Source organism: Augochlora pura, chromosome 6, assembly GCF_028453695.1.
Source record: "Augochlora pura isolate Apur16 chromosome 6, APUR_v2.2.1, whole genome shotgun sequence".
Taxonomy (NCBI): Eukaryota; Metazoa; Arthropoda; class Insecta; order Hymenoptera; family Halictidae; genus Augochlora; species Augochlora pura.
The window spans coordinates 17,142,313-17,214,401 of record NC_135777.1 but is presented as its reverse complement, the minus strand read 5'-3'; the positions used below and the strand labels follow the sequence as shown (position 1 = coordinate 17,214,401).

At 38.1% G+C, this 72,089-nt stretch overlaps 2 protein-coding genes across 5 annotated transcripts; one reads left to right on the top strand and one right to left on the bottom strand.

The window, feature by feature from the left end:
• The first annotated feature begins 16,154 nt into the window (after positions 1-16,154).
• Wdp (Leucine rich repeat protein windpipe) lies at positions 16,155-55,177 on the top strand. 3 transcript variants are annotated; one of them, XM_078182736.1, is made up of 3 exons: positions 16,155-16,421; positions 45,232-45,281; positions 49,818-55,177. In XM_078182736.1, exon 3 carries the CDS (start codon positions 49,835-49,837, stop codon positions 51,812-51,814), a length of 1,980 nt encoding a protein of 659 aa, XP_078038862.1. In that variant the 5' UTR covers positions 16,155-16,421; positions 45,232-45,281; positions 49,818-49,834; the 3' UTR covers positions 51,815-55,177. The 3 variants fall into 3 exon arrangements, with proteins under 3 accessions (XP_078038862.1, XP_078038864.1, XP_078038863.1); XM_078182737.1 differs by lacking the exon at positions 16,155-16,421 and adding an exon at positions 28,467-28,650; XM_078182738.1 differs by lacking the exon at positions 45,232-45,281.
• A 2,403-nt stretch (positions 55,178-57,580) lies between these two features.
• Positions 57,581-64,870, bottom strand: LOC144471491 (uncharacterized). Of its 2 annotated transcripts, none has more exons than XM_078183579.1 (6): positions 64,449-64,870; positions 63,750-64,053; positions 62,744-62,972; positions 61,643-62,238; positions 60,109-60,508; positions 57,581-59,030 (listed from the first exon to the last, which is right to left on the bottom strand). In XM_078183579.1, exons 1-6 carry the CDS (start codon positions 64,638-64,640, stop codon positions 58,403-58,405), a joined length of 2,349 nt encoding a protein of 782 aa, XP_078039705.1. In that variant the 5' UTR covers positions 64,641-64,870; the 3' UTR covers positions 57,581-58,402. The 2 variants fall into 2 exon arrangements, with proteins under 2 accessions (XP_078039705.1, XP_078039706.1); XM_078183580.1 differs by having other exon boundaries at positions 63,750-63,986; positions 64,449-64,634.
• Between the last annotated feature and the right edge of the window lie 7,219 nt (positions 64,871-72,089).

Sequence of the window (72,089 nt, the reverse complement as noted above, 5' to 3'; positions counted from 1 at the left end):
CTGCCCGGCCGAACTAGACAGGCTATTCACTCGCCGCGAGATGGCAAGCGACTTTCAAATTTTCAGTCGCACCGATGCGATAAAATGTGTCACGTTCGAACGTGTGAAGCGAAAGTCGAAGTCCTTGAGATATTGTTCTCGAAAGAGGCATTTTCTCTGCGCGGCAGCCGCGCAGAAAATTTCTTTTGTAATGGTGATCCACGAATTAGTGTGGTGATACGAACGGTTCTCGCGAGCGTGTGTTAGGTCGACGTACGAATTAGTGCCGCGATTTCGGCGCGCTTACCATGTTGATACAACGGATCTTAAATATCCAGCATCTGCAACCATTGTAACGAAACGATCACCGGCCACCGTCTTACATAATATGAGAGAGAGAGAGAGAGAGAGAGAGAGAGAGAGAGAGAGAGAGAGAGCAAGCGCGAAACATCTGGAGCTATTGAGCAACGTTCGAGTATTTTATCAATGAGAGAACGCCGGACCACACGTAACTCACAAATTGGTCCGCGAAATTTACGAAGTCGAGCGCTGTAAATGCAAACGCCAAGACTTGTGTAAATACACTTTGTTCAATGTCTATCGAACGGTTCTCACAGCGTTCCGATTCTATCTCGTAGAGCGGCATTGAAAAATATATTAATGAGAACGGTATGATTCAGTGTCTTTCGACGAGTTGATGCTATAAATATGGAAATCGTGATCATTGATACGTTGATACCGGTGGTAAGATGAAAATTATAGTCTTTTGTAAGGATAAATGTTATTTCTCTTCGGTAAACGTTTCATTCTTGCTACAAATTGTAATCATTTTATGCGAGTTTAGATATAAATTCATTTCGAGTTTGTAATCGATATAAAGCTTTGATTTTTGTGGTAAGTTTTAAAAATTGTAATATACTTTGATTACGAAAGGTAAACAAAAGAATATGGTGTTACAGTTAAGAATTAAATGAAATTAAAAAGAAAAGCAGTCATTAATATGATTAAAAGTTAAATAAAAGAAAATAGAGCAACAGTCATCAATATGGTTAAAAATTAAATAGAATTAAAGAGTAAAGTATTTATCAATATAATTAAAAATTATATGAAATTAAACAGGAAAATATTCATCAATATGATTAAAAATTAAATAAAATTCAAAAGAAAAACATACATACATCAATAAGAATAAAAATTAAATAAAAATAAAGAGTAAACCATTTATCAATACGACGAAGAATTAAATGGAATTAAAAAGAAGATCAGTCATCAATATAATTGAAAATTAAATGAAATTAAAAAGACAAGCATTTCAATGGAATTAAAAATTAAAAGAAATTAAAAAGAGACACATACATCGCTACAATTCAGGTTAAAGTCCTTAAATATAATAATTACATACCATTCCATTCGATAAGAAACACTATTTTTCCTAAACCGATTAAAATATCATCTATTAAACCGATCCTTCGGAACATCGTCGGACAATCGAGCGGTTGAAAATCATGCCGCGATAGAACGGTAGAAAATGTGGCGACCTAATGCCGAGCGCTGGTACTCATTAGGCGAACGATCGATGCCGGGTGACGTTTCGCTACGCGTATACAGTTCTTCTCAGCCGTACCCAGAATCCGTTAAGTCATCTTTGCTTTTGACTTCGCAAACACGCCCGATACGCGGGCATTTTGCACGTGAATCATTCGGGATTCTGCTACTTGGAATTTCCGCGCCGACGTCGACGTGCGCAGACACGGTCGCGATCTGATATATACCTTCGGTTTTACCTAATCGCAGGTAGAATTGAATTTCGAGTGGCGGACTTTGCTGTTGCATGCGCAGAAGTCTGCTTCATGCATTTCAGATTTTCTCGCTGAAAAGCGGAACCGCGATGCACGATACCTGTCTGCGAATCGTTTATGGCATTATTTATTTACAGTATAGCAATTGTAAATATAAACGGTAAAACAGGTGAAATAGGTAAAATGTGTTTTTATAAATAGCCATAAATACTGCTGATGAACTATATTATCTGCTCATGCAGCGTCGTTTTCGTGGAGAACAGTGCAAGTACCAATGCACCACGTGGAAGACATTTTGGACAAAATTAAAATACATAATTTTGTCCTATATCCAACTTAACTTACCGTTCGATTGTCATAAAATCAACATTATTATTTACAGTATTAGTACTTATTTTCTCTCTCGATTGTAAAGTTTACCGTGTAACAGCGTCGGTAAAGAAATCCCAGAATCCGAATTAAAAATATTCATCGGTAGACGCGTGCATTTTAAAGGATACACATTCTTAATTTCCATTTCCAATTCTCGTCGTCATTTTTAATGACCGACGTCAATAGGTCATAACTCAGTCTCCCTGAGGATAACTGTTTCGTCTAGGAACCGAGAAATACTTCCAATACTTCTAAGTTCGCGCATAGTCTTCGCGTTATGGCCAGGGATTTGCATACTGCGCGCTGATTTATTCATACATGTATATCCACGTGAATGATAAAAATGAGGAAACTCAAGTAACATAGAAAGTCGCCTGGACGCAGACAAATTGCAGCCGTTGTATCGCTTTACGAGTATCTGACAGCAAAATCGACGGGGGAATGTTCTTCCTTGTTTCCTCGAATCTGCTTTCCGGCTTCGCGCCAATCAAGCATCAATTTTATACGCGAATCTAAATGAAAGTAAAAAAAGATCGTAAATGTATAAAACGTAGAAATCAATGCAGATTAAATAATGCAAATGAAATTTTGAATAACTCTCTCGTACGACTGACGCGGCAGTCGAGGTCTTAATAATATGATTAACGATAATTAATAATTGTTATCATGAAAGTGTTACCGCTAAAACTATCAACAAGTGATCCATTTTATATTCTTTATTTTATAATTATTAAAATCACAAAGCTGCTTCCGTTAAAAATTGCTCGATATATTTCTTTATCCAAGCACTGGAATATGACCTCGTGATTCCTATAGGACAATTTAATAAATATAATTTAATAAATATAATTAATAATAAAATTAATAATAAAATTGCAAACGCTATAAAATAGTATAAGGAAGGAACCGTAATCAGCGTATCCTAGATTAGTGGCAAGCGATTGAACCAGGTAAGGTGTTAATCGGTCGACGGTTCGGCATCGCGGAGCGCAGCATTCGTTCGACGTGCGCGAAATGGTTGTTGTGTCTAGGCTCGGGTCTATTTAAAAATGTTGCGATCGTTTCGTGAATAATTCATAAGGAGTTCGGCATTATCCAATTACGTTTGAACCAACTTGTCAGTCAACGCCGCCGCCGGAGATTTATAAGGCCGGGCTCGTATCTCTTCGTACGGAACGATGAACCGCGTGTCAACAAAAAACGGGAGAAACCCCGTCGGTAAAATTTAATCAACGCCGTTAAACCCACGGCCGCGCGCGATTCGGTCCAGGCCTATTTTCGCTCTACAATCCCCGTAATTAGTCCATCTTGCCAGTCGATCGGTTCCCTCGGCGAAACGACGTGCGTGCCCGTAATTGAACTGCGTAATTCCTGTTGGCGGAATGCCGCGCCGTATAAAATTTCATTCGTATCAATAACGGTACTGGCCTACTAGCAGTAATTATACGCGATTCTTGTCCGATCAATTACCGTGCGTCCTTTATAACGCAGCCGGGTCGAATCGTCGGATCTTCGCAATGATTCAATGCGAATCGCGCGTCCAAATCGTGTTCTACGTTTCAGTCAATTAGATCTGTTATTGCTATAATGTCTCTGCATGTTTTTATAATTAAAAAATATTTTATAATTAAAAAAGTTTATTGGAGGTTATTGCGGACGCATTAGTTCTTGGATGTTAATTAAAAGGAGATACATTTTTAAAGTGAAATTGAAAGGATTTTGAACTATTTTGGTGCAAGCGTTGTTCTTTGCTTTTTAGAAAATGAAAATCGTTTGCCAGGATTCATTAGTTGCATTCCCTCGTGTATTATTTCTGCACTCGTTTTTGCTAAGAGTTATTATATTATTACTAATAATATTCTAGCAGACAGAATATTTTTTTAAATTTTTCGTATTTATTACACTACATACAGTATAGTATTCATTACACTATTTATTTTGTAGACACCAAGTTACTCTTGCTTTCTTTCCTCAAACAAAATATCGTACTTGCATATTTTTATACTAGAAATAATAGAAAATGAAAATATGCGAATATAATATTTCGTTAAATTTTCATATCGATATTAGCAACAATGCGTCTATCACTTTTTCCAGAGCCTGTACTCGTAGATTATAAACAACGAACAGCATCCAAGATTTTCGCTTGAAATACTTCAGTCACGTTCGTCGATAAAAAAAACAAATCAGTGACATTACGAGGAATAATTATCGTTTACACAAAAACGTAAGTAATTGCTAACGATTGATAGTTTCAACATCGGCAGATATGTTATCAAATTGACCGAACACGATCGTCATCCAACTATAATTAGTTCCTACGCGTAATTTATTCGTCTGCGATGTCTCGTTCCAATTTAAATAAATTAACGTAGAGAAAAACTTTCGTATTTGCATATGTCAGGGTATTGATGCGAAAATTGTGCATTTGCTATTAGTCGATCTTGCGGATCTCAGATTCGCAATTAAACTGATTCTCTGCAATCATTGCATTTTCGATAACATAACCTGTTACGGCAAAGTATATCAAATCGTTGTTTTCAGTGGAAAAAAGATCGACAGTATTTCTTATTAATTATTAATATGTGGTTAATACGAAATATACACTGCAGATTATAAATGATACGAATTTGATAAAAATTGTTAGCATTTTAACGATCAAAAGTTAAATAGAAATATTATTTTTCTTTTGATGTTTTCAATAAGGTAAAATTAATACGTCGATGCTTTAAGCAATGCTGACTTATTGTTGCCATAAATGCATAAAATCCGCAATCTGATCAGATAATAATTTACTTAATAGCAGCTCACTTAACCTATAATGTTTAATAAAATATCGCAGTTACTCGACCGAAGTGCCACCATTGTTTCATACAATGTTAACGATCCATCGGTCGCGATCGATTAGGTACAATAATATCGAACAAGAAAAGAAATCGCCCCGCCAATAATTTATCGCCCGATAGATACGATCGTGGACAATTACGGTGCCGCGGTAATATCCGCGAAATATTATTCCGCGCGATATAAAGCGAACTTTTATATGGCGAGACGTACACGTTTTCCAGGTGCCCTGTAAACACGCATAACGCCGCGCATTTAACGAAAAAAAAAGACGCCGTTGCCTGCTCGATAATATCGGCGCATTGCGATATTACGTGTGCCATTATCACATTCCTGGCCGGGCGCATTGCGAATTACTTGCGGCCGAAGAAATATTAAAGTGAAAGTGAAAATTGACGATCGCCGGATTGCTGAACTCAAGCAAAATCATTTTCGTAATAAAGCATGCTACGGCCGTTCGATACACGGTGGCACAGTATCCCGAATTCCGGGGATAACTTAGGTATGCCGGTCGAATTTATTTCCCATGTAAATGCGACCTGTCAGCGTCGCAATCGTTTAAACGACGAAGGAACGGCCCTGTATAGAGAACACGCGGATATCTCGATTTCGCAAATATACCGTTTAATTACTTGCTAATCTTTGGAAATTGCCGGAGAACCGCGCGAATGGTAAGCGGAAAGCGACTGTTACACCCGAGCACACTACAGTTCGTGCAAAAGATTAAGCAATAGTAACGAATCGGTCGAGAGAATTTGTACATTTAAAAGAAAAGAAAATTAAAATAAATTAAAATATCGAAAAAGAAAATTTTATTTTGCACGGAGTTTATCTCGTGAAAAGTTCATTTTATTCTGATAATTATTCATCTTATTTTTAGTGAAATCTTTGAGATAAATCTCTCATTAATAAAATTTGAAATAAAATGAAGTGGTACATAATTGTACACAAGATATTCTGGTAACTATACTGTGGCATCGAACGGTAGTAATGTGACGTTATTTCAATAAATTTCTTTACACGTGACCGTAAGAAATATTTCTGAGAAATATCCTGTATAATTCTAATAATAAAATTCTTGATCTTCGAACTCTTCTTCACGTAAAAAGATCTTACAACATTCGTTTGAAAGAGCAGAATCTCGTTCTCTAATATTAATTTTTGTTTAATTTCTTTTCTACCATAAAACGACATGAGAAACGAAGAAGTGACGTCTTTTAACCACTTAGCTGCGTCCATCTATTTTTAAAATCAATTTTGAGAATTATTCTATACAACTTACATATATAAGTATATTACCCTAAAACGCATTTTCATTGTAAAACGTAAAATCGTCGTTTCCTCGTGACGCGTGTCCACGTGGTCCGCATCAAAGCTGTTAAAACAGCGCGCAGACGAATCGTCGGCATCCGCGATAGATCGGCGAAGTTCACGACCCGACGATCCACCGATTGGTAACCTCCATTGTTCGGAATATATTATTCTAATCGTTGCCGCAGCCCGCGGTCTTTATTCCATCATTGAAAAGAATCGATCCAAAGGGATCGTCGACGTCCGCGGCTGGCCTTCGTCAACACAAGATATCGATTCGCCGATGCAAGGATAGCGCGCGACCGTGTCTCTCGTTTAGGTGGTGAACCGTCGCGCCGGATCGCAAGGATAATCGACGCGGTGGCGGCGGCGATCGATGCCGTCGCGGGCATGTCTTCAAGGTCGACCGGAAATTCGGAAGAAGAATCGCTCGCGCGGTTCTGGTGAATTAGCACTGACCTAGGGAAGCCCTCGAGGTCGTCGATGGCACACATACCGAGTGCACCTATATTAAGTTAACTGCTTCATAGCTGCCGATTGGACAGCTGGTTTGCCATTGCCGACGTATAGGTATACGGCCGGGGCATATGCAATGCCAATTGCACGCATCCGCAAATTTGCCACCAACTGGCACGCTTATGTTATAGAGTTACTGCGGCTCTACCTAAGTGGCTCCTCTCTCTAAGACACTCGGTAAAGGTGTGCACACAACGATTTCCTTGTTGCACTGCGATGCGCAAACGGTGATTTCCGTTCGTTTAACGCTTGACACGTATCAAGCTCGCGCTGCCCGCTATGAAATTCTGTGTTTCTTGGTTTCAAGTGTCTTATGTAAGCTGAATTGTCATACCATTCGCGGGATGTGATAGAATGGCCGACGTTAACGGGCGGACACCTTTCGGTGTTAATTCTTTCGAATTGTACGATACGATCTCGTCTCGGTCGCAGGTGCACGGTTTTATAGCACTGCGCAGTGGGTATAGCGATTGGAATGCGATTTTTGCAATTTTTCTGTTATTTAGATTTCTTGTAGATTATACGTACATATTGATATATGTAGATATGATATAGATTACACGTACATATTAACATAGATATAATATATAGATTAAACATACATATTAATATAGATATAATATAAATTATAGAATATATATTACTATAGCTACGCAAATTTACAAAGTATAATAAAGGTGACGAAGGTATAAAAAGGTAAAGGGTAAGACTGTTCAATCGTTTGGACAATCTATCATTCGATAATTATTTGCATAGGTTATTATTTCAATATAAGCACAAGTAAAATTCGATGGTAATTATTGACTATAAAAAGTGCTGAATTATGATGGTTACGCTAAAGCATTAAATATACATTCATCATTCCCGTTTACTTCTGACGATAATGATTCCGAGCTCTATTGCTGCCTATCTGTTGAAGCAACATTATGGCAGCTTTTATGGCCGTCAAACCTTCCCAAACAAAGTCGCCAGAAATGGGTTTATTGCCTCTTAGAGTTCAACGGAATTTCGTCTACTTTGCGATAAAAATCGTGACAATTATCCAACTTGTTGGCCTATAACATCGTACCAAAGTATGCTACAATGATAATAATGAAAAGTAAAAATAATCTTTGCTACTAAAAGCACAGTCATTGTTCGCGACTTGAAAAGAGAAAGCGGCGATAATTAAATAATTCTGCTGCGTCGCGTTGTTTAATTTTAAAGCGTGCAAGAATTTTGTAAAGGAAGATTTTGTTAACGTACTATGTTTTTGCAAATTCGCACATAGTCGAGTGAAAATTGAACCACCCTTAGAGGGTTAACTAACTTAGGTTAGGCGCCATAGCTATTTCTCCACCGTTGCGTTTTATGCGTTTCCTTGAGTTATACAATCATGAATAAATCACAACTAACGGAATCAAACTGCAAAATAGAGAAGATTGACTATTAACCGAGAATTTTTTGCGAACAATTATACGATGCTAATCTTGTAAATTCTGTAAAAAGTGGTGTCTAGACTGCGGGTCTTTATGCAAAATCAAAATTCTCGATTGCGAGAAACAGTGAACTAAAATTTCATTCCACTTCTGAAGCATTTTGATAAATTTAGAACAACACTATACTAAATTCATCATAGTGTTGTCTAGACTATGGATTTTTATATAAAATAAAAATACTTGATTGCAAGAAACAGCCAACTAAAATAATTAAATAAATTGCAAGCAATACTATACTAATCATAAATTCATCGATCGTTAATATGTTGATAGAAAGATTGTACGACAGACGTTCGGTCGACGAATCATCGTACAAAGTCTTCTCTCGTTTCATCGAGATCGGAGAACGTCATCGTTCGTCGCGAACACAATGCGTTCGAATTTCCCATAAGATATCATAGATGACATAGAATAATGGGGTCTGGTCCCGCGACGCCGGCTGATTTCTTCACATTAGAACTTAATTAACCATTTCGTAAGTCAAACGTAGGCCTCAACGGCGAAGGAAACGATGTTATATCACGGCAACACCTGTGCCCGCCGCTTGCCACGCATACCAAGGTTGCAGTTGGAAAACGATATACACATAGTTGTACGGGTGTGTGCAAGCGTTCGCTCGCGCTGGGGAGACGCAGATTTTACCATCGTTGATCCGTGACTAATGAGAATTCTGCGATTACAAGTCCCACGTAGTGGGCACACTGCGTTCCAGTTTGAACTTCGGTAAACGCATAAAAGAAACTCGGCGCGTATAAGGACGGTGGAACATTTAACGTTGGCCTTAATCGCGTCCCGCGCGCGTATTCACGCGTGTTACCTAAAGCAGCAACACGCGATACGTTCGCCCGCCTTTTATTTGCCCGGTTACTACTACCTCTCTTCGCGGCAGCATTGATACGGTTTATCGGTATCATCGTTTCGCCACAGGGATATTACGAAATAATAAAAGGTCGAACGCCACGAGCGTACAGAACTCGTGAAAACGTGTCTGTCTTTCGCGGGTACCGCCCGTTATCGAAAGCATTGACGTGACATTTCCTACAATGCCTTTAAGAATAATTACACCGGGCCGGCTTCGTGCAAATTACGACTTTTATTGGTCGGTTTTAGGATTTATACAACGCCGGGGGAATATTTATAGAATTCGGCCGGCACGAAATTAGAAATTTATCGATGCGCAATAAAATGGCTGAGGAGGTTTATGTAGATTTTCACTTTCGTCGGCTGTTTTATTGGAATATTTATTTGCAAGGAGCTGATTTCGTTTTGTTTGATAGAAAGAAATTTTTATGGAGATTTGCTTTTACGGTGGTTATCTTAGTACAAGAATTGTTTTATTAAGCCGTTTTAACTGCAAAATGTGAAATAACTTTCCTGTCTTGTGGTATTTCTGTATTTTATGTGACAAAGAACAATTTATGTATAGGAAATTGATTCTGAGTTTCACTTTTAACAATTTTCTAAATCTAGGCTTTGGTAGTTTAAAGTTTTTTTTCAAAACGTGATAAAACAATTCTAGTGGTACCTTAGACACAAAGGGTAAAGATTTCTTTTGTTAATATGAATCTCATTAATTTAGCAGACGTAAGACTGAGTGATTTTGTTCAAATTCTTTCTATTTTCATTTGTTTTTCTTTCGTTAGTAACAAGATGAGAATTTCATTAACCTACAAAACAGAAGACTGATTATTTTTTATTCAACTTTTTAATTTTGCTGGTTGCTTTGTAATAGAAATTGTCTTAAGGAGACTTCTTCTATTAATAAAACAAGAATCTTATTAATTTAGCAGATAGGAAACGAGGAGTTCTTATGCAAATTTCAATTTTTATTAATCATTTTATTAAAAAATTTAGTACAGTAATATAGAGATTATTTATATAAAATAAAAATAACGATGTCATTGATCTTCCTAATTTTGTGCATACCATAATTGCATACAAATCAACAGTCCAATGATAATATTGACAAAATTAAGAAATAAGAAAAATTACAAGCTGATATATTCACACCATTTAAAAAACATAACCTGACATAACCTGATTGAAATAAAACATATCGAGGAAAGTGTTACTATAAGAATTAATTGAAAGAAAAAAGTTATCTTGAGTTATTTATTACTCTTATCTTTTGTTTACTGCATACAGAAATAATACACATTTGTAATCGGAGTAATCGTATTATTTTTAAGTCTGTGCACAAAATAAATATACATACGGTCACGTATCTTGTATATTTTTCAAATATTTTTTTTTAAATCGTTTCTTTTGTCCGTCGGTAATTTATTATTACTAATCCTGTTTTTTGTTTCGATGCAGTAATTCTTTCGATGCAAATCGCTGAACGTTTACTATCTTCGAGACATCAATACAGTTAGGGTCAGCCTCTTCTTTATTCCATCTCATTCACTCATAAATTAAACATCCGCCAAGCATTGTTAAATACTTTTGCGACCTGTTTTTTCCTTTCGGCTTTGAGAACCGCCGCGCATAGTTATTTCCAAAGGACAGAGTTTTTACAATGGAAAAGTGTTTTTCTGGAACAATAGTGATCGCATTTACGTTAATCTTTTTATTACGATAGTCATTTTACACAAATTACGGAAACGATTTAAGAAATTATTCGGGAAGATTAAACAAATTCTGTGATCTTATTTCGGAACAAATTTTCTAAATATCGACAATTCGTTTTGCTTACGAATTAATCGAATATGAAATAATCAATCTTTACAGAATAATAATATAAATATATTAAAAATAAGGATCAAATAAACTGCTTCGTTTTATTATAATTTACTTGAATTTGCCAGCAGATTCTCGCTTGCAAAGTATATTCACCATCATCTGAAAACAATTAACCACAAAATCGCGAGCACTTAAAATTAAGTAAAACATTAACGAGTTAATAATTATCGTTTGTTCGGCGAACAGTTTCTCCGCCGTTCGAATACCATTGCGGATTCTGCTTAAACAATTCGAAGTGAGAGCCGCTTAGAAAGGAGTCGATCACTATTCCCGACCACGTAACGATATTTGACTTGCAGCAGTACCCTAATCGTAGATTTGCTATGGCCGCGTACTTACCGGCAGTGAGGCAATGGGCGACGCGTTAGCCGTTTAGCTCTGCTCGATTCGCTACTTGTCGCTGCGCCGCTCCTTCGCCGTTCGCAAGAGAATCTCTTTCTGGGTCAGAAAATATACGACATGTGTCGGTCGATATGACTAACAATAAGTCATCGGCTCGCTGCCACCTCGGAGAATACTCCTCCGCGCGTCCGTGGATAACGAAGACACCAATAAGTAATAATCGATAATTAAACGTCACGGGCTCCGGGACCGCCGCGAATAAAACTGCGACGATTCGTCTTGAAATTATTATGCATCTTTTACAATGGACTTGCAATGGTCTTGCGAGTTTATGCAGTCTAAATGCGTTATTTTCTACCAAAATAAACTGAGATTTAATATTTCAAAAGATCGATGCCAATTAGATAAATCGTTATATTTTGTAATATTCTAAAGATTAGATTATGTTTCGAAAAATTATTAGTGGAGTTAAAGTAATTATTAATACAGTTTATAGAATTATTTTTAATATCTGAATAGATCATTGTCAATTAAATTGTTAGATTTCAAATATCGTTATATTGAATAAAATCCAAAGATTTAAACTACATTTCGAAAAGATTATTAATAGACTTAAATTAATTAATACAATTCAAAATCGATTATTTCAAAATAATTCAACTAATAGTTGAATTAATCGAAAAAATAGAATTATTGTATAATTTCCTCTTACGTTACAATTTCAATGTTACGATCCGAAGGGATAAAGATTATTTTCAAATAATTAGTAAGTCAATACAAGGTAAACTTCAGAGTTTCGGTAGACTAAAGAAAATTGCCCGGAGATAATTATAACACGAGACGCAGGAGCACACGAACTTAATTGACAGCACGATAAAATGAATGCGTTCGCATCGTAATTTAATACGCGGATTGGACGGGTGGAATTAATCAATTTTTCCATACTTTACATAATAGTATTTAATGATACGGTACAATTGTACCGATTGGCTCCCGGCGAAACGAGCATCGTTGCACTCGTTAGTTATCTTTAGTGCGATCTCGGGTGGACGTTATGGTGGCTGATCGCGGAGGATGCGTATCCTGTCGGGACGTTCCTTGCGAAATCCGAGATTCATTTCTTTAATTGTATCGCGTCCTCGTTGCACAATCGCGCGCACTTTTCTCGGCCAGAAATCGTAAACGGTAATATTTAATTGGTAACGCTATCCAATTAATCTGCAGAAACAGGAACGTCGCGTCCAGCTTGAAGTGAGATACATTCGCGAAGGAATTGCCAAGTATTATCGCTCTGATTTCAGCTTATGCAACATCGATCCGGTGAACAGCGTGGGTCGCTAAGTGAATGATTAAACGCGGAGTTCCAGGTAATCTATTGGACGGAATTATTGCGAATGATTAGTTGCAACCGCGTGTTAACGCTTTATGATTAGTGGTGTGCCTAGTGTACGAAATAAATTTAAACGGCGATCAAATGCACGCCGTTCTATTAGCGCCGTTCCGTTACTCTTCGACGTATCGGGAATAGATATCATCGACTGCGCACGCCTTCTATAACAATAAAATAAAAAGATAGCATATCTTAGAATATAGTTCTTAACCTAACAAACCTATACGAGCACACTTTTTAATAAAAATGGTAATAAATAGCATATTTTAGAATGTAGTTTTTAATCTAACAAACCTAAATGAGCATAATTTTTTTATATAAATGGTAAGAAATAGTATATCTTGGAGTCTAGTTTTTAACCTAACAAATCTATACGAGCACACTTTTTAATAAAAATGGTTTCATATATAAATATATAAATATATGAACTGTTATAAGCGGATATTGCAAGGATTTCAAAAAGAATACGAGAAAGTCCGATTAATTTAACTAATTTAATTTAAATTAATTTATTTCGATGGAGAATCATAAATGGTAGTTTTTCATTTTACTCGAGATAACAATAGATAATGTGTAAATGCTTTACGAAAGAAAGTTATTACGTCGTTTCGACGTTGATTTGCAGAGTAATGCGGAGGAATTACGTGCAATCTGTCATCTAATGACACGTAATTAGACTAGTTTTATTCGAATGTAATCGTTCTATATTACAGAGCTGGTTGCAACGCCGCTGTTTCCGGTATAGCATTCTTCAGATTTCCGGTTGGTATTCAACAGCTTCTGGTTTTTCCTTACGGTCATCTAACTAAACGTTATCCGAGGCATCGCTCGCGTTTCAGGCTGGATTTATGCTCTTCGATTTTTCCATTTATTTAATGATTAATTTAATTATTTGCTACCAAATTATCCGGCGGTTTGTGTAACATTGATGTAATACATAGAAATTAATTATTATACTTTGTAACAATGCTACTAATATACCGCTATTTTTATACAATATTATAAACTGCAGATGTCTATCCATTCTTTTATGTAACAAGAAAATGAAATTAACTACTGTTTTATACAATGTTATAAACTACAGATGTCTATACATTCTTTTATGTAACAAGAAAATGAAATTAACTACTGTTTTACACAATGTTATAAACTACGGATGACTATCCACTCTTTTATGTAACAAAAATATGAAATTAATGAGAGCAAATATATATTAAAATTATTGAACTATTAAACAAATTCTCAAGAGAGAAGAAAGACAGCCGAGGTTTAAAATTATATGTATATTTACATAAAAATGTAACATTAACAAGTAAATATTTAACTTCCTTTAATTAGAAATATATATTTTCATCGAGTAACAATGTAGTATGCGTATAAACTTTATTTAATGCTTTCGTTAACTTTTTCGTTCTTACCAGCTGCGGAACGAAATGTTACCGTATGCTCCTTTCATATTTTTAGTGAGCTAGCTGGACATCAACTTTAAACTTGTTCAATTTTTAAAGTCGATAGGTTGACTCGCTCCTGAAGTGCTCGCGGACAGCAGTTCGCGGCGCGTTCTTAAAAAATGCACGTCTCGTATCTTCTTCCATTCTTCGTCGAATTCCAATTTTTCCTTTTACCGTATCTATTTCTGGGAATACGCTATCGATGAATCGATTGCTTCAAGCGATCTTCATTCTTCTGCGCTTCAAGTGAAAAATCGCCGCTTGATCTTCATTCAATTCATCGCGACTTACTTTCGCGAAATTATTTCCGAGAATATTCGTTATCGTATGTATAGTTCACGGTTGTTTTTTTTTATTTTATAATTCACTTGTCGTAAGTACATTCTGCGTTAGAAGGTTATATAAATATGTTACAATTGGATAACGCTGTTTGAACAATCAAGCGGCAGATATGTATAGGATCTATCGATTTTAATTATATCTTATACACTTAGCAGTGATTAGCACATGGATAAAGCATCGTGCGTAAAATATTTTATTTCAGACTTTCCTAATAAATGATTATGCTAGACGGGAGGATTGTGCGGTGCGAATCGTTCAATTTTTGATAGCAGATTTTCTAAATGAGTCATAGGTCAAGTGAGTCATAGTTCATAGCTCACATCCGTTAACTCCATGTTCTCTCGATTTTTTAACATTACAGTGTCAAGGAACATGATTGACTATTGGCTTTCGATATTTAATGCAAAATCACTTTACTGTTCGAAGTCGTAATTGGCAATTTATTATTTATTATTTATTATTAATTTCTTAATAATAATTACTCTTATACATGTATATTATTATGCACGTGTATTATTATACACGACTCTTATTATATATGTACATTATAAAATACGTCGTTTATAATAAATAAATTATGAAATATAATATATAGCTTGTGAACAAAACAATGGGAAATTAAGCTTCTTTCACCACATTTTTATCACCATCTTCAATTTATCATTTTGCAAAATTTTTAAATACTTTTTCTCTCAATAGCGTTAAATACTTTTCATTTAAAATGGTAAATTATTTTTATCTTAAATGAAACATCAGTTCAAATATTTCATATATTTAATATATTTCATATATTTAATATATTTCATATATTTAATATATTTAATATATTTAATATATTTCATATATTTAATATATTTAATATATTTAATATATTTCATATATTTAATGTATTTAATATATTTAATATATTTCATATATTTAATGTATTTAATATATTTAATATATTTCATATATTTAATATATTTAATATATTTAATATATTTCATATATTTAATAGAATTTCAATTAATTAATAGAAATTTAGGCCCATGAAATACTATAACAAACAATCATGTCCAATACGTCCTAAAAAGGTACTGCTTCAATTGATAATTATCCTTACTACACATAAATATTTTCAACAAATTTGCTCGCCGCGGCGTCGTCCACTAAATCGATAAATATTCGATCGACGACTATCGAATATTTAAAGTCCGCTCCCGATACACGGTGAGACGAGAAAAATCGATTTTTTGAACCCGTTAGCACAGCGGAACCCCCCCTCTCCCCGAAAGGACAACTGCGGGGAGGCCGATGTTCCCCGGAACGATTTTACCGGTTCCCCGAGACAGATCGCGCACACCTATCGCTACCAAGCGTGCATCGCGAAAATGTATGGTGGGGCCTCGCCTCGCCTCGCGGAGAGTTGGTAGGCTTGCCCGCTGACTACGTTCTCTCACTCGCGGCCTGTCAGAGTCCACAGTCCTAACTCGGCCTCAGGCTAAGATAGATTGTATCTCTTTCGTCGGCTTCGATCTCTCGCCGGGTTGAAGCTCATCTCTCGCGCGCGGACAGCCACGTCGGCCCTGACCGACCTCTCTCTCCTCTCTCTCTGTCACGACCGATCGAACGAACAAAATCCTCCAGTGTCGCCGAAATCGTCCGACCCGCCGCGCCGTCACGACCGCTTCTCGCGCCGCGCCGGTCGGTCGCCCCCTATTGCCGCCCGTTTAATTGTCGCCGCGCCGTCAGCCACGATTAAACCGCCTCCACGCGAAACAGTTCCTCTTTTCAAGTGCTGGTGAACAACGCTATTCCAGGATACACTCTATTCTTGTGAACCGGGATACGGTACCCAGAGCCACCGACCCAGGAGGTAAGCACGCCTTCGATACCATTCTCTCACTCTCTCTCTCTCTCTCTCTCCCTCTCTCTATCTTTCTGTTCTTTTCTTAGCGCGCACCTATCGCCGTAGACAGGTGCGCGACGATTCCAGAATAGCTAATTGAATATTTGCGATGTCATTCGCTGGGATTCGCCTACACCTTATCGGACTTATGTCAGCGAACTTCGGTTATGGGGTCGTTATGACATATGATGCTGCACTCGCTGCGGCTTCTTTGGATGAATAGCTTTGCATTATGGTTGCTATGGGGAGAATGTTAGGTGGCTTACGGCGGTTTTTCAGGATGCAGCCACGTGGTTTTATTTTTAGGGAAATTGGGAGCTTTTTGCTGAGACTGGCAAGTAGATGGCACGTGTTTGTGGATTGTAGTGATTGGTTACTTTTGATGGTCACTGTTCATGGGGAGGGAAATTTATTTTATTTAGATGAAATATTGAGCGGATTGATGTAGGGGCTCAAGTACGTCTTATGAAAATGTTATACATATTTTATTTTTATAAAAAGCCTTAATATAGAATCTTATAAAAACTATAAAAATATAACTATAAAATATTTAATATTAAATATATATCTTATAACTATAAAAATAATATGCTAGATAACATTGTACTTTCCTTCGAAAACCTAGAATGTATTGTAAAAATGTTACACGAAAAATACGATCTCATAAAAAGCCTTTCCCTATAATCTTATAAAAACTATAAAAATAATTAAACATCAATACACTAGATAACATTGTTCTCATTTTTCTTCTAAATCATAAAATATTTCTTCGCCCTACCGATAAACGTGCAATGAATTCTCGCCATTAACAATAACTTATAATAATAATTACTCCAAAGCAACAGTCGCGCTCCGTGACCATGAAAAGCCGAAGTTTACTTCCCCTTTAACCCTTTCCCCACTGATACAGTTCCCAGCACGAATCCCGAAGATGTTGCACGGTCGCGCGAGCGCAGCCGCGAACAAACTTGTAAATCGCCGCATTAAATATTTGTAACGAACGACGACATAAAGTATTCAGTTTACGTCGGTGTGTAGGATTTTCAGTGGTCGGTGTCGGTTGCTTTATAATACTTGGAACCGTTCGATCGGTCGAAGACGATTTCAATACTGATCGGTATCCGATTATGCGGAATGCGTTCGTCGCGCAGCGCTTTAGTTTATGCGGCGTCGAATTTTCTTTCCGATGCAAATCGAGGGGGGGGGGGGGGGGGGGGGGGGGGCGTTTCTACCTGAAAATCGTGCCGGTAGATCTCCCGATGAATCGTCTCGTGTCACACGACTTCGCTCCGAACCGCTTTTTCCGGCATTAGGAGCGGAGAGTCGTGTTTTTCTAAAATTAGAACGAGAAATGCTAGAAATCGAGTAGCGCAACCTCGAGACAGTCAGGGTCGGGCTATAGGGTGCAGGTCGACTTTGTTTTGATACCGCGATAAATGCCGATAAACTGTATATTATGCAGTCGTAGTTTCCTCTCCGAGTTCCGAGGATAATTATTACTAAACTCGGAATCTTTATGCGTTCGTGCTATACATATGTTTATTCTTGAAATGCAAGAAAGCCTCTTTAATTTTCTATGAAAATTTGAAGTGGTAACTATAGTTGTTACAATAATGATAGTATAAAAACGGTTGTCGTATTATTATTCCAGGAGTATTAATAAGAAATAATTGTATTGTTACTCTAAGTTCTATTGAAGGAACTTTTTTATTTTTTAATTTCTATTGAAGTGAATTTTCGTGTTTTAGAATTTTGTGCTTTTTGACCCAAATGAATCTTTATTTTAATTTACAAAAAAATATTTCATACATTAACATTTCATAGTAACTACAATTTTAAATTGTAACATGGGTAAAATTGTTTACACTTACATTTTTGCATTCAATATTGGAGAACGATTTGACACCTTTAATGAAAAAATACAGTCTTTGCTTGGGAACTATGCTACCCTTTAATATTTTTATGCTTCTTATAATGTTTTGCAATTTCTGGTTTGATAAAGAGCAATGCACGAGTTATATGTTTTCCTTTGTGATTGTACAAACTTCTATTATGCATTTACGAATCTCCGTTCAGTATGAAATCTTCGAATAACAGCCAGTCTTTCAATGGATTTATCGCTGTTCGACTAATAAGGGAGATGATTCATAACATTTGTGTTTAAAGAAATGCTTTATCCTTATGACTAAATGTACATGTTTGAGAGAACAATGCGGTCATTTATTTGCAGATCGCTCGGTACAGTCAATAGCTGTACACCGCTCATATTGTTTGTCAGTTGTAAAACTCTATTCATTGTTCTTTATCTACAATATTTTTTAAACTGTTTATATATTTTCAAAATCGACAAAACCCATTTTATAGTTGTGATAAAGTTAACTTGGCAGCGGTATTTTAATGCGGTAACACCGCAAACTGAAATAGACGTTCGCTTAACACCAAGTATAATTTCATCTTTAATTTGTTACTAATAGATCCGTTTTATGTTAATAATCCGTTTTATGTACGTGATTCACACGTTTCCTGGCATCGTAACGAGCATTGTTCAACTCGTAACAGAGCCGGGAATTATATAAAATATTTAATTGGTGATAATGACAGTTATCGCAGCAGCGAACATTATCTAATTATTTATATTTATTCAATGTCATGGTAAAAATAACTTCGCGACATTTGCCAATCTTTGGCGTCATTTCTGCAATTGGGAATTCCACGCCGTGAGTTTCAGAAACGACAAAATAATACAATTGTTATTAAACGACGGATTTTGTGTATTTTAGACAAACATGTGTAGATCCTTGAAACTATAAAATTAGTTTCAAATAAAAAGATTAACCAAATTTCGGACCATTGTCACATTGATTATACTATAGATATTTATGCAAATTCAAATTTTTATAGATTGTGTACAATGTGTAAAATTGAGCTGTAAAATATTAATAGTCACGAATGCTACAAATACAAAAATTTCATTAAATACATAGTTTTTCCTATGCAACGACATTAACAATTTAAGTCAGCTGTAGTCAATATTTACTCATACTTTTACTCCTGTGTATTTTAATACAATAACAAAAGCAATATTTAGATGTTAACAAAAATATTTTCTCACTAATAAAGAAAACGATACACAGATTAAAAGATTAATAACATTAAAAGATCAACACAAATTTTTATAAAGCGACGATTTATTCTAAATCATTGATTTCAATATATGTAAGCAATTATTTTTATTTTTTATTTAAGGCAACAAATAAATTGCTTTCAGAAAATAAATAATATTTTATTGGAATAAACATTTATCCAAATAGTGCATATGATAAAATTAATTCGAACAGATCCGTATAGAACAATAGTTCGAGTCATTAATTGCTGCGGAAATTGATAACGCGTCACAGAGCACTGTCCTCCGTCCGGTCATCAATATTCATGGCTTTTATGGGCCCGCGAAAGTATCCGAGAAAACTGTTACGATAAAGTCGGCAGGGTGACACACCTCCGTTACTCCTACAACCGCTTCATTCATTACTCGCCCCTCCCCGCCGCTCTCCCCCGGTTGACTATTCTTACCTGAACTTGTACGTGGAACAACATATGCGACTTGTCTACCGATGCGTGTCAGGACACGCATGTCGGTTTTACCATTGCCTTTTTTGTACGGCGAAGACGTCGACGGCGGAACGTATATCGGCTTCACCTTTCCCGTTTAACAGGAAATCATTTCAGGCCTAGTCATCGTAATATTTTTCGAAGTATCGACACGTGTAAACGTGATCGGATTGCTACGTATATCCTGATTAGTCACGCCTTCTTAACATGTTTTCCGTCCTCGACTTCCGAACTAAGTTATGACGAAATATACACGCTATCTTGTTCAACGGCGATGTACAAGGCGATCGAGGATCTTGAATATTTGTTCTTCATCTTTACAAACATTCGCAATTATTGATATTCGTACTTGGGATTTACATTTACTTGAAAATCATGCGTCCGGCAAAACTCGAAAGGCTTTAAAAAATTAACGATCTTATAATCGAATGAAATAGTTAAAAGTAAAATAAATAATGAAATAAATAGTTAAATAAATAATTAAAAAAATAATTAAATAAAAAAGGTTAATAATCAATATTAAAGTTTATTTAATATTTTCGCTTAGACCAAAGTAGTTCCGTCGTAGAACGGTTTTAAAATTCAAGTAATTTTAAAAAGCGTACGACTTCATAAGTTATCGGAACTTTTGTTTCCACGTGAACGATAACTTACGGCGGATAAAATGTTAATTGTCCTGATGAATATTCAGGCTCCCGCGGAATTTGTTTGTACGGCATTAAATCATCGGTCTTTGCAAAGGCGAACGACGCTTTCACGTACTCGGATATCTGGAATGAGCGTGGAGTTTTTTTTTCCACCGCGTTGCTTCGGATAAATAAATTGAAAGAGACCGAAACCGCGGTACTTGGGCATACGTTCTATTAGATCCTTTTTTTCTTCGGCGATCCTCGGATGCTTCGAAGGCATAAAGATACGATATTTACGACTTGAAAATAGACGATACGGGCGACGCGGCGCGGAGTTTCTTGCCCGCGAACGACTTTTCTGGACTTGCGCGCAAGGATAACGCGTCCGCACACAAGATAACCGCATTATCGTCGAATTGATGGCGTATAAAATATATTGACCGATGGGGAACGTCGAATTTTGGAATGCGCGGGGACGGACTCGTTTAATCACCTTTACAGGCATCGGCGACAAATAACAGAGTCGCGTTTCCAAGCGAGAGAAAGATGTAGTTATGTCAGAATTCTCGTATCTCGTGTCATAAATATTAATGCTATCGTTGCTATTCATATTAATACTCATTCGCGAAAGTAAAAGTAGGATAAGGTAAGGATACAAGTTGACGTTAATGTTGCTTGTCGCGTGTGCGATACCATCGTTAGCAATTACGTGGCATTATTTATTGCGCACCCCCCTCCGAGGGAAAATCCTCGTTCGCGTTACCATTGTGATCGCGCGTATTCATGAGCCGACCGTGCTTCCAGCAATCTTCCTCATTAACCGAGTAACTCGCCAAGTCATAAACTAATTAAATTAATTACCGATGTCTTAAACGCGAACAATTAAAGCAGATGCGCCAATTAATACAGTTAAGGGCGCAGCGTGTTTCTCTCGGGTGCGGAAACGTTGGTTGCGGCGCTTACGCCGAGTTCTTTTAACCCTTTGCACACGGAACCATTTTGAGCTTAGATCCAAAATTGCTATTTTGACCAGCTGTAGTATATATACTTAATATAATATATGCATGTGAAATGGAGTCTTGTGACTCGTAAAACTGTTACGCTTTTAACAGAAGGGTCTTTGATAATGTCAATCGAAAACACTTTGCACCGTCGATCGGACAGTGTCACAGAATTCAGTGCTATCTCGATGACGTACAATACTTATCGCCCCGAGCATCGCCTAAGCCGACGCTTTCGCTCCGTAGCGAGTTATTTCGGTTCTAAATTGCTCCATTGAGAGTGCGCGAGTAAGTCCTAGCTCCAAGGACGGAGATCTTCGAGCGCGAAATTTTCTCGAGCGAGAAAGCGATGACGGGAGAATTTCGAACTCTGGGGGCACCGGCATCGACACATTGTCACCGGCCCCGCGCGTTGCGTAACAATGCCTAGCTGCGTCACAGGCGGGTACGTATTTAATTTTAATTAAATGCACGTATTAAGCAGCTCTTCGGTTTCGCAAACCGCGATTGTACATGTGGCCGGCTCGTACGCGACGTAATCTGGCATCGGAAAAGCAACTCGTCGAATTTATGTTGCGGCAACGTTAAATTAAAACTTTTATCGTAATACACTTTTATGCATACACGTTCCGTGTGCGGTAATATACATGTTACGCATGCATAATTTAATATCTCGTTCGAGACGATGTTCTCACGATTTGTTTTTTATTATTAAATCGCTCGTTCGCAACAATTATTTCCCTAGACATAGAGCCCTTAAATCGAGTCCAAGGTTATTCATTAAAATATTTAAATATTTATTAGAATAATTAAAAACAGTATATGCAATTATCCGTGTGCCTTTGTCCGCGACGAAATGTTTCATTGAAACGAGCGACGTGCGTCGTTGCTCGAAATTCTCAGGCGTTTAAAAAGGATCAATGGACGATTAATCGATCGATTGAATCCTGATCGATAGTCACTGCGACGTAAGCATAAGCGCTGATTGATAGAAATCCGAGCACGTAATTTACGAGCCAACTTGCGTTTGCTGCGAAACTCTTGACGGAATAAAAATTTACACTTTCAGTACTCTCTCTCTCTCTCTCTCTCTCTCTTTCTCTTTCTCTTTTGCTCTCTTGGAGACAAGATTATCGCATTTCTTTCCTGTCGCTCTTATTACAGAACAGACAGGTGCAGCGCGATAATATATGCTGTTAGCAAAGCACGATTTCGAAACGAAAGCGGCTGTAAAACAAACTGGAAGTCAGCGGCCGCTTGTTAAAATTCACAGCGTGAATATTCGCACCAGTTCCATCCGCCATAAAATCGCGAAGTTTCCGATCACTGTGCCCATGGACCAAGAATGGCCGTTTATGGTCCCTGTAAATCAATAGCATGAAACAACCTGATCGTCCCGCATTAAAGGAAAACGGGTTTTATTTTCAGTTATAGTATTATAGCTTCTATTCATATTTGGGCAGGTTAGAAATATGGTTATTTCGAATGGATCAGGGTTGTTTTGTAAGCAGCACTTTTCTAGAGATGATTCGTTGTCATAAAAATGATTCGTTGTGATAGAGATGATTCGCGCATGCATCAATTGCTTTTCGATCGTTCGCGCCTTTTTTCTCTGCCTGGCGAACTTCTCGATTCGTGCGCGAATGACGTGTTTCTATGTCGTTGTTAACCCCTTGAACTACGAATCCTTTTACGTTGCATTGATTAGCATTTGTTCCTATTTTCCTTAATATTACCAGACAATTTTAATTCCTTGTATTGTCTTTATTTACTTCCGTTTCTAGATTTTGATAATAGAAAAATTCAATTTGATTTCGATTTAGAAGAAATTAATAATATCCATATTTAGTAGTTTTATATTTAGTTTTATATTCAGAAGCTTTATTATTTAATCAAATATTCGCTCCTATATTTACTATCACAAAACTCGCACATTCCACTAAAATCCTGACAGAGTACAATATCATTTCTTCATCATTTTGCTAGAAGGTGCGCGAGCGTCACGTGTCGCGTTATCCTTTGCTCGAATCGTTAATTGTTTGGCGTTGAGAAAAATACGAAAGAATTCGGAACGGTCTGAAATCCAAGACCTGGTTTCGATGACAAACAGAGTCGTTTTCCGCGCGAGTTTTTTCCAGCCTCACCGGTGAATTACTCCGCGAGGTCGGTATATGCAAGGTTGAAACGCTGTTGACGATGCAACCGGTCGACGTTAGTAAACTATAGACTATAGCCGACATGATAACAACTTACAAGGTATTTACGACCACGCAACGTCACCAGGCTCACCTTTACAATTCCAGCCGTTTCGATCCACCGTGCTGGATTAATAAAACCGTGCATTTCGTTCCGCTATCTTCTGACCGCGTTTTTTTCCCCTCGACGACTTCTTGACACCGTAAAGTCTTCAGTTTACGGAGTTTCGATGACAATTTCATCGAGATGAAAAAAGGTCTGGCTCGATAAACAAAATCCTCTGCATGGATGTGCAGTATGGAAAATATCGAAACTTTAAATGAATTAACAGTGAACTATGTTGTATTGATTTTTAACTCACGGGCATCGACTCGTTTAAATTAAATAAATTAATAATAAGAATAATAAGAATAATAGAATGAAATAGTATGAAAATACGAAGTAATTGCCTGAAACAATTATTTCTGTATTTTTATAGTTTCAAATATAGCAGAAGGAATAATAGACAAATGAACGAAAAATAACAACAAAACAGTTTATTTCAAGAAATCTTTACATAGTTCAATTTTAGAAGAAAAGTTCTGTCTTTATAAGAATTAATGTTATTTCGGGAATGATTGCATGGTAATAATTACGAACAAGGTAACTTCAAATGTGTTTATATCTGTTTTACAAGCGTCTGGGAAAAATGTTTCGAGAAAGTTGATAAATAAAGCTGCGAATAGTGACGGCAACTGTATTGTTGTGAGAATGGTTCGTTGTCCGAGACGGTTAAGTAAGGGCCGCTGCACTGTCGTTCGTCTCGTTTTCGGTAGCTGGTGACTGGATGACTAACTAAAGATAGCTTGGGTAACGAAAAGTCAGTGTCACGGCGTGCTTTTGAAGTCAGCTTTGTCGTTTGTCACCGGCGACAGTGGTTAGTTGTCCAACATTTATATTATACGAGGCGGTCAATGTGATTGTCGTTTGTGCAAATTCAATGTCGACGGTATTAACGATTACAAAATTACACTTGACGACAGCTGTGCTGGATCTTCTATTTGTTTACCCACAACAGAGCTCCATAATTGATCATAAAATGTGGACGTGTTAATTCTCTAAAAATATATCATGCATTATTTATATATATAATACATTACATTTATATATAATATAATATGATTGCTATAGAAAGAATAATAAAACTTGGAAATATATAAATAGACAGTAGATATGCTTTCATTTGCATATAGTCAATTATATCAAGAATTTAAAATACAATTGCGTTATTTTTAACTGAATAACATAATTGTTTTCATTTTGTATAAAGATCCACAGTCTATAAATAAACTTTCAGTGCTGCTTAATCGACTTAATACATTAATCAACATTTTGTTCATAAACAATACTCGTAGAATGAGAAAAATTGACACTAAGTTTGACTAGAATAGTACAATACTATTTGTACTATTTTATTATTATATTTATTATACTATATATCGCACCGAACGGTTAAAGTGCTTTGTAGTTGTTCGTTTTACAATGCTTTTATCCTGTGGTTTCGCGCAGGCTACGCGCTCCTTATGTTGAAATATTCTGTTATGGAGGTGAAACGTTGTTAAGGCGGATAAATAGAGAGTTATCCGTGGAATTGTGACATCACTCGCGGTTCTCGTGAGCGGTGAAACTGAAAAATTTTCTCGAATCGTCCGCGAACTTCGTCCGAACGTTCCACGCCGACTTTATCGTCGCACTCATCGATGCGTGATAACGCTCCGCGCACTAAAGATAGAATAACGCGAGTTTTATCAGCTTTCTTAGCGTCATATACAATATAACGTTCGCCTCGCATTGTTAGCTTTATCCTTTACGATGTGTATTTAAAACGCTGTGGAACTCTTAATGTATGAAAATATAAATCAGTAGTTAACGAAACGATGTTAATGCGATATAAACGAGAATATCCACGTACCTCGATAACCGCGGAATATTCATTAACTTATTTTAAAAACGCTAACAGCGCATGTAGACGGCGATCGCAATCTTGGACACCGATTTTTACTGCCGACTCTTGAAACTGTAAAATGACATTTACGAGTTCGATGGGTTTACTCCATGGAAAACTAATGACATTCCTCAAAAATATTATAGTTACATTTATAAAGTAATAACATTATTATTATTTCTACTAGGCAATAATTACTCTTACAATTGCACTTGTTACACACTTTGCATGATTCTTTTATCACTCGATGTTATCACAATAGTTCATACATGTCGCGTCGATAACTAATTATTACTAAGAATTCTCGTTGCATAATTGTTTAACTAATACACTTCACTATCGGCTACGTAACTCATGTCAAAAAAAAAAACGACGAACACGCGCGATTAGTATTATCTTGAACGAGAGTCATTGGAAAATCGATCGAGGTGAAAAGATTGTTATTTACGCAAGATTACGGATCCACTTTCGTAATAAATCGTCCGGGACGTATTGTCACGTAACAAGCATTATTTAACGCTATACTTACGAGAATCCGTTTCCCATTTAAATTTCTTGCCGCTTCGAAAGCGATTCGAGCGTTAAAAATATGCTGTAATTAGTTGTCCGCGTCGATCCGAACGATAATCGATATCGTTGACATTCGTGTTGCGCGTGCAACAAACTAGAATAATGTTATAGGAAATGCAGTTTAGAGATTGCATCGGTAACTGAAGACCAGAACCCGAAGTCTAGATGAAACGATAATTTCCGATAATATTACACGCGTGTTTCTCGCGGACGTCTGCTTCGATTTTCTAAATGATCGATAGACGGGGATCGCGCCGGCGATATTCTCTTTCCTGAAAATCACCTCTCAATATTGATTACAAGCCTTCGATTAATGATTTCCCGCAAAACCGCAGATCTGTTTATCAATTACACCGCTCCACGAAACAGAACGTTCCGCGGAACACCTCGAATTACACAGAAATATGGAAGCGATTAGGCGAGTTTGTTTGCTCCGACCAGAGATCTACGGGGGCCTACACGCCCGTGTGGATCTCTCTGATCCTCTGACGCATGTGTCACGCATGTGAACTTTCACGAGGGTCAGGCGCGCGTCGCACACACCTATCCTATAAAACATACAACCGTCCGTCGGGTTTTTACGGCGAACCGTAGAAAAGCTGGAAAGTTCGTGGAACACCGAGCAACAGAGGCGACAAAGTGCCAAGAAGAAAGTGACCGCGGATTTTTAAGTGTAATAAATATCCTCGTAATTGATTGAACGACGCGTACGCCGAATGAAAATGTCCCGTCTCTTTGAATAATTCAACCGGGACGTGTATAAAATGAAAATATTCTCAGGATCTTTTAATACCCTCGCAATTTTATTTTCATCGTGTTCGTCGGAGATCCATAAAATTCGCAATTAGTTACAAAATATTTCACGTCTCGTATAAGTGATACGAATCAATTGCAAGGGTTTCAATTTGCGAAGAGATACGGTCGAATGAAATTTAGTTTAAATTGTCTAATGAAAAGCAATTGATTAATTATTAGAGCGGACTGTAGTTTTGTCATGAAGAGATATAATCGACAGAGAGATTTTGCTACTGTGCAAACGTCAAAGAGTCATATTTCAAGATAATTAACAACATTGTCGACGAATGATTAAGTTTAATGGATCCATTTGACAGACGGAGGGTTAACTCGTAAGTGGGTACAGTCGTACGGTCCCGCTCGCCTAGACATAGAATACACATTTATCGCGTTCATTCGAGTTCTCTCGAACCGTGCGCGCACGTACCTCGAGCGTTCAAAAAATGGCACGCATCGATTCTGCGACGATAAAAAGAAGCAGCGCGAGATCGCCGCGACGGTGGAAACCGGCTGACAAAATTATACGTAATTACGCTCGGCTGCTTGTTATGCTTGCCGATGAAAAATTACATTCGTTAAGAATCGGGTCACGTGAATTCTCATTAATATTCGACGCGGTATAATCGAACACGTTGCTGGACAATACAGCCTCGACGAAGACACTCGTCCGAGTTCCGTAATGTCTGTACGTGCCCCGTAAAACTTCCGCAGCACGTGTGACGTATTTCCGTCAACCGAGTCTTGTTCCGTTTCAAATAATTATTACCGTATTAACATGATTTATCGTTGGGATAAAAATTGAAGAGTTATACTATTTTTCTTCTTTTATATTTACAGTATTTAAAGCAAGATTAATTAAATTATAAATTTAATATAGTAAAAAATTCGTTGATATAAATTTTGGATATTTCAAGGATAGTTTATAAATTACGAACATTTTTATACCTAAAGCAGTAATTAACTGTAATTAAATTTAAAGTAATAGTTCATTTTAAGGTTATGTTATGAATTCGTTGGTGTTGGGTTTCGAATATTTTTATATTTGAAATAAAAATTGATTAAGAGGGTAATCGTAATGATATTTGATTTGAAAATAATTTGTTAAATGTATTAATGTTAACTTTGAGTATTAATGATAACTTTGAGTATTAATGTTACTTTTATATTTAATCCACGGTTCGATTTCAAGGGAAATTCAAGCAAATCCTCACCTCAAGGTAGCGCTATAAATTCGTTCGTGTAAACTTCGACGATCAGTATTTACAGCCAACGACAGAAGTCTTGAATTCATCGAAGCGATTCGTAGGAAATCGCGCCGGCCGACGATGAATGTGTGTATTTTAAGAAATCTTCGGAAAAACATACTTCAGCGAAGAATCAAGTGAATAAAACAAGAAACCTGTCGATTGTCGGTATGTATATTGACGTCGCGTTTCAACGGAAGCTCGTCGCAAGACGCAACGAGTAACTAACAAGTTAGTTAAACAAATTCCTCGCTTCCCCGATTTGTTCATCAATTCGCTAATAAGGATTGCCAAGGTTGTGTCGCAATTTCAGATTCGAGAACAACGGAGTACTTTTTTTCTCGAAGAATGAGCTTAACAAATGGATGAATTCGTTAATAATTCATTCGAATTCGAGAATTAATTGTTAAAGTGAGTTTGTGATTTTAGGCATCAGTTGTCTTTAATTATCTGCAGTTCATAGAAATATTAATAATTGTTGTTGTCTCCTATAACTATAGTAATGTAGTAGATCTAACTTGTGTGGTGGGGTTTAGGTATTGTAAGGATTAGTATGGTGAAATTTGAGTTTTGAAGATGACGTGGCGTAGACGGAGATCAAGGATGAGATACGGGTGAAATAATGGAAAGAAGAAGATTTTGGTTTCTTCGATAAGAAGATAATGAAATAACGATGGTATACAATGATAACTGATAGTCATGGAATGACATTGATACACGATATAACAAGTATAATTTTTTTGGGCAAGAAGACAATCACGATAATAATAATAATTATAATAATGATGATAATAATAATAATAATAATAATAATAATGATAATGGTAATAATCATAATAATGGTAATAATAACACTAATAACATTAATTAGAACTAAGGTAGTACAATGTACCATATTCCGAAACTATTCAAATCGCTGGCCCAATTACATAAAGATTATTCCATTCCAACGCCGTACGAATACTTTTCACACGGACTGTAAGTTATACTACTAAACTGATTCGATGTACCTTTCCGTCGTTTGAGGTTTAATAGTAACCGAATATTAATGAGAATGACAGCATAATCAAGGAATTTCGGTATATTCGACAGTGTCCGGACACCGTCGAAGTGGCTCGCGAGTTGTACTCACCGGAACAGTGCCTTAATTAAATGGCCCTACTGATTAGAAAGTCCCATTAAAAACCGGGTCAGAAACGGTCACCTGGGTCCTCGAACCGAGGAAAGTGGATAATGCCGCGTTTCATTTTTCGTCCGGATGGACGGCACGGTGGAAGAGGACGTCGCTGATTGCGACCAGTGTGCGAGGCATTAGCAATGCTGATGCCCCGAAGACGACAGAAACGACCCATGACCTCCGCATATTTATTTCATCTGCTTGCTCTACGGGTCGGCTCTCGTTCGAAGCGGTGTGCACGTATTCGGCCATGCTCGATTCCAGTAGATATCACCCAAATTATTTATTTACTAACGTTACCCGTTTTCGCTCGCTTCTGCCGATTTCGTTGCGGATCGAGGTTGCTGTGTTCATCGGTTGCTTCGGAGACAGGCTTACGAATTACCGAAGAGATTTAATAAAATGATAATTTTATTAAATCTCGTTATAAACGGGAATTCGAAAAATAGTAATTCCACTTCTTATACCATTTTCAAAAGTCCCCACGATAATTTCATCAACGAAAGTGAGAATAGAAATTTAGTTACAATGAATGCTAATTTAACTCTTTTGCATTCTACAAGTTCTATTAAAATTCGCTTTATTCAAATTGGCATAAATGGACTGTGGATTTTATGCATGTATGTCAAACGTGAGTGGACGAAATATAGAACGGTGGAACACGGAATGATTTACTGAAGTTTGTTGTTTCAGTCAATTATAGGAGTTTCTTATATTTCTAAAATTCTCGCAAGCGATTCGAATTTTTATTACGATCTACAAGCAATTAAATATCATAAAACTGGAGATTTTCACGATGTCTGATCGATAACTATATACGTTAGATAAAATAGTTAAAGCAAAATCTTTTTTTCATTTCTTTCGTCGTTTCAACAGTCAGCAATGTTTGCAAAAAGAATTTCTACTCATTGTTTATTAAACTGTTCAGTCTGTTAATGACAGTCAATAGTATAGTATTGATGGTAAATATTATAGTATTGATAATAAATATTATAGTATTGATAATAAATATTAAAATATTGATAATAAATATTATAGTATCGATAGTAAATATTATATTATCGATACTATACTATTGCTCTACTAGCAATATACTACTGTCAAAAAATTATTTCGTGTTCAAAGTTACTCACTCGTGCCATTGTTACTCACTATACATAATAACGAATCTCACTGAGCGCGTTGATCTAGTGCAAAATAATCGCAGAAAAACTGACCAATCGAGCGAAGAACACGGTCGAAAATTGAAATCCGTCGCGTGGGGCCGCTGCTAAATAAATAATTCAGCGGCATCTATTGAAATCGGGCAGGCACTTTTGCGTCGACCCGGTACATGTGTCCCGTGTCGCCGGAGGTGGTTGGGCTACTCGTTACGTCCGCTAAAATGAAAACCAACGGGCGAAAACGATCGGGGACAGCCCCGGGTCGTGCTCGGTGAAATTCTGACGTAACCGCCGCGATACCGCGGCGTTACGAAATGCGCGGAGTCGTACGATGGGCCGAAACTTGCGCGGCGAACCTTGGATTCCTCGCGCAGAACCGGAAACGGCTCGGTAGCCGTCCGCCTTTCGGCAACTGTAAATGCAGGTAACGCGATACAGCTGGTAACAGGGAACGTCGTAAAATCACGGTAACGAGCCAATGACACGAAGCGGGCTAAAATCATCGAACCATGCACTTCGAAACATTATCATTTATCTCATATTCAATATGGAATAATCCGTTTTATTTATTTATTTTAATCTCTTTTTAATTAGGCCCCTCGGGTCGCAGAATCTAATTTCAACATCGATTTTAATGTCGTAGAATTCTATGAATAATTTCGAATAAAGGTTGATTTGTCTTTCCTACAACTTTGTACATTAATAGTTATAAATAATTTATGACTGCGTTAGGCATGTTTAGAGATAAGCAGGTTTAGTATCGAAGCAAAATATGGAGGATAACCTCGCCGTTTCATATAATAATGATGACTAGCGTTTGGCGCATAATGGCCGCATACAACTTGCAGAAATTGAGCGGTGCGTCTATTAATTTGAAAGTATTTACGGTGGCAATAAAAAGTTAATGATAAAAAGTTATTTGCGGGATATTGCGGCCATTAGCGGGCTGTGAAAATATCACAGAACGATTCAGCTGAGGTCATATTAACGTTAAACGAATAATATTAGCGACTGTTGTGCATTGCCTCGTAAAAATGACAAGATCGATCTCACTTAGATTTAAAATAGTTATTAATTATAAAACTTGCTTCGGTGATTCGTGTAGCGTAATCGTCAGCTTTAACATTTCTAGAACTGTGATATAAGAAATCGGTTGGAAGATTAGTTGTCAAATATACTGCGGTTTTTATATATTTGTGACAAAAATTAGCAGACAAGATTTAAATCGGCGATATAGTTAAAATAAATATAATCCGATACGTCATGTTTAACTTATTAAAATTATTTAGAAAAAGATGGAATTTTTCAACTGATATCACCTACTCGCAACAGGTGAGAAATATTGTTATTTAGCAAAAAGATTGGAAGCTTATTCAGGGCATTAAAAATACTATTCTATTTCTTGACGATTTCTTTCGATAGAATCCGAGAAGCTTATCTTTTTACACGATTACGCGGCTGACGAATCTTGAAATTATCAATGCCGGAATACTTCACTGCTGACAAAATGTTTCGCGTGTAAAGATTACGAAAGCCTGAAAACGTTACCGCGCCCCGTCATCTAGAAAAACAATGTTACAAAATGTACGAGGCGCTTGTTTTTACTTTGAACTTTTTCGTTCGGCTCGTCATTAAATAATTATGCCAGGAACGACCGATAAACGACTATCGCACGTGGCAAGGTTTTCCTAAAACTGTATTTCCGTAAATAAAGCAGTTGGAAAATTTTCCGTAACGAGCGTAATAATAACCGCGTCAACGGCTATGCTACTTTCGCGCGAACTTCTTGCTTGTACTATGTTAATCTCCGGCAAACGGCGTCTTCTTAACGAGAACAACACGACTGCAGGAACGATAATCATCTGCCAATCGTAAAAAATCTGCTCTTTAGCAGATACGAAGTCGGCATTATGTAACTAAGACGTTAATGCGACGAGAAATGCTGGCGGTCTGCTCTCGATGCATCGGACAACCAAACGACCTACTGCAAACACAAATGTTTTCAAACGATTAGGAACAACGCTTTAATCTTTTCACGTGAAAACAAAAATCTATTTCGAGTATACCACAGTTCTCATAGCGCCAGTTAAGTCGATTTAACTTTTCTGTACTGTTCCACGTGAAGCGCCAGTCACTCGAATTATTATCTTGAAAAAAAGAAATTCAGTATGACCCTTTTTCGACTGCACAAGTATCCGATGTGCTAGAAAGCGTATTTATACAATAATCAGACGGTAGATTGCACGAGATAAGATAAGATAAAATCGTATATCGTTTTTTATACGAATCGTCTGACTGTTCTTGCACTTAAAGTCTGAATAAGCGACACTCTAACCCCGATAATTTTTTGAAACGATGATTTTGAAATTCATGAAGTGATAGCAACGAGTGTACAGGATTTGGCGTGATTTTTAATTAGGAGACGTTGTTGGAAATCTGGAGGAACGATCGGATAAAACAGTTAACCATTCTGACTCGAGGAACTTATCCATTGAAGCATATTCGATTTTTCTGAATTATTGGATATAGTAAAATATACGGTATATGTATTACAAAATGATGTATGCCTCTCCAAATTTCGTTTTTTAAGCTATATATAATCAATTTATTAATCTTCATTAATTTATTAATTTTCCATCCATATCATTTGTTTTATTCGTCCATATTTACTGAACATTTACCATCGATGTTCGACGAAATAATCTCAGGAATCGAAAACATTACAAATTCTGTATAATTATAATACAAAAGGAAATTTCGTTATCCACGCTGTCGGTCGCAAATGTTGTAATGAGAAAATATGGTGATCGTAAAATTGCTAACCAGTTTCCTAATCTAAGAGAATTGTCTTATCGTAAAATCAAATCGCTGCTTCGGTAGATAGTTATTCGAGCCTCTTAACGTGAAATTGCACAACATTCAGATTTTAATTGTCCCTCGCGAGCAGACTCGTCTAATCGAGAATCGACGTGCCAGATGTTCGGGCAATCGGTTTCGATCAGCGAATAAAAGGCTTCCATGTATGATCATGCAACGTGGATGCAAACGCGGCTGTCTTTATTGCGCGACCTTTCTTGCTGGGTAGAGAGAATCGGTCGTAATGAGGCGTGATATGCCTGTTTCCGGGGTTTTAGCTGACCCTGCGAGCAATTTAAATCGGAAGAAGAATGTCCGCGAGTTCGTTTGTCTGAATCACGTTCGTGGCTCACGTAACGCGTAATGGAAAATCGCGATTCGGAATATTTAATTGTCTGTTATCGGCGCGATTAACGGCGAAACAACCTAATAGAGTAAAGTTCGCGTTGTATTTTAAACGGAAGAAGACGATAGTTGTCGTGAATCGCACAATTATTTTTATATTTTCCGACAGAGATTTGACAGATGTGATTAAATATTATTTAATAATGTTAAGATTAAATTAGTGTAGCGGAGAATTGACTTACGACACTTTTGCTTTAAATGATACGTTTATAGACCATGGATTTGCATTAGGAGATTGAATATAAAATAATAGGAATGTTTACGATATATATAAATATCAACAATGCGACTTCAGAAAATGATTGCGACAATTGAAATCCGGCGTACTATTTACGCAATCGTCGAATCAATATTATGCGAACCGAATTGGATCAAGGGAATGATCCAATTGATGGGAAACTCTGTGTCTTTGACTCGATTGCAATATAAATACACAGCTGCTGTTTCATTTATTTTCTCTTATTCCGTCATTCGTTAACGTGAAAACGGATTCAAGACAATTGTTAATTTTTGCAATAATTTTCTTGGAAGAGACGTCGAGCAACACAAGATACCGTCGTTAGGTAAATCGACGCCATGGTACTGTGCTTATTGCTCCTTTTTTTTCTAAGCAAGAAATCGCAGGTTGAAGGTCGACCGGTTTGATTGAAGATAATCGCGCAATGATCTTAAAATTGAGTTGTCCCGTGAAGGATAAGGGACTCGGTTCGAGTTTAAAGGATACTTTCGGGCTGCGCGCGTCTCGTGACGCAGAAATCATGTTGACCTTGCATCGGTTATAAAGAGTTTATTGGCCTACATTCTTTTGTCAAATGATATTACTAATCAGAGCCAGCGTTGAAGGATAGTTAACACATTTTTCAGCCGTAACGTTGATATATCTTGGTTCTATGTGTGCAAGGAACTAGCACGTTTGTATACGTGTAATATACATGTAACATACATATAATATAAATGTTACATACATATAACATAAATGTAACATGCATATAACATACATTCAACATACATGCAACGTATATATAACGTACATATACCGTAAATATAACATAATTATTACTCATACATGTCAATCAGTTTTTGCATTTAATTTAGTTGCGCGTTAAATAATTCTTGCGACTGATCCACCGATACACTTTTAAAATAGTTCAACAGTATTAACGAAGGACGCAAAATAATTTATAATTTCTCTAAATATATAAAAACATATATTAAACATATTAAATATATAAATAATAGTTATAGATGATATCAAACATATATCTTACATGCAACAATCCAGTATTCGTCAAATAAACCATCTAGTTTCAATCACTAGTAAATAAATAAATAAACACTGTCAAGATATTGATAGCATTGTACTAGCATCGCGACGTCTCACCTTGTACATCGTACGACCGACAAATCGACAGAAGCGATCAACGCGAAGACACGCCTAGCTCTCTCTCGTCTCGTCTCGTCGCGACGCGCGCGTAGCCGTCCGCGCTTTTTGTTTCGCGTTCGAAATGTGTGTCAGTGGCAAGATATCGTTCTTAATTGCTTTCATTGGCAGTCAATAGGAGATTATTTTCGGAACACCGGCCGCGTGATCCGCGACGCGCTGTCACGTATCCATGCAGGATTTCAACGCCGGCAAATGGCGTCGCCGGCCGCGTACGGTGCGTGCGGTGCTTTCATCGGTTCGCAGGGAAACCAGTTTCGCGTCCCGATAACGGGACTGTTTTTTCATTGTATCGCGAAACCACCTGTCAAAGCCGAAAGATAATCGTGAAATTAATAACCGATGTTGCCGCGAGATTATCCTAATTCATCCGCGACACGGGCAAAAGGAAGCCAAACGCCGAAGGTCTTACTTCCCAGTTCGGAACCTCGGCCGGCGAGCAGAAGTTGCAACCGATAAGATTCGACGTTGCGAAATGGACGAGCCAGAGTCGGCTTATCGGGAAATTCCGCTTGAATATACTTTGTAGTTTCGATATTGCCCCGATATTGCCGCGATATTAGCATGTTTATGCCAGTTTGGAGACTTTCGATCTAGAATTTATCTTGCACGCGGCACGGAATCGGTTCGCCGCTAGCTCGGCTCTATTATTTCTGGAATCTTATCGGGAATGGAATCGGTGTTCTCGATTTGGTGACTGATTCAGTTTCAGTGCCCTCTCTGCCCGGTTGTTGCATGTCTCTACGAGACCACGCGCCACGCTGCATACCTGTAGACAAATATGTAAATGGGAGGGAGCAGGTTTCTCGCCGGGTTCGGTTTTGTTTGAGCGTACGCGATCTCTCGGTGTGGCAGATTTAATTGAATTATATGGACGAAGCGACGCGAGTATTTATCATTACTTTCCACCGTAACTTCGCGCGAATTAATGCCGCGCCGACCGATAATGCCGATACACGGCGAAACGGATAGTAACTCCGTCATTATCGATGTTTATGTCAAGCAAATATTTAATGATAACGCTTAATCGCTGTTTTATAAAAACAAACTGTATATCGAGTTCTGTCTATTTTTTTCAGCTGCAACGCGCGTCTCGAATGATAAGCATGGTATTAACAGTTTTTCTATGGACTGTACCGTTTAAAAAAGGATCGCGTTTGCGTGTGTATTTCGTGGCCATCGGCTGCAAAAAGTTGTTATTCCATTCGGCTGCTCCCCAATTTCGTTTTTTCACGAGAAGATGAGTGACGGCTTTTAAACGTTTGGAGTAAATGTTACTTCATATTTTTATATCACTTAAAATTTCTTTCTCAACACCCAGGTTTTTGACACCTTCTGCTACCACTTTTACAGAACATTCGTTGCGAAATAAAATTACTTCTCGAAGAAACCAATACTGGGTGAAAAATATTCCGCGGTCGGCGTTTACCGTAAATACTTCAATGGGCCATTAAGTTGCAACAGTCCGGGTCGTTTGTCATTTTGTTTCGCACAAAATACGTTGATTACTAGTTGTCAGCTGGCTGAAAGATCGAGGGTACTAATATCGCTTGCACTCTACCGGTCATTCCGCCTCAATGTATTACTATTATTAAGTCCCCGGTAAATTAAGACATTCTGGATTTGAGAGAAAAAAAAAATTCAATATTCACGGCGTATCCAGCATATGTGACTGATGACTATCCCATAGTGATTAATGCCGCGGCTGGATATAGCATGGCGCTTCGCAGATGAGATTTATACTTTAGAACCACCGAAGCCGGAAGATATAAAGCGGAGGAGACTATCAACGAGGTCGCTGCTATCATTATAGATCGCGAAATAGAATATATTAATCACCGCGCAAGTCCAAAAAGTTTTTAATAGTCTATACTTATCGGACTCGTCCCACATATCTGAGAAATGAATCAAAATTCTATCGTAATCGATAACGGCGACATTTTTAAATATTTTGTAGCTTTTGCAACAAAGTGTGACTTAATGTATAAATAAATTCATTTAAAAGCAATTTATATTGCTATGGTAGCATTATTTGAAAGACTTGTGATGCATTCAATGCATTTTTATTAGAGTAGTAAAAACTTACGTATTAATATTTTGGTGAAAATATATTTTATGATTTCTTTCACTGTGATTTCACAAAATACTTAATAAATATTTAATATCTTTACGCAAAATGAAAATGGTCTATGCTAATATAACAAACATAAGTTAGATAAAAATTTACTCTTTCAACAACTCTAATAACTTGGAAATAACATAAAAATTTCCTCGAATCCTTCCAATGACTCTGCAGTTTTATGCTTGGTCTGTTAATTTTTATTATTACCGCGTGAAATCAGCGGTTCGAATCGAACGAATGTTAAGAATTTCACCTACCATTTCCTTCTCATTAAACTTCCGTCTCGCCTTACCCGTCGACCGCCTACAACGACGTTATCATATTCGATCAGCATTAGCGTCCAGCAATCTGTCATCGCGGATCTCTCTATCTTAGGTTTCCTCGAAGTTTAACTGTTAATGTCAGCGCTCCGCTTCGGGACGCTATCGCGAAAGAAACTCCGCTAAACTTTTTTTACGGGAGCATTCGCGTCACGTAAATGTGTTCAGCATAAACGCGTCCGAACAATTCACCGCATCTGCATCGACTCAACATCGCGAGACAGCGTCGGATAAGGTAAACAATCCTTTTATCGAGCGTTTAAGAATGTCACGGTTTCTTAATAAGCACTGTTTGCTGAAACGCGACGCAAGCATTTTTTCCTGGGATGTTGGCCGCCGATGCCGTTCATCGCTTCCACGTTCCTGACGATGACATTCTATATTTTATAACCAAACGATTGGTACGTTCTTTTATGTCGTTATTAATATTATTATTATAATATTAGTATTGATATTATTATTATTATATTAGTATTAATATTATTATTATTATTATAACATTAGTATTGATATTATTTTTATTATATTAGTGTTGATATTATTATTATAACATTAGTATTGATATTATTCTTACGATATTACTATTAACAAAATTTTATACTAATTCAAATATTTGATATTGCATCTACTTCGTAAATATCTTATAAAATTCAAGATGTCGTCTGGACCTCGTTTAAGTTACACGTTTCTTGTATAATTCTGTTTTGAATATGCTAATTACTAGATTGCGAATTCTACGTATTCATGGCACGAATAAACATATGCTATTTAAAGCAGTGGATAAATTAAAATAATTGATGAGTACCAACCTGCTATTTTCAGCTTGCTGAAATTATTAAGAAGAAACAAGATTTGTGACCTTTATCCTTTGGAATAGATGCAGGCAATTTTTGTTCTGTATAAACACACCGCGATCTCTACTATCCAAACCTTTGACGTTTCTCAGGAGATTATTAATTAAATTGATTTATTTCAAGATTTGGCTTTATTTTGTATTTATTACATGTATAGGCAGACAATTGTTTTCCTGGTATTTCAACACTTGAATGAAAATTCTCAAAAATGTTATTAACTTTATAATAATTCATAACGATTCTATAAACAAATAACTGTTATCCAAAAACACTGGCGACTACCGCTGGAACATTAACCCCTCCTTAATTCGAAGATGATAATTTAATCCACTAGCATACTCTTCACAGTATCTTGGTCACGTCAGGATTTTCCTTTGAGAGTATATCGAAAGCGGCAATTGATAAGTAGAAAGGCTCGTTAGGGAAGCGGGTACAGCTCATTATTCGCGATTATTTAGAGTTGATTGACCTGTCCCGACGTATACATATACACCGGAGCCTGATTTCTGGTGCGTTACGGTTTGCTAATCGTTTCGCACGACCGGCTGCCATCGATACCGCGATACCTGTGTGGTTAAGACACTCTCCCTGTGTGGCCTGTTTGTCTCTTTTGCTCTCCCCGTCTTTCTCTCTCTCTCTCTCTCTCTCTCTCTCTCCGCCTCTTTCTCTTTGTTTCTGTCTTTCACTACTCTCTTTTCCCCCTGACATATTCGAGCCCGCATTCCCTCGCGCCGCTTTCCTTTTTCCTCGGTTCCGCTTCTTCCTTTTTTCCCTCCTCGTCGTGCTCTTCTTTCTTCCTTCACTTCTTCCTTCGTCCATCCTACTCTTGCTACTTCCACTTCTCTGTCTTCTTCTTCTTCCTTCGTTCATCCGTCTCTTCCTTCATCCACTTCTCCGTCTTCTTCTTCTTCTCCTTCTTCCTCTTCTTCATCTTTTCCTTCTTCTTCTTCTTCTTCTTCTCTTTCGTCTATTCTTCCTTCTTCGTCTTCTTCTTCTTCTTCTTCTTCTCCTTCGAGACCTTCTCGCCGCGTTTCACGCTGTCGGTGTCCTGTCGCGGCTGCGGGCTCCCGCGGTACACCTCAGATAGATGGAACACCTATCCTGCAAATGGATATTGCGGATTGCTATTTTGCAATTATGTTGCGTGTAACGTCCGCTTAGTAATTCCACGAACACGTCCGTCGACTTCTTTTTCTATAGCCGACTGTAATACGCTTTGTGCGACGACCGCCGCGATCCGCCGCATCCTGTGCATAGGGGATATTTGATTTACGCGATGGAGAGCCGTTTAATGGCAAAATGGCACCTCTTAGGACGCTCCAAGGTTATTGTTGCTTCGGCCTCACTTGTTGCTAACACCGTGACATCGTTGAATTATAGGGTACATTTAAACGTCGGTCTTCCGGGTGGATGCCACTCTTGTTCGAATAAATTGTTGCGATACCGCCGATCGTTTTTTTATCCTCTTCGCTTCAGAGATTACAAACAAAAATTTATACATAATGTATGGTATAAATATATTATATTGTATATTTATATTTTATGTAATGTATGTGATGAAAGTATTACATGATAAATATAAAGTATATATAGTAAATAATTTATATACGTCACATATTGTACAATATTATCTATATTAAATTAAAATAATAATTAATCGTACATATGAATGTATATTTATTATATGTATTATTATATATTTCTATGTATTCGTTAACTGCTATCACTGGAAGAGATTGAAACATTTAATATTCGCCGTTAAAAATCGCAAAAATAATTCGCACTAATTAATGCGTTAGAATAACATTAAGACAGTCGCCTTTAACTATCTCATTATAATAAACGATATTTCTGAAACGAATACAAGATCGAAAATTAACCGATTGTCGTGTAATTTCGTCGGCATAATCTATGCAGTAATAAAAAATTCTTCGCAGAGTTTGAGCGGGTTATGCGAGTTCAGTGGCCGCAATTATTCCATGACCTCGGAATAAACGTGTTATTGATTAAATTGTATTCACAGTTCCAGCAAACAACACCCGACGGATGCGCTATATTTAGACTATCTTGAATAGTGATTTTTTTGGTCGTGTACAACTTACCTCCAGCTATTTTTTCCAATCGCGCGTTAATTAAGATTGCCTAACCGTGCAATGTGCAGAAATAATTATTTTTGTACCGTACGTACAGTTTGTAATTTATACAATGTAATGCAAATTTAATCGAGATTTAAATAATTTAGCACCGAAGCAAACTTTAATTAAAATCGAATCAAAGATTAAGACATTATGATTAAAATTTCAAGGTTATGTCGCAGTTCGCTGCTTATACAAGTATCATTTGATACTATAATTAAAATATCAACAAACAATTTATCAAATTAATTTAAAAATCAGTTTTTAATGAATCATTATTATACTGCCGATTGTATGCATTTATGTTAAAATTGATTAGTTGCAATGTAACTCTTTGCACTCCGATATCGTCGATACACCGAATTATTATCATACTAATTATGTAAAACATATATATATAGAAACACAGAATTTTTTATTTATCTCTATAAAAATTCACCGCAGTATAATGATTTCTTTATTAATCCTACTTTGTATAGCAAAATCAAAATTTTGGCCGCTGTTCTCAGTTTTTGGTAATAAAAATATATGTCATAAAAATCTTTCGAGTTTTAAGAGTTCGACTGGAAAGAAGGAGTCTAGTATTTTTTGGCAATCGAAGCAGATAATATTTATTCAGCATTGAAATGGTAGTAATTGCGGCGTCCATCATTTTCGAGGCTTCGGAGTCCTCTGCGATCGGAAACGGCGCCTTTCGAACGGATAAATTAAAATCGTACACCCGTGGGGACGATGCCAAATATACACGGGCGCAAGCCGAACGCCGGCTTAATGGAATTGACACTTGAATGCCCGGGGGTCTTCGGAGATCAGAAACGCGCGAACGCCGGCAAGAAACGAAAGAATCCCGGTGTATCTTCGCCGGCCAGGAAATTCAACGATCTTTTTCTGCCGGTTCCAAGAGAGGAGATTTCAGGGATACTTCCTCGTACAGAAAGGTGCACGACCTCCTGAAACGACTTCTGGAATCGCGCGCTGGCTCTCTTAGAAGCACGTGGTTAACTGGACCACGAGGCCGCGGGATGGTACCGTTAAGCACGCAACCGGCAAAAAGCCGAGCCATGACCAAAGCCGGGTGTATATGTCTCGTTGCTAGCTTCTTTACAACTTCGAATTTCCTGGTCGCGGTGCTCGGCCGGGGCCTATTGTCGGGTCTCCCTCCCCCCCCCCCCCCCCCCCCTGTCCTTCTATCCCGCTCCGTTTGTCCCATTCCGGACGGATCCGCCGCGGATTCGTGACTTCTATGGCCGTCGGTGTCCGCGGTTTTTGCTACCAAAAATGGACAAAAACGTGACCCATTCGCGGAAAAACCGACGAACACGGTCCGCTGCGTCCTTACCGCGAGACGAGCTCGACGACTGACGAAGGCTACCGCCGTTTTGCTTTCACGTAACACCGATATTTACGCGTGTGTCTGCCCGCGGAGTCATCCGGGAACAAATGCGTTTCTTTGGTCTTCTTAACGCTAGATTTACGGACCACTGAGCACAGAGCCTTTTCACGTGTCTCTCGTTGTAATAGTTGCCGCAAGAAACACGTATATTGAATCAACGACTCGTGACTGTAGCTTTGCAATTTTTAAGTGAACAGGCGTGATCTTCGGTAATTCTTTTGTAACGTTAAACATTGATGATACTTTTCGTCGGTTTCCATGCAGGTCCCTTTGACATTTTATGATATCTAAATCTTTTTCGAGAGTCTATAGATGGACTTCGGTATTAATTTATATAATAATCTGCGAAGTTATTACAAGATATTTTAAATATTACGTACAGGACCGAATAAAATGAAGGAAAATGTATAGTAATCGATAAAGTGCGGATTTGTGTATAAAATAGAAGTTATCTGATCAATGATGAACAGTTATAAAATTAAGATTTATTAACTATATTAAATTAAGATTTAATAACTGTATTAAATTAAGATTTAATAACCGTATTTAATTAAGATTTAATAACTGAATTAAATTAAGATTTAATGACTGTATTAAATTGAAATTTAGTAACTGTATTATTAGTTATTATTAATTTTAACTTTATTGTTTCTCCTCTAAATGTTTACAACATCCTTAATCTAATTGAATAGATAAATAAATAGAATTACTTTTTTATGATTAGGAATTCCAGGCTGCGTTTTCGTAACTTTAGAACGCGTTTCCAGGTTAAATATTGTAAAGCAGCAAACGTGAAGATAACTGAAAAATTTCGTTATAACATTTATAGTATAACTCGTGCGTCGAGTACTTGTGACAATGCAGGACAACGTACGAAAAAGAAAGAGCGAGTGATGCTTACATAACCGATCCTGTTTGGTGAAATCGCTGCTACTTCTTGCTTTTAAGATTCTCTTTTCAGCAAGTCTCTCTTTTTACACTGTTCTGAAAATTTAGAATTTTATTGATATACGAACAACTTTCGCTACCTCCAAATTAACAATGCTTCGAAATCGACATATATTTAGAAAGTCTAAAGAAACGGTTTCTAGTGCTTGTTTTATACTTGTAATTACTTATGTAAAAACTTTTACTTTTCTTCAACATATTCATGCAGAAATTATAGTGAATATATGACGACTATACTGCAGATTTTTATGTATAAATTTATATTTTCGTGATTAGGAATCGTGGACTGAATATTTAGTAGATTGAACACGAAACATGGTCACAAAATTGAAAGACTCAATTAACTGTAATTTTTGTATGTTGTAAAAATTAATATATTGTATTAATATATCTTGTATACATTTACAGTATATATTAATATATCTTCTATACATTTATAATATATATATATATAAATATATAAAATACAAAAAAACAGGAATGGATAAACAACATAACCCTCGACAATAGAATTTCGAATGTAAATCCGTGATCCGTCGATAACAATAGATATCAGTTTACCGGCAACGTCGGAAAGGTGTTCGATAAAAACTAGATCGTACCACCCTTTCAATTAGAGCCAATACGATGCAACGCGAACTTTACGTTCACTTCCATTCGCGATCAGCGGCAGAGAAACCACCGTAGGTTTAATCTACGAGTTCGAGTTTATTGCCGCGTCGTGCGCGCCGTAATTCCGAATAATCTGTGCCCGAAGTAGGTTACGCAGTTATTAAGACCGGGGAGGAGGGAGAAAAAAAGAAAAGAGAGTTTCTTTCCCACGTATAATGGGTGTCTCGCGGTGCAATATATGGCACTGTGTCCGAGGGTAATGACGGTGTTCTTTGAACTCGAAAAGAACACGGGCAAACAACGACCCTCGCCGCGCATTACCGTAAAATTGATAAACGCGATGGCACGTGGTCGGCGGGGCACCGAAAAGGTACCGCGTCCGGTAATTGTAATTATCCAGTAATAACTTCTCCCGGATTCGTATTGGGACAGCTACTTTCACTTACACGGTTTTACACTGTCTCGTTGCCCCCGGGCCGGCCATTAGTTATGAAATACGCAATACGCGCGTTGTTTCCCTTGTCTAGAATACTTGAAAACCATTCGTCGTCTCCGAAGGCCGTATCGGAAACCGCGCGCGATTTGGGTATGATTTATCCGAAGATTATTTAAACCGAGAATATATGTTCCATATGAATCGGTTTTGTGAAATACAGTCGTGAAAAGATGTGACTATGTGTGTGTTTTGAATCATTTTGTAGCGATTGTCAGAAATGTCGACAAATCTCGATGACAATTTTACCGATGATAGAAAGAGTACGCCGTTCATACTTGTTTAAATTAGCGTAATTTCGTGTAAATAGCTTAGAGATAAGCGGGAAATGTGTATCTTATATGTTGTACTAAATTTAATGTTTATTCTCAATGATTATTTGTAAATATTATTTTTAATTGGAATTATATTATTGGAAACATTAAGAAATATTATTTTAATGTACGTCTAATATTATTTTGTTACTATTAATGCTACGCTTAATATGCGATATAAAATTACCTGCTTCACGCTTTCTCTCTATGAAATTGTTGAAATTATTAAAATTTATGCATAAGAAATAATGTTCTTACTTCATTTGATTGTAACAAAAATGGCGAAAGGTGTGTATAGAATCAGTCTCGTCATACTTATAATGCAACACGTGTCAGTCACGTTTAGCACTCGGTAGATCGAACCTAAAAGCACGAGTATAAAATGTATAACGAATCCACAAGTCCATTGTTCTTTCATTATCTTTCAACTGTAACGTAAAAGATCGTTCAATCCATTTATGACTTTCATACGTTACGCAAAACTCACGTGTTCTTTCTCTTTTTATTGCGTTGCAGATGCGCCCGAAATTGCGACACTGCTGAAGTCACGTCTGATCGAACGAGCCGTAAGTATCTCCATCGGAGGCTTCTCTTTTAACCCTTTGCACTCGATTGATGACTCTGAGGCACCACTAAAATTATTCTGTTACCTTCTGAAATCATTTTTATAGCAACAAAGCTCAATTTTAGAAAAATTGTTAAACGTGGAACTGTTGGTACGAATCACAAGATTTAATTTGGTATGTATATAAAATGCATTTTGTCAATTAAAATGAAAATGCTGTACACCAGAAAAATTGTCTCAGATTTACAGCTAAAATGGCTTCGAGTGCAAAGGGTTAACCCCTTGCGCTATAATAACGAGTCAGACTCGTGATAAAGATTCCATGCAAGATCTACTAAATATGAATATTATTAATTTCTTCCAGATCGAAATAATATTGAATTTTTTTGTTTAGTCTAGAAGTAAATAAAGACAATAGAAAAAGAAAAATATTTGGTCTTATTAAGGACAGTAATAAGTGGTAATCAACGCAGCGTGAAAGGAGTCGTAGTGCAAGGGGTTAACGATCGACTTTTACAAATATGGTGGCAAATCGAACTCGTGGAAGCCGGTCGCGGACAGTTAGACAGGTGCTCGTTGCTCGCGTTACCGCGAGGGAGGAATCGCGGCATCCGACTGAAAATCTTGCACGCGCTTCATTGGCCGTGACCTGCCTCCACCTACGCGCTCTGACAAACCCTAATAAGCCTTATTAACCGTTGCGTATGCCGGCAAATTAGTCGCAGAAGCCGTCGGAGACGTCTGCGACGAACGTCTTGCGGATACACGCGTTTCCATGTCGAAACGATGGAATTGCCTGGCGAACAGAGACGTTTGAAATCGCGGATTCTCGAAGGTGTTACCTCGAAGTCGCGTAACTATTCACGTTTCTTAACCTAATTGCATTTTTAATGTCGCATACTCACCGTTTTTGCTATGAAATGGTATGCTTAATAAAAGGTGATTAGAGTGGAGATTTCATGAATTTATGGTAAAAATAGATAAATAAAATACTTATCTAAAATCTTGATAAAAATACAATAATTTAAACTTTTATATTATAATATCATTTTTATCTTTTTCTTTTTACATACTATTTATAAAGTTATTTTAAACTATGTACATAATCTATATGTAACTGAAAAGGGCCTTACTAGCCCGTTAATAAAGAATAATAATAATAATTTCATTGTATTGTTATCAGTTCAACAAGACTATTCAAAGAAGAATTATATATTTATTTACCTCGCGTTTTATACAATCGTCGAAGAAAATCGTAGAATTTTTGCATTACATAAAGGTCAACAATCCAGCGAATTACTGGCAGTAGAACCGTAATTTATCTATCACGTGCGCATCGACCGGCATTGTTGATGCTTGTTTCTGATAAGACGAGCGCGCAATTTGCATCGGAAATCTGTCCAGGCTTTTCTTGAACAACAGTAACGTAAAGTAACGTAACAAAGATTACATGGCACAGTGTTCCCTGGAATCGAGTACTAATTTGATCAAAAGAGTGACTCACCGTCTGATACGTTTACATAATCATACAACAGAGTACGTATTCCGCTAAATTCCGTCTCGCGGCGTTTTCATAAACCGGCGCGTTGCCGTGTGTCGTGCATTAACGAGAGAGGTATTTCCTTCTTCGTTACGCGTCACGGCGATTATCTCAATTATTGTCCGTTCGCATCGTCGCGATAGGGAGGTACCTTTTCCGCCGGCGTTCTTAGATTTTTCAGGACACACGCGCGAGCGGCGGACAGAGAGAAGTGTGTGCGCGCACACACAGCCTCGCGCGACTACATGCGAGCGTGATTACGATCGATCAGGAGAGTTCAATGCTCGTATACGTTCTCGCGAAAGCAAGCGCGCGCGTATGGAAGCGGACGGCGTGTGTGCGCGTGTGTCCGTTTCTCTCTCTTTTTATCGGAAGACCGCGCGACGTGTGTATATGGAAATCGCCGCGGTGACGTCACCGAACGCCGCGGAAAGTATGCGAAATCATGCAAACAAGCCGCCGAAAGTGGTCGGCGGGCATGTCGGAGCCGAAACGTCTATCTATAGAACTACCGGCGGACGAGCGGCGTTTCACGGCGGCCGAAAGTGACATTTAAAGACACGAAAAAGACCTATTCCGCGCCGCGACCGTCGCTTCTTCTTCGTCGGTCAGATTTTTCCTCGGCCGCGAACCTGCCCGACCTCGGATTCCACCGGGGAGGAGGACCGTTAATTTTGGAGCAGATGGATTTGCCGTGTTGCTCGCGTTTAGATAAACGACGCGGTCGCGCGGTGACTCACGCTTAGGCGACCTCGCCTTTGGAAGGGGGGCTTCTTTTGTTTTAAACGAGACGTTTTTATATAAAACCGGAAATTTATTGCGTCAATCTGGAAGATTGTACGCGTGTTCGTACCCAACCCTTTGCACTCGAGTGGCGACTCTGCGGCGCCATTGAAATTGTTGTAACACATTTCAAAATTATTTTTACAGATATCGGCAGAGCTTAAATTGAAACAATTGTTGAAAGTTGTTGTATGAGTCACAAGACTCAATTTCATATGCATAGAATGAATTTTATAACATAAAATGGAAATATTAGAAGCCAGATATATTATTTTATATTTGCAATTTGCTTCGACTGCAAGAGGTTAAATTTTTGTGCTTTCATTTTAATCGAGTAACTACTTAGAAATTATTAAATATTTTTAGAATTAAGGGCATTCATACCTAAAATTATTTACTAAAATTCATTTAACAGTGTACATTTGCGTATACAAAAGTTATTTCGAAATTATTACTTATAAATAATATTTCAAAATAGCGTTATACTTTCTATTACGTTTACCTTCCTTTTTAACTTTTAAGATCATGCACCGGTATAATTAATTCTGATTAAATATTTAACACTTTGGAAGAGTTATTTTACGAGATCTTACTCGTCTCGAATGAATGCTGTCTGTACATATATTTTTTAATCTACAGAATGTTTTGTTCGAACGAGAACAGTGAAATATCTCGGAAAGAATTGAGATATGAAAGAAAATGTTCCTACGAGAATTGTTTGGAAGAACAGAGCACATCATCTAGTATTAATAGTTCTATTGTGGGTGGAGAAGTGGAAGAAATATCGAGATCAACAATTTTTTCAAACGAAGTGCTCTATTTCCTTCTTATAATTTAAAAAACACAGTCGATCGATGAAAAAATTATTTCTTGTAATTAAAATGTCATCATAATTTAATTTTAGTTAAATTCAAGATTTTGTTTAAAAAACCATTCTGAGGAAGTTACAAAACTCCATAATTCATATTTAATCTGCAATATTATGTGCATTGTTCTTTTCTTTTTTTTTATTTTTTCTCTTTTTCTTTTTTTTTTCTACAAATAAATGAGTTGTCACGATGTAATGCAAACCGTTCCGAACGATTGTTTAAAAATAAAAAAAATATGTCTTCTCCGTACAGAATAACTAACCGTAAAATTCAACTAATCGGTATTGAATGTCGCAAGACAATTCCGTGATTTGTAAAGTCAGCGGCTGAACGCTATTTGTGTCAATGTTGGCACAGTATGCAATTAGCCGGCTATTTATAACATCGTCGTTCTATGTTTGTCAGAATTTCATGGCTATTTTCGTGGCGAAGTATATTTGCCTTTATATGAAACAGGGGAACAGGAATGACGGTTTAGATAATTATCCGGATAAGTATCGACGTGTTGTTACGCCACGAACTTTTAACCAGGGACACTGACGTAAATGAAAGTTGAATCTGTGACAGAGTCTATTATAAGATCGAGCGTTTATTTTAACACGTCGATTGTTATCCGAAAAATATTATGCGAGATTGTGCAACCTCCGTGGCAACTATGGATAATTAAGCAAGAATTAATTCGAACTTTTTTCGCGCGTGAAGAATTGCCGGGAGATAAAAATTTGTAAGACATTCGCTGCATTCTTAATTCATGGTTATTCGGATTTTAAAGATACATTTATAAGTTATTTTTTAAATATATGTTACTTTAACAAATATTAGAAGAAAACTAGTTAAAAATCAAAACAAACGTCTTAATGTTAAATGGAGATAATTATGATTTGGTAGATAAAGCTGAACATAGTTCCGAATTGAGACGATATGATCTAACTCCAATATTTAAATATTTATTTTTTAAACGACTGTTTTTAAATTTTAATATTTAAATTTATTTACAATTTATTTAATTTAATCTACTGATTCATCTTTTATTTAACTAACTTATTGTAAATTAATCCTTGTTCTTTTTTCACTAATTTGTTATTTATTTATTACAATATCCAAACATTCCATTTTAATTAAAGGAGATTAATTTTTTAGTTTCAAGGACACAATCCCAACCATCACCCAATTATGTACCTAATATACTCTTTTCCATTTTGAGGGTTGAAAATCTAATACGATAAATAAAGGCATTGAACAATTGACAAAAATGATACGAGTCGCTTATCGGCTCGTTCGCGTAGCAATAGAAAGAAATCATCAGGCATCGATTCACTACAACTGCGGCACGTTTCTTTTCCAGATAAATCAGATCGAAAGATGCAGACAGCGCCGACCGTGCTGTCGTTGCTCCTCATCGTCCTGAGCTGCACAGGCAGGACCAATGGCCTGTGCAGCTTGGAGAACGGCACAGTGGCGCGGTGCCAGGACCTCACCGACGCCAAGTACATCCAGACCTATCACCTCGAGACCCTGAAGGCTCCAGTGTTGGACGCGGAGCTTCACCCGGGCCTTTTCGGCAACCTGGCGAGCCTGCGACACTTGGACCTATCCGGAGGGAACCTGAAACGAATCCAGTCGGGAAGTTTCCGAAAGCTGACCAGCCTGCGAAGCTTGAACCTAGCCGAGAATCACATCGCGAGCTTGGACTCCGGCGCCATTCAAGGCCTGATCCACCTGCACAGCCTGAACCTCCGCAAGAACAAGCTCCGGCAATTGCCGCCGGTGATCACGGAGCTGAAGTTCCTTAAGCACCTGGACGTGCAGAGCAACCCGCTGCAATGCAACTGCGCTACGCTTCTCGTCAGAGACCTGATCATGAAGAAAGGCGTGAAGATCTCGAAGAAGGTCCTCTGCGCCGGCCCGAGGAACATGAAGGGTACGCCGCTGTTCAAACCCGACGCGGCGATCACCTGCAGCATGGAGCAACTGGACCTCGAGATGCAGAACGACCAGCCTATCGAAGAGGACGAGGAAGACTACGAAGGATCGGGCACCAACGACGACAAGCTGGAGGAGGAGTTCGTCGACGTTGTCGAAGCGACTCCGAAGCCTACCGAGCCACCGGAAATCGAGACGCCAGCGCCGGAGACAGCTTGCTTACCCGGCGACGTCGACTGTCCCGAGAAACTCAGCTCCAAAGAGGAGGAGATTTTCTTCGATTCCGGTGAGAAGAAAACGACCCCGATCGCTCCGGCCGCTCCGGTAACAGAGAGGAAAAAGGTGTTCAAGGACGCCCTGTTCGAGCCAGATGGGGGCTCCGGGACCGACGAAGAGGGCTCCGGAGAGGGTTCGGGAACAGCGATGATCTTCGATGGTTGGGACAAGGCCGAGGATACGGACGAGCCGGCCCACAGCGAGGAGGAGTCCCAATCTCTTGGCGACAAGCTGCTCGACACGTTCTTCAACGTGTTTCTGAGCACGACCGCGGCTCCGGAGACGAAGAAGGACCTGGACCTGGAGGAAGAACAGTTCATCCACCTGCAGAACAAAGCCCCCGGGGAAGAGGAAACCATGGAGACCGTCGAGGACGAGCTGGCGTCGACCACGAGCAAAGTCAGCACCGAAACGAGCGAGAAGATCGTCCCGACCACCGACCCCATCAACGTCGACGTGTTCGACAGCAATCTGCAGAACTCGACGCGAACGGGCCAGGCGATGGTCGAGGACGAGACGACGGGCGACGGGCTGGCCGAGGTGTCCCCGGCGAAGCAGTCGAAGAAAGGAATGGGCTCTTACGTGGTGTTGGCCGCGCTCCTGGCGATCCTGGCCAGTCTGATCATGTTCGCCGCCTACAAGGGCGACTTCTGCCGCAAGAAGAGGAAGCGCGGCGACGTGGAGCGCGGCACCGAGATGAAGGACATGCAGAAGTCCTTGTTGGAAGGGAACTCGACGCACCCGAAGGTGGTCACGAACGGGAACGTCGAGAACGTGCCGCTGGTGGAGGACACGGCCGATCACGATGACACCAAAGCGTCCGGCGAGCACGAGGAGCCGGTCAGGTCGCGGAACGGCACCACGGAACGCGTCGACCCGGTGAAGCCGCCGAGACGGAGCTCGGACAGGTCCAGCACCGACGGCAACCCGACGTCGAGGAACGACTCGCTGCCAGCGAGAACGAGTCCCGTCGACGTCACCGTGAACAGCGCCCCGGCTACGGTGCCGGCGAACGGTCCACCTCTGAGCCCCGGCGCTCAGAGAGTGAAGATCACCCTCCAGGAGAACCCCGACAGCGTGCCGAAGACGCCGATACTCATCACGAGAACGATGGCTGGTGATAATCTAGTCAAAACGCCATGAAACCGACCGCGTGGTCAACGACAAACGACAACGAGACATTTGGTCCAATAACGATCGAAACCAGCAACGAGACACACGAATGGACGAGACAGACGGTGGAAAAAAAAGGGGGGGGGGGATCGTGGGGTTACGATTTTGATACGGACTGAATTCAGTGCGCCAGTGTTCCTAGGTCCGTGCATTCGCGGCCTGACAAAGTGAGACATGGATTTCTAGAGACGACAGAAAGAGAGAGAGAGAGAGAGGAGAGAGAGGGAGAGAGAGAGAGAGACAGTCGTACCTTGGGCGGAGAAGCTGATCGTGGAGGTACTCGGATTCCGTGGAAGAGATTGTTTTGTACATATTCTGCAGATTGTACATGTGTATATGCACATACATTGTTGTTTGTACAAGATTTACGGATAGAGAAACATTTGATACATTTTCTATACGCGTATACAATATTAGCACACTAGTCAGTCCCCTTTAAGGATTTTCCTTCTCGTGCAGGCTTGAATGGGATTCAAGTAATCGTCAAGTTCCATTTAGATTGCTCCGACGACAAGAAGCGTATCGTTACCCTAGACCCGTTCGACGTTCTCTTGTAATTACGAGACACCCCCCTTGTAAGTAATGTCGCAGTTATCTCGTTTTTTAATGTTACGCTCGAAACGAGATGAAAATATATTCCGTTCGATCGCGAGCGTCGAACGACGGATCGTCGGGCCGCGTTCGAAGGATGGTCAGACCGAGGTGAATGATTATTTAAAAAACATAGAAGGCCATGGTTGACGCAGTGACGCGATTCGTCGTGGATGATAATATATCGTGTACGTATATTTATGTTATACTCAAACTGCCTCATGCCCCACTACATTCTCGTGAATAGGCTGCGGTTTTTATGCGGCGGCTCCAACGGGGATGCCGCGTCCGCACAAACGGCGCAGTCTAGTCATCAATTACCGATTCGGTGATTCAATTACTTATGTATTTTAATTGTGACGCTCGTAGACTACCGGCCGTGTCTAATCATTTGATCGTCGGATTATTCGAATTGTTACGTAAACAAATGGTAGGTTTTTACGAAATTCTTAGCTCTACTGTATTTAGTGTACGCGGTGAAATGAGAACGGATGTTTTACTGTTGCTACTTATGGGGGAGGATCGCGAGCGGTCGGAGTTCGACTTTGTGGAAACAGTCGGGAATAATGGACCTGTTCTTTGCTAACCCTTCACACTCGAGGCACCACTGAAAATTGACACGTTTAAAAATAATTTTTAAATTATCGTAGTCATCAAAGTTTCAAATATTATTAAGAGCTGCTGTGCGAGTCACGTGACTCGATTTCGTACGGATAAAGCTCGATAAATTATATAAAATAGATATACTTCGAGTGCAAAGGGTTAAATCCTTAGATACGAGTTACCGATGCTGCTTTAGATTGGACCAAATTATGTCCGTGTTATTTCCAGCCGTTCTGCGACGCTTTGCGGTGTCGCTCGAGTCGAAAAACTGCTCGCGATTCCTCCGCGATAGTGATTAAATGGAGGATTAATTTATAGAAAATTTCTATCGCATGAATTTACAACGAGCATTCCAGAGTCGATCGTATCGCAGTGTCCGGCAATCGATTCGATCGTTTCGCCTCTCCGCGATGGTGTATGTTTCGTGTAAACGAACGTTTCCCATGTCGGTTCTGTGACGGTCGGCTGACACTTGGTCGATTATCATTGAAACATATCAAACATCGAAGTCTTCGTAAGCGTGAGAACGTTTTTTTTGCAAATACAAATTTAAGGGAACGAGAAAGCAATATTGTATAATTCGTTGCGCGACAGTTAGCGTTTTAAGAGACTAAACAGGTGACTAGGTAAGGAGAAGTTTACAGCAATAAGTAGCCTTTAACGATTAATCTGTTTAACGAAAGAAAGTTTATAAATATAAAGTGTTATATATTGTTCGACTATTTGTTAAGAAGCGCTGAAAGTAATGGGAGTCGTTACGAAAATTAAAAGCCGTGGTCAGAGTAGATGTTAATGCACGTAAATAATCTCAGTAATGTAGCGTCGATTATCAAGCATTTTCAATGACATTGGTTCGTCGGTGGAGAAAAAAAAAAAATATTGATTCCCCTAATTTTATGGACAACTATTCTCATCACTTTCATTAACTTCGTTCCCTCATGCCAAATTGTTTTTTTTTTGTATGTTTTCTTGAACCAAATGCGCGAAGTATTACAGTGATTAACGGATTTAACCCTTTCGGTACGAACGTGATACTCTCACTGTACGAGGCGCCACGCCGAAAATTCGCACATGGAAATTCGCAATGATTTTTTTAACAAAAAGTGTTGCTTGTATCTTTGATATTAAAAGGTATTTATAGATGCCGGATATATCCGGCACTGGTCCATACCGGTCATCGCGTGGATGCCGGACATATCCGGCACTCGTATCGAAAGGGTTGAACGGTAAAAATCGGGACAGTTTCCCCGGTGAAAGTATAAATAGGTTGCTCGTGAAATTAATCCACCCGATTAGCGGCGAACGAATCATTTCATTGCTGTTTGCCAGCGTTTGCGGCGTTTCAACATCATCGACACGTTTATCGTTATTGTCGCCATTTCTAATTGTTCTCTTGTATGCGCGCGTGCACGGATCCGACCGCGCGCAGAAATGTATACGTTGTTACGAACAAATTACCCGGAAACGCGAGTCAACGCGAACGTATAAATATATTTTGCAAGTGTTTATATAATTTCACTTATGAATGCGAAATAAAATAATAATATTTATCATAAATCTTCCATTGTTACAACGATTCTATCGGTGTCTTCACAAATCGTGTTAACGTTCGATCCTTGTAAGACGAATAATTTAATTAATTATGTACTTAAAACATTGTATTGTCTGTATAAAACATTAACGAAGAAAAAATGGTGATGCCGTAACAGTGTATAATTAGAGACAACGTTGCAGCAAGCTGAAGAAGTAAATATCGGTGACCTTTATTTACGACGAGGGTATAGCAAAAACTGTAAAAAGCATAAAAGTAATTATTAAAATTAATTATAAATATTAAAAATCGTTCAAGATGAAGTTGTTCGGTTGAAAGAAATTTCTCGACGAGTTTGATTACAGCTCACCTGCGAAAGTTCGACACAGTTTTTAATTAGTTAAGCTCGATCTGGACTAGCACGATCGTGGTAAGATAATGGAATAAGAAAAATTAGGGATAACTTCGTTTATTCCAAAAGATTATAAAATATCCATGAGGATTGGATTATAAATATTTTCAGTAGAGATATTTTATTTCCCGCGAAATGTTGGGCGTTGTTGTGAATTTAATTGACATTTTCTGCCAAATATATATTTAATCTTGTATTTAATTCTTACAGAATTTATAGATTGCGTTTAATTGTTTAAAACCTGACGGAATAATTTCCATAATAATCGGTGCTCACCTAAATAGATAATGAGACATACGTGACCAGACTGCGGATCATCGTGCAAAATAAAAACTGTTTGCGCGAATTTCTCATTTTGACCGGCATTAGGTTTTACTATGGTAGATTTACCATGGTAGGTTTTAGCATGGTAGGTTTTACTATGGTAGATTTTACCATGGTAGGTTTTACCATGGTAAGTTTTAGCATGATAGGTTTTACTATGGTAGATTTTGCCATAATAGGTTTTACCATGATAGGTTTCTCCATAATAGGTTTTACCATGGTAGGTTTTACCACGCTAGGTTTTGCAATGATTGCTTCCACCGAGCGATTGTAGTGACCGGTTCGTCTCATCTTCAAACAATTATAAACTTACATTTGTTTCGACTTCGAGCAATTTTCCTAATAACATATCCTCTCGTAAAGAAATTGCACGAACTTCCGTAAAAGTATCTGCAACAACCTTAAACTGGAAAATACGAGAATCGGTGATTGACCGACGACGGCCATTAAACGGCGCCAACACATTTTTATTCCAAACGCATGAAATCCGCAGTCCATTAATGACAGCTGTTCCTACGAAAACCGAGAACGTAACAATGCCGTATACATTACGAAACCTCGTCTAACGTTTATACGATCGCAACGACGAGTGATTTATGCGTTCGATTCGAGAAACTCAATTACAATTTTCTCTAGCCCATATATTGCGTTAAATGATACATCGATACGATCAAGTAATTGCTAGCCGCGCGAAACTGACGCTAATCGTTCCCAGGTTGGCGTGAAATTACTGCACTTCCCTGCTGTGTGCCATACGCGATACTAAATCGCGAGCCCGTTGAAAATTCTTTGCCAGATTAGAGCACGCTGCTCCTTCTTATAAAACCATTTCATCGGCGTATATAGTACATACATATACTTGTACATGTGATCTATATACACAGAAACGAAATTGACTCGATTAAAAAAAGGATCGCAACTTCTCCGAAATTATAAGAGCAATTGAATATTATAGCTAAGAATTTTATACCTGCTGAAACGAGCTATGAAAAATTAAAAATAAATTAGGAAATTCTATAAAATTTGCAGCGAGGATACCGGTGCAATAAATCAACAATAAAGGTACGTATTATATTTATATTAATATTTACTATTTATATTAATGAGTTGTTCGCATAATATAATTGTTCAATGATTCACTAATTATTCTAGTGCACTTGTTGGCGTTCGCAGTTTTATTAAACTTAATATGCTTCGGTGATGATGGATAAAATTATTTTAAAGTAATAAAATTGTCCGTAGAAAATTAGAAATTTTAGCAACATACGAAAAGCGATATGATTGACAATGAGATGAATGATCAAATTTTATTGAAAAATCGCATGGTCGATGAAAGTAAAACGCGTTTTCTGGTGGCAGTTTGTTTAAATAAAATTATGTCATGCTTCGAAGTCGACTCGATATAAATAGTATGGACTCTAATCTTTCAAAGTGTCTTATGTAATAGGATTTTCTTCGATTAGGCTAGCCACTGTTGATTCGCGATCTAAAGATTCACTCGACGTATCGGTATCACGAGAATCGGCGAGCGTACAGGATTTGAAAAAGTTTCCGTCGACATCGCCGATACGGTACGCTTCGTAAACTAAGTGCTACTGATAGTGCACCGAATAGTGCTTAATCATGATCGTGACACCTCGCGCCGAGTAGATCGTAGACTGGTAATGCTTAATTATTTCTTGAATTACGACAGCCGCGAAGCAATTATCTGCCAATCGAAGCGATCGAAGCAAATATCGATTTCAAAATGAAACGCAGACTCGATATTTTTGTTCTATGAGTTATGGCAACTCCTGTAGAAGTGCAGTCGCCATTTTTTAAAGTCAAGATAAAGTCATTTGTCATGATCTTGACTGGATAAATCAAATCGTGCGAAAGGTAACCTCCTGTCGTCAAATACATATAATTAAATGATCTATAACTCAACGATCATTAATTAAATTAACACGTCAGTTATCCTTTTGACCTGTGTTATTACTTGACTGCGGATGTTTATGCAAAATAAGAATTTTAACGACCAGAACGTAAAACAAATGTTCTCAAATTATTTAAAATTTGTCAATATTCTTAATGGGATCAACTCATTGTTGTCATGAGTTCATTAAAACCACAGTTTGTTAATAACCGTGTTACATTTGGTACTGTTTGAGTAACATTTTTGCTAGAAATTAATTTTGAAAGAAATCATCGATTTATTATTATTATTTTTTGTTATTATTTTCATAATTACTGCCAGGTTATAAAAAAAAGTAAGATTACTTTGTTACACAGAACGTAATGAAAAATAATTTACTACTGTTTCGATTCGTAGCGTACAAGAAAGAATATAATTGTGTAATTATTGCATAAAGAGAAAGGTTTTTTGATAAATCAATATTAATTCAATATTAATTTCAAATTTTTAAATCAATATTAATTCAATATTAATTTCAAATTTTTAAATCAATATTAATTCAATATTAATTTCATATGAAGATATTCCAGTGATCAAAAACTATTGAATTACCAACTATTGCACAAATCCGAAAGTGTAGATACAAACGTTTATTCAGCAATGAATTACCAATCGACCGCAGGTCTGTATTTAAACTGAAATTCATTAAACTCATTTTATATCATCAGAATTTTACATATCAGCTGTTCATCCTTGCGTTAAATGCATAAAATCCACAGTCCATTTAAATGCGCTACGCCACAACGAAAAAAAACAGAATTAAGAGAAGCATCGACGAAACTGATTGGCTGATATCGTAGAAACACGCGAGGTCATTCAACAATCATTAAGTGACCATCTACGGTGCAGAACCCCGCAAAAAGTGCACTTAAACACACGATGCAAACGAGATGAAACTAGCCTCTCGCGAGCCAGACGTTTAACTACCAATGAATAGTCATAGTTGTTAATTGAAACAGAATTGTCTCTCGAAGCACTTCAACAAGCATCCCCGATCCCACGTTACTCCTGTTGGGTGTGTTACCGCGGGCAAAAACGAAGACATGAATTTATTCAGAAAACAGGGTCGTGTTACGAGCACGGCAGAGATATAATGAAATGCATCAGCATTTATAGCCATTGAGTGTTTTCGCATTTTATTAACTAGCTCCGCGAAGATTCAACATCGACGGAGGAATCCCTGTGGCCGCCCTTGGGCTCCCTTCGCAGCTCCCTGATGACGATGGACCTGGACAAATTTACGCGCTGTATATCCGAGTCCTCGTCGTCGGTCGAGTGCCCGTCGTAAACGGTGCGCCGTCGTCTCTTCTTCTTCGCGCTCGGCGTCTGCGGCCTAGCCCGGAGCCTTCCGCTTCCGGATTCGACGCCGTCGCTCATCACGCTGTGCCTTCTCGATCTGCTCGCGGACGAAGGTCTGGAGGTCCGCTGGCTACCAGCCGCCGGTAACTCGGACCTACTGTTACCGACCGTCCTCTTCAAACGCTCGATCCGGCGCTCTTCCCGTCGGAGCAGGTCGTCCTCGCTTGGAATCCGCTTCTTCGATCTCCTCGTCCGCTTTTGCCTGACCCGCAAATTATCCGCGGAACCCCCGATCCGTCTGGTCGATCTGTCCACCGAAATCGTGTCCAGGTTGTCCAAGGAGCGAGCCAGACGCGGCATTTCCATTGCCTCCTCGTAACTGGGCGGCTCGATCAGTTCCAAGGGGTGGATCCGCGGCTCGATGCGACGCTCCACGTGCTCGATCCGCTCTTCCTCGTGCACGATTCGCGCCCTGGAAGAAATAATCAGCGGTGGTTGAAGCTGGTGGTTGATACAGAAATAATGAAATATAGCTAACCGATTCGAATTTGTAAAATATGGTATAGATCTCGTGTTACCAACTGTTAGTAACGTTTTACTATTAGTTTTGTTACAGCAGGTGAATGTTTTTCTTGTTCAAATATTTTTGTAATTGAAGCGAACATTTTCTGCTATGCGAAGGTTAGTTATTTAATAGCGAGGAGTAAAAAAGAAATTTTTATGAAATTTTTTGAGTATAATAAAAATTAAGCGATCTAAGGGTGATTAAAACCGTTTACATAGAAAACAATTTAGAGAATTGCAAAAATTTTGGAAATATTGTTGTTTTTGTGTATTAGCAGAATGTTAACATTTTTTTACCATTCTTATGTGTTTTTGACATTTTGGGAGGATTTAGATTAATATTTCTACTTTATGTTCTTTGCTTTGAATAGGATTTTAGTTAATAATTCCTGCAGTCGATGTAAAGCGTAAATACCTCGCGAGGTATTCGGTTCAGTCTCTTTCCCTGCCTGTGATAAAGTAAATTACTGACTTTATCTCTGCAGGTAATATTGCATGATTATTAACATATATCGAATGTTTAATAATGTATAAAGGGCTACTCGAATTAAAATTGTCATAAGTATGGATTATAGGACGATATTATTTCATATTCCTGGGGTGAAAAGTGAATTTATTGATTCAACTATTATTATTGATTTTGTTGCTATATTTCGTCTAAATGTTAAAAACACTTAGTTTTATAAAAATGAATTTAACTAAGAATGCAACATCAATTGAAATTTTTATTCTGAACTAAAATTGAGCGACTGCAAATCTTTATTTTCATTCGTCATTTTAATCAAAATTGTAATTTTAAAAAACTTTGCTACGTAAAGGATTACTCCTTATAAAATAAAAATGCTACCAGGCCTGTCTAAGTTCACAACTTTTGTTAAAAAATACAAAATAGTCCGCTGTCTAATCATAGCATTTTAAAAATTAATAAAATTGAACAATGTGTTGGAAGAAGACAAAGTTGTTACTGAACAAATTCTCGTTCTTACCGTCTCCGCAATGGTCTCATCGATTCCATTTGCTGTCTTTCCTCCATTGCCCTTCTTTTGATGCGCATCATGTGCCTAATGGAGACGAAGCTCCCGAAGAGTACCATGATCGCAAGAGCGGTGACCATTATAAACCCCCAGGTCCTGTCTCGGCTATGGTACACCGATCCGTGCCACATATCGTAGCAGGCAGTCTCCCAGGTAAATCCGGAAACGTTCGCCGGGCTCTGGCAGAGTAAATTCGTCTCGGACGTTTTGGCAGGCGGCAGCGTTAAAAAGTTGAATAGGACGAACAATTCTTTGCAATCGCAACGCCAAGGGTTGTCGTCCAACTTGATGATGTTCAGGTCCGCGTTGTTCCGAAATATTGCGGGATCCAGAGCTTCCGTCAGACGGTTACCTGCGTGTTAATGATTATGTTGTTATTATAATTTTGAATCATTGAATTATATAATTACTGAATTTCATAATTACTGTATTCCGCAATTACTGTATCCCATAAATACTGAATTTCATAATTACTGAATTACATAATTTTTGTATTATATAATTACTGAAATTCATAATTACTGTATTCCATAAATACAGAATTCCATAATTACAGAATTTAATCATTATTGTATTCCATAATTACTAAATTACATAATTACTAATCACATAATTCTCAATTTTTTATTATACAACAGATTAACCGCTCAGTTATTTTACAAACTAAAATTCTGTAAAATTGTATACAATAATTCTACGGATCAATTAAAAATTGTATTAGTTCTGGATTATTCTCTCGAAAACAATTTTATTTTTATTGCAAAATTGCGGTATTCAATTAAAAAGTGATTATCAACTAAAAATTGTTCACTCGAGAATCGAAATGTCTGCTCGTGATATTGTTGGCAAGATTCACACAGAAAAATCCTAATCTATTCCTCGTATCAATTCCACACATTTTTCAGCGATGCTGAGTCAATAGTATGTTTACTTAACAAATTGGATTAGTTTCATTTTAAATCTGTCACATCTCATTTTAAATCTGTCACAACATCATTTCTCATTCTCAGTTTATGTTAATCATATTGCCATCGTTTTCTTTTCTACTCTATCAATTTAACTGCATACAGATAAACTAAATTGTGAAATTAGTAGATAATATTATCAGTATCTTATCGCATTTTACATTGTATAAAAAGGATTTTTCCTATTCATGTTAAAAAATCCTCACGTCATTTTAATATATGTATTTAATAACGTATAATGATGCATTTAAGACGCCTTTTCATTCAAAGTAGATCAAGCATTATTATTCAAAAACCAACAAATGCTCTTGTGACACAGATCCATAAAAGCGAACAACTTCATCTTTTAAATAAATATATATTACAAGAGATTTACAAAAGAATGATTACAAAAAACACTTTGTAAGCTCTGAACCATAAAATGAATATTCACTCGGAAATCAATGTGAAAAAATAACAAAACCAGATCATACCGAAATATAATTAACACAATATAATAATGACATTGTTTAATTAAATACCTGACAAATCCACTCGTATGAGTTGCGGTAGGTGCGTGAAGGTGTCGTTCTTCAATCGCACGAGCCTGTTCCTCCTTAGATCGAGGTTCCTCAACGTGATTGATCTGATGTTGCTCGGCACCGTCTCCAAATTGTTGTCGCTCATCACGAGGCTCCTGATTCTCGACAGATCCGTCAAGAAGTTTTCGTCCAGACTTCCAATCATGTTCCACGATAAGTCCAGATGCGTGATCCCTGACACGAGCCTCGGCACTTCGTTCAGGATATTATAGGACAGGTTGAGCAGCTTCAGCTCGACGTTATCTTGGAACGTCATCGGGTGAATCTCTCTCAGATCGTTCTCGGACAGGTCCAGCACCTGAAGCTTCACCAAACCCTCGAACGTGCTCGAGTTTAGGTTTTCCACGCCGTTGCCGCTCAGATACAAAAAGCCGAGCTCCCGGTTCCACGCGAAAATACGATCCGGCAATAGCTTGATCATGTTGCCGGCTAATCGGGCATGCGTCAACGACGGAAGTCCGTGCAGGCCTGGCCTGTCCAGATTGCATCGCGTCACGTTAAGCTTCCTCAGGTTGCCGTGCGTCAAAGTTGAGTTTCTGAAAATCATCGAACAACGCTACTTTCATTTATTCGACTTCTTCGCTATTAGATTTTATACAGTTGCAATGAAGGCGAATAAGGCAAATTTAAGGGTAGCGTTATTTTTGATTAGTTAAACTTATAGAAGAGAAACATTTTTACAACTTTTATTTTGTACAGTTGGTACGATTGGAGATATATAAAGTTGATTTTTTTAATACACAACTTTTGTAATTTCACAAATTTCATAGATAAGATAAAAATCCATGTCGTAAGCAATACTGTTAAGATTTGAATTTATTTATGTTTAGTATATATTTTATATTTAAATACGTTTAATAGTAATTTCAATTCAATTTTGTAATAGAAAGTTTATTAAAACAAATATTGACGATTGCAAACAGCAAATGCATCGAGTTTCCACCCTAAAATAAGTTGCACCGTCGCGTCTTTTCTTAAAGTACGGACCAGTAGAGAAGCATGATAAATAGTTGATAAAAAATATCGTTTGCTTAGAGTTACCTTGTGCTATAGACTAATTTCGGATTGTTGGACATTCGAAGCTCCTCAAGTTTTGGAAATCCGTTGAAAGTATAGGGACTTAAGTAATTCAACTGGCAGTCTGACATATCGAGCCAGCGTAGCCTGGGACTCCATGCTTCCTGAATGAATTTCAAAGGGTTTCCTACCAAGCTTAGCGTAATTAATGCTTCTAGACCGACCAGAGAATTCTTGCTTAGCTGCTGTATTTCTATGAAATACAAAAATCGTTTTACGAATTAGTAAATCCTACCGACGCAAATCCGCCCCTATATTCTATTACTGATAACATAATTTTTAGAGTAACAAGGTATTTACAAGTTCATGTACTGTGATAAATAATATCGAAAACTCGAAGAAATTAACAGAAAATTATTAGATTGCAGATCATTGTGCAATTTTCTATTTTCAGAGTTTAGTTTATAAACATATAACCGTGAAAAATCTTCTTTTGATGATTAGATAATCAAAGCTGTACCAAAAGTGATATAACTTTTTTAATGATGCACATAGAATAAATTCATAAAGATGCACAGTCCAACAATTACAAACTGAGATAAAAATTCTTTTGTTTGGTAGATAATCTGAGAAAATTCTCCGAGTACAGAGAGTTAAAAGGGCAGTTGTTCTGTAAATGAAGTTCTGCTTTCAGAACAAAATGCAACGAACGAGATCTATTGTTAGGTCTCACATGATTTCGTATACACTATACTATTATTATACATAATTACGTGTTAATATTATTGTGTAATAATGTATGAGTATAATAGCATCATATAATAATATTAATGTTAATATCATATAACAGCATCATGTAATCATATTAATATTAATATTATACATATAATATATAACATATAACATCAATAAAACAGAGATCTCTTACATGAATATAGATCTCATATATTCTTACATGAAACTTAATGATAGATCACGTTGCGTTATTATTGTAGTATAATAAATATAAGACTCGTTAGCTTTGTCGTACCGCAATGGCTAACGTCTAGTGCCTCGAGGTTGGTGTTTACTAATCCCTCGAAACTGGCGATCGGATTCCTGGACAAGTACAGAACTATCAGAGACGTCAGTTGCTTCACGGAGACAATATCACCTATACTGTGTATTGCGTTCCCAGAGAGGTCTAACTTCTTTAACTTGGCCAGGCCGCTGATGTCGTCCGGCAGCGAACTCAACTGGTTCCTCGCTAAGTTCAGGTACTGTAGATCTATCAGTCGATTAATATCATTGGTTACGTGCGTCAACAGGTTGTTCGATAAACTTAATTCCTCCACCTAGAATGCGACCAACGAACATCATATTCAGCGAGGGGGCGTTCATAAAGCCGCGGGGTTCGCGCGAACACGAGCCGCGTTAGCATTAATCCGTTCCGCGATTTATCGTGTTCCGTAATATATATATATATATATATGTATGTATGTCTATATCTCTATTGTAAAAACTCGGGCTCGGTTGAATCGCGTGAATCGCGGCGTTATCTGTTATAGATACTGCCGTCCGTCTTCGCCAGCACATTTGTACAGGTGACTCATTGTCAGTGCTGGCTAGAATTTTCAATAATCGGGCCGATAAAGCGCGGAAACTGTGCGCCGGAAACGCAGACCGCGGCTTTCGCGCCACGTGAAAGGAACACTGTCCTCCTTTTTCTTTTTTTCCCCGCGGTACTCACCAGGCTGCTGATATTCTCCGGGAACAGGACCAGGTTTTGCTTCGAGCACATGACAGTTCGTGGCTGCAGGCTGTACTGGCACACGCATTTCGCGGGGCAAACGCTTTGGCAGACCGACCGCGAGAGGATCCCGATGAGCACCGCCAGCAAAGTTAGCGGGACGCCGAGCGCCGTTGTTGCTCGTTTCGCCATGTTCTCTGCTATCCAACCGCCGGGAAATCCATGGAATTCACATTTTCATTGGACCGGCGGCAAACCGCCGCGGCCTGTTACAGGATAGACGATGATCGACGCGGGCGCGGAACGGCACGGTTCATTTCATCACTGTGATTTTTTTGTGTGCACGTGGTACGACGACAATGGGCGAGGACGGACGTGGAAATGAAACTCGCGCGGATCAATCAGCGGGCCAACAGTACTCCGAACCGTCCTGAAAACTACTGAGTACTTATCTTTGATAAGTAACGTAGGATATGTGCCCCGCGATATCTTCCTAAGATAACTCGAGCATGCGGAGAGGTGTCGAGAGCATTATTCCCCGGTGTCGACAAAAATGGAGTTGATATAACGGTGAATGCATCTGTAAATTCTGGGGAACCGACGTAGCCGCGGTTCTTAAAAATTGTCACGGTGCGTAATCGCGGCGTTTAATTAATCGACTCGTCGATCAATTCGTTTCCAGCGAACGATTTTCACTGATCAAATTTTATTTCAATCGGAGCCGCCTTTGTATGGTGATTTAATAGGTTACAGTCGCGACGAGAATTTTAATATTAATGCGAAACGATGTTTTTTAATGTTTTGATTTTCGTGACACGAGACGGGAAATTGAAACTTTTAATATTCTATGTTCCATCGTTGGTTGACTTTAAAAATTAATCATTGGATCAGTAGTGTTATTTAGGATAATGCGTTTGTTAATGCATTGTTCGCTTGTGAATTATAGTAAAATTATGCGAAGTTCTTGACGCTATATTGTATATGGTACAAAAGGAAATAGTATGTGTCATTCTGATCAGTTGCCATATAGAGAGTTAACATTAACATTGTGTAATCATGAAAATGACTCAGAACGTACGTTCGAGATCGTGTGGGAACGCGATTAACGTTACATTTATCCGTATGAATGGAACAAATGGCCCGATGTTTTTATCACTTCGTTTAACCTTTTGTTGGAAACATGACAAAAGAAACAAAGAAACGCAAAGTGAGAAGGAATAAAATACTTTCACGCATCGAAATATGCATTAACATAAGAAGTGTTCTGTCATATTTAAACTAAATAGGTAAACAGAAAAACTTAAAAAGTTTCATAAAATTAAAGTATTTTATTCAATTAAATTAAAATTAAAATTAAAATTAAAACAGCTCAATATTCTTACCTCTTGCCAATCTTAATAAAATTAAAGTAAAGTACATTGTTTTAATAGTGTATTTGTGATACACTTTTTAATAGCGTATTTATGATATATTTTTTTAATAGCGTATTTATGATATATTTTTTCAATAGCGTATTTATGATATATTTTTTTAATAGCGTATTTATGATATATTTTTTTTATAGCGTATTTATGATACATTTTTTTAATAGTGTAATTATGATCACGATATACTGAATCAATAACATAAATAGTACAAATGTTATTAACAACATAGTTACGGTACATTGTTTTAAGAAATCACGGTAAATCGATTTTTGTAATTAAAATTGTCTCTAAGTCATATGTAACATCGTAGTGTTGGGAATATTTATGCAAAGCCAGATTTGCAATGCGATGGAGGCAGAAAGATGAAAGGAGGTCGGTAATGAAAGCTGAATATGCTTCTGCGGGCGAAGGAAAGATTGAAATTTGAATGGGCAGTTCCGCGGAAAATATAAGACATTAGATAAATATCTGAAGTATCCGAAAAGCCGATATTGAGGCGGCCATCTCCTCCGGTCTAAGTCTCTCTTGGCTGACCCATGCGGATATTTTCCCCTTTCCCCCGACCGCCGCCGTTGTATTACAACCTTTTTTTATCGTTTCTTCAATCCGACAGGACCGTGTCTGAGGACTTTCCCGGGGATGAAACAACCGCGGCACGGTATTACATCGATAAAGTACGTCGTCGGCGTACAAATGATAACAGCACGATTAGCAGTTACTAGACTGCTCAACTTTAATTCGTAAAGAAACACTAGACAAATTTGTTTATCAGTTACTTAGGAACAAGTATATGTTAGCAAGTCTGCAGCGCAATTTTTATTTCCAACCATAAGAGACTGACCCTAAAAAATTCTTTTGAAAATTATAGATTAACATTTTGCATTGGTGAAAGTGAAAAATTGATGTTCGATTACTTAGGTATTCAATTTAATTAGTTATAGTATTATGTTTACAGAAATCATACAATTGCTTACACAGTTAAATCGAGTATAACATTATGTAGAAAAAGCCTAATTATCTTAGATTTGCAATTACAATTACCCGTGTAAGATATAACTGTGTAAGATATAACATTGTTCATCCTGAAAATTCTAACATTGAACAAGTTTTTGAATTCGTACCACATTCCTTAATAAAACTGACATCGACATATGTCAACATTTCACATACATAATTACTTATTAAATTCGTTCCAACCAAACTCATGAAACCGCACACATTGGTCGTTGAAAAAAGTTCTATCACTTCTCAAAGGAATTGTTGAGTTCGCGTCCTATCTCATTCTAAAATTCACACGAACGCGAGCGGTACATTAATCTAATCTCTCAGCAGAAGTTTACAAAGTGAATAAATTCAACAACGTACAATAAAACAGTAGATCGATCCATCTACCGAACAAAGCAAACCTTTCTATCCGATATTACTCTTACCTGTGGCAAGCCAATCAGAGTTAGCAGGCATAATGATTAGAGAGCGTGAACTATTATAGAGCGTCAACTATTGCAGCGGATCGGTAGCAAATATAATTAAGCAGATTACCGTGGCAAGTATCGCGTAAGGAGACCTCCGCAATTACGAGTGTTCCAGCGAATTGCGCGTACCGTATCAATCGCGAGCCAATCGAACACCGATAAGAATTCACTCGACGCGTGTGTCCACGTAGCCGCGGCAAGGCTATCCCCACTTCGAGCCGGCAAACATTTAAAAAAGACCTTATCCGCGCAGGACTGCCGTGTCTCTCGCTCTTTTTCACACGTCCGGTTGGTCCAATGGGGATGATAGGTCACACCCTCGGGAGGGTGCGACCGGTTTAGCCAGCGCCGGCGCTTAGCCGCCGGCTTATCCAGTAGGGACAAGGACACGATGTTTCTACCTGTTGATGCTAAACCAACCCCTTCGCCGAGATTTTGCAAATCCGGAGTTCCGCGACCGGCGATTGGTCACGCCCTCCGCAACCTCTGACTCGCGGATTTTTTTCCGCTCCCTTCGCTAACGCCGGACCCGCAGAACGCGACTTTTGATCGCGGGACAAGCAAATTATTAGCGCTTTAACCCTTTGCACTCCAGGCCATTTTAAACCTAGATCTAAAATAGCTATTTTAATCAACCGCATTTCCATTTTATATAACTTCACAATTTATGTATAGGAAATTGAGTTTAGTGAATCCTAAAACTATTACGCTTTTAACAACCTTTTAAATAGAAAGGTCTTTAATAATGTCAGAATTATTTTGGAAATGATATAACGATTTTCATTGGCGCCTCAGAGGCGTCACTCGATTGCTAAGGGTTAACTCTACCAGTTGCAAAGTATAATAAATTATTTTGCTCGGAATATTTAAAAATGTTTGTGAAGTTAGAATATTCTAATTTTTACTTTGTAAAATCTGTAGTATTTATGAAAGAGATAGGGGTATATAGTATTTATGAAAGTAATGAACAAAGTTATTAGTCGCATTCGAATCTTTGAGAAAGGAAAGAATAACGCATTGGTGAATCTTATTTTGCTGGCTTTAAAACGACGCATAGAACTCAATGGGTGCTTGACTCTGTTAAATTGTTCTTAATTAATGAACTGTGATTTCATTCGATGGAGAATTTAAGAACTAATATTAGCAAAAACCACTTTAGAAGCTAAAATACATCAAGCAATGTGTAACTCTAATTAAACATATAATTGTTGAAAATAGAGGAGAATGAATTCTCCGTTTTTATTCTTGATGATGTATCACGTGTCACTTATTTATCGAAATTAGACCCGAATCTAAGGAAAGAAAATCTTCGCCGTGTAATACGTACTTTCTGCATTACAATGGTGGTCACGTCCTACTCATTTGTGTGGGTTTGATTATCGACTCGTATTGATTTCCCATTGCTAACTGTAACGTTTTCATCGATAGCCGGCGCTAAGGTTAGTTGTAATTAAAAGTCGATAAAGTTGTATACTAAGAAGAGCGAGAAGTATTTTATTGGCGCATAAACTCGATATAGATATACATATACACCTTGTCGACGCAAGTTTTAAAAGAAAAATCATTAAGCAAGAATAATGTAACGTGGTTTCTTATATTACTCGCGCAATCAATTGTTTGATTGCAAAGTATGTATGTGTATAGATATGTTCTACTAAAGCTGACCGCATTAACAATATTTGTAAATTTTGACAATCCAAGACAACAGTATTTATAATGTTTTAATTTTGACATAAATTATCGAGGTTATGTACGCGGCAGTGAATGCTTTTATCATGCAAAATTGCCCAAAAAAGACACATTACCATGCCTTCAACCCCTTGTCATACTTTGACGAGTCTGACACGTGATACAAATTTCTATTAAAAAAAATACTGATTTCTTGTCATCAATATGTAAAATTGTAACAATTGAAAAATTTCGAATCATTGTAACCGTAAAGGAAAAGGTACGACAAGGGGTTAATTCTGTACATCGTTTATTTACTAAGACTCCTCTGCACTTTAATATTACAGATTATCGGTTGAGCATTTTCATTTTATATTGTCACTCCTTTGTATATTTAAAATGTCTGCTAACAAACTATTCCGAGTACTCGAACAATATGTATAAAATAAAATATATTTAACCCTTTACACTATGAGGCGACGCTAAAAATTGCTACACCATTTTCAAAAGAAAGAAATACTGTAAATGAAAACAAATTTCTGGGATTAAAATATTCTGGACTGTAAAAGGTTAATAATAAATCACACTAGATTATCTATATTTTTCTCTTATCCCACAACGTGTCAGCTTTAGCTTAAAAACTGTCATCAGTCGATCTCGTCTCGATTAAAAAAGTTCTATATTTCCGCCCCTTTGTCCCGCCGCGGTTCGCGTCGGAAGGGTTCAAGAGAAGAAACCGTGTACCGTGTGCTCGAAAGAGTTCCGTATAAGAATGGTCGGTCTAGTAATTACCAGCCGAAATATATCGCCGTGCGACGCGAAGTAACGAGAATTCATCCCCCGCGCGCTCACTATCGAAGCCGGAGCTCTGCTAAACATTCGCTAGAGGAGATATAGCCCAGTGCTATCTGCCGGCGGCAGAGATTCTGGCCCGTACGTCTACATGCGCGCACACACACACACACACACACACAGAGAGAGAGAGAGAGGTTTCTATATATTTTTAACGCCTTCATTTCCGGCCGCGTTGGGACACCGGAAATAGCGGGACGATACCTCGCGGTGTTTCAGGTATTGATCAGTTCGAGGACCGGGTACCACCCATCCACGGCGGGTGGGGGGTTTGCACCCTCTGCAGACTGGAAGCTTCGACCCCCGCACCGACCCCCCTCCCTTTTACCCTCACCACCGGGCATCGGCGTCTCCCGTGACGCCCCCATCCGCCTCCACCTACACCTAACACCCCCCCGCAAAAGGGGGAGGTCGACCTAGCGACGAGCCATCGAAGACGAACTTTTAGATATCTTCGTCGTCGTCGTCGTCGTCGTCGTCGTCTCCGCTCGGATCTTCGGGTTACGCTCCAGTAGGCTCTTCGGAAATAAAACGGGACTAGTATAATATCGCTGTCGCTTCCGCGGCTCCACCTCCACCTCCTCCACCACCCCTAACCGGAGAGAGAAATTCCAAGATTCCACGAAGCTGGTTCTTCCTACGTTTAATTGGAAATACACTTTCTGGTTGGCTCCGCTGAGGGATTTAAAGCTGTCCGATATCTCGGGGCTCTAACGATGATTTATTGTTACAGAATTTCTCGACCGGCTCGCTTTTCGAGATCACGTGCCACGAGCTAACCGATGGTAGAACCAGATAACGCGCATTATTTCGGGATTTTTGAATTTTCCGGCTACGCTTGTCTTGGCCTCGTTTACGGCCGTTGAGTAATGTCTCCTTTAACTGATTCTACGCGAGAGAGAACGTTTGATGGACCCTCGCCCCTAAATGTATAATCTTGAGGCAACCGCGTAACTGCTCGACCCCTGTGCACACGACGCGAATTCCTGTGCGCTGTTTTCTCGATCTGAAACGTGAAAAACGTGGACGCAATTACCGCATGAGGTCTACCACGATGTTGATATATAATAATTAAAACTTTCCTAATTGTCGTCAAATAACCTTCGATTTTTACGGAAACGTTATTCAATGTGTTTTAATAAAAATTACACGTATATAGGGTGAGTCATATTAGACTTGCAAATTGTTTGTAAATTACGTTGAATGATCATCTATATTTTTCATACATTGTCCCCTATTTTTTATATTGCAGCACCGTAGCGTATATTATGACGAATTCAATGACCTATGACACTGTGATCTTTAAATGGCCTTTAAGAAATTAGGGTTAATGTGCAAAAAATAACGACGACTTTCAATATGTGAAAAAATTAATTTAAGAGAAAAATATTCTCCGTGAACTTAATAGTCTATAACATTATTTTTTGCATACATCCTGTATATAAATTATAATATATTCATTTTAGATTGATATATTTTGTATACATGTAAGTTTAGAATGATCAACGATATCTGTTATATATGTAATGTACATTGTATATGTTACATATGTTATATACGTTACAAAAGTTAAATATGTTATATATTGTTTTATATGTTGTATATGTTATATATGTTGTATATGTTACGTACGTTATATATGTTGTACATGTTACATATGCTATGTATGTTCTATAATATTATACAATATGTGACATGTATTATACATGTTAAACGTTTGCACGAGTAACTAACACAAAGCACAGCAAATAAGCAAATATTATTAAAACTCACTTCTGTATAGGGAAATCCAACGATAAAAATGATTTCGCTCGGCGAAAGCAGCGTTTTAGGCGGGCACGCTCCACTAATTGAGCCCTCTCCGTTATCCTTTGTAGCATAAACGGGAAAGGATACCTCCACGGAGGGTTATACACCCGACTTTCTAGATTCCGAACTGATTTTATTTTCCCCAAAGCCACCCCCGCCCTCGTAGTCGGCCGTAAGCTCGGTTATAAATAACGGCTTATCTTTTGTCGGCTTCAACGCCACCGCGAATCGGTACAAAGCCAAAACTCTCCGCTCCCTATCCGCTACCTTTTATGCGTTGTAAGGGGTCGCGCGAAAGAAGACGTCTTCCGAAATGTGCGTCGGTAATTGCTCTGGCATGTATCTGAATTAAATCCAACGGTTTGTCGCGCTTGTTCTCGCATCGGCGACCGTGAACGGACCGCGACCGCAGA

Bases quoted from the DNA above. Each gene is read 5' to 3' on its own strand.
- LOC144471491 (XM_078183579.1), bottom strand. From the start codon at position 64,640: ATGGCGAAACGAGCAACAACGGCGCTCGGCGTCCCGCTAACTTTGCTG. The intron at 62,239-62,743 runs GTAACTCTAAGC...GATGATTTTCAG, and splicing joins AAATTAGTCTATAGCACAAG to AAACTCAACTTTGACGCACG. The intron at 60,509-61,642 runs GTATTTAATTAA...ATTAACACGCAG, and splicing joins CATACGAGTGGATTTGTCAG to GTAACCGTCTGACGGAAGCT.
- Wdp (XM_078182738.1), top strand. From the start codon at position 49,835: ATGCAGACAGCGCCGACCGTGCTGTCGTTGCTCCTCATCGTCCTGAGC.